The sequence below is a fragment of the Alnus glutinosa genome, chromosome 10 (assembly GCF_958979055.1).
Source record: "Alnus glutinosa chromosome 10, dhAlnGlut1.1, whole genome shotgun sequence".
NCBI lineage: Eukaryota > Viridiplantae > Streptophyta > Magnoliopsida > Fagales > Betulaceae > Alnus > Alnus glutinosa.
In genome coordinates this window covers 20,875,944-20,932,426 of record NC_084895.1, presented here as the reverse complement: position 1 = coordinate 20,932,426, position 56,483 = coordinate 20,875,944, and the positions used below count along the sequence as shown (strand labels likewise).

The window sequence follows — 56,483 nt, the reverse complement described above, 5'->3', positions numbered from 1 at the left end:
CCGTTTGTTTCGACGTAAAATGGTTTTAGGGAAGTCATTTTTTAGGAAATATTTTTTGCCGAAAGCATTTTTCGGTGTTTGGCGCGTATAGAAAATCACAAACATTTTTTTTATATATTTTCATTCAATCATATTAACTTAAAAAAATCAATTTTTTATTCACAACATATAAATATTAATGTAAAATAATATAAAAATTATCGGTGACGAGATTTCGCCACTGATCGACAGGATTCCGGCCACTTTCACCGAATTCCATCTACTATTGCCGGAATACGGGATAAAGGTCAGAATCTAGCCATTTGTGCCGGAATCCCGCCAGAACGACTGTAATTCGGCACAAAATGGCTGAATCTCGGCAAGTAGGTGGGAATCTGGACTGACTAGATTCTAGCGAAGGTAGCCGGAATCCAGTGACAGTGACCGGACATTGTCGAATTCCGACACTAGCAAATTCTGGTGGTGGTCGACTACTTGAACATGAAGATCGATTGCATCGTTCGGAGAAAATGATTTACGCTATTAAAAAGCGTAAACCATTTTTTCAAAATTTACTAAGCATTTTTAGTCAAACGAAAATTATTTTCTAGTTGACTATTATTTTTGCCCCCACCAAACATCAAAAATTGTCGAAATCACTTTTTAGAAACCATTTTACGTTGAAACAAACGGCGTATTTTTTGATTGGGTAATAAAAGTGTTACAACTTTATTTAAAAAAAAAAAAAAACTTTAGAATGTAGGTGCTTTAAGCAATAAAAAATATTTGAATAAAATAATAAAAGTGCATAGTGAAAATAATGAGTGTATTGTAGGAAGTAGGTGCTTGAAAAAAATATATATATTTTAAACTAAAATGAAGAAAAAATTTATAAGATGCGTAAATGCTCTTACAAGTCTCCTGCAAAAAAAAAATAATAATAATTACAAAGTTATCATTATCATTATCATGACCGTTAAATCCAGCGCAATTTGCGTCGCATCGAAAGTTGCGACACTATAACGAAAAGTCATAAATCATTGACAAATGTGACAAATCATTGCGACACTGTAAGGTTATATGCATTGTCTGGGCTCCTTATCTTTCGAGACATGTTACGCGTCATAATAACTTTTTATTCTAAATATTTGGAAAGAGACAAGTAACCGCCTTAAATTATTACTCATTATCGTCTCCAAGTAGTAGTTCTTTTAGCAAGGAATCACGCCTCATGAAATAGAGGTCACTAATTCGAATCCCCTTTCTCCCTCTTACGTGAATATGATAAAAAAAAAAAAAAAAATTACTTCATTGTCAATATCTTTCAAAACTACCAATTGTGTCAATATATTTATCTTAAACTACCAAAACATGTTAATGTCTCTCCTAATGACAAAAATACTATTTATAAAATTATTTTTTTTTAAAGAAAACTAAAAAATTATTTAAAAAAAAAATCTAAAATCGTTTTTTTTTTCTTTTTTTTTAGTTTTTTATTTTATTTTTTAGTTTTAGTTTTTTTTTCCCGAGTTTATAAGGATATTTTTGTCTTATTAAAAAATTTTAGGGTAATTTTTGTCTTTTTGTTGGTCTTAGGGGGGGAGACATTGAAATTTTTTAGTAGTTTGAGATAGGGACATTGATACAATTGGTAATTTGGAAAGGACATTGACAATTAAATGGTAGTTTGAATGAGATATTTGTACTTTTTCCTAAATATTTTAAAGTACACGTGAGAATCATATATTTTAAATATAGATGTTTTATGTTTTGTTAATTATATTTAAAAGGTACATAAAAAATTATATAATATACATATAAATGTTAGTTTAATAGATTGAGTTGAGAAAAAAATTAATTCAATTTTTTTAAAAAAATAAAAAATAAATAAAATTGTCCAATTTATAATATTTATATACTTTGTATGAGTACTAATTACACTCATAAAAATTTGTTATTAGGCTAACGAATCTACCTAAACTAACAAGCAAGAAAGAAATAGACAAAAATATAACTCACATGTTTGAAAATCGCAAATTAGGAAGCATATTGGGTTATATCATGCAGGAGGGTTTGGTATAATATTAAAGGAAAAATCATATTCAATCCCTAGCTTTTCATCTTATTTGGATTTAGTTTTTGAGTTCTTAATTATAAGAATACAATCTTTAGGGTAAGCCCAAATTTAAAAATTTAAAATAAGCATCGCTGTCACTTTACCATCAAAATTAATAATTTATCATATGCTACATGTCTCATTCGACACATCAACACTTCAATACATTGCCACGTCAACAAGTGCCAATTCATTTGTCTTCCGATCTGTTGTTGCAACAAAACTTGCTCAAAGATTTTGTGTTTTTCTGAATTTGATTGGGTTTTATGGGTCTTTTGTCTTTTTTTTTTTAATTAATAATTTGACACTTGCTGAAGTGTCATTGCACTAAGGTATTGACATGGATGCTGGCGTGTCAAATGAGACACACATGACATATGACAAATCATTAATTTTGACGGTAAAATGATAAAGGGACCAATTTTAAATTTTGGCAAAACCTAAAAATTGTATTATTGAAATTAAAAACTCAATAACTAAATCCAAATTAAATGAAAACATAATGACTAAATATGATTTTTTTTTCCTAATATTAATGTAATTTTATATATATATACATATGTAACAGAAGTCTTGGATTCAACATGGGAGAGAGAATATAAGAAAAACTACCATTACATCTATCTTATTATAGTCCTGGGAAATGCTTGTTGGGGGTACATCCCCCAACCGGCTGTTTTAATTAAAAAAAATATTTTTTTATCAAAAAGAAGTAAAACGTTTCATGCCAATCAGGCCTCTATAGTCATTGGATATCGTTATAAACCACAAATTTTTTTCCTTTCTAAAAAAAATCACTGTGATGAGAAATCCATTAAACAAGGAAATACAAGGTAAGGGTGGGGAGCTCCAAAAATCACCCTAGTCAAACCAATTCAGTGCCAATAAAAAAGGGAAAAAAAAATAACAAAAAATTTTGAGACAGGCGTAACTCTAATCACATACTGACACGCATTAGCAAGTAATAAAAAAAAATGAGGAGAAACTTTACTAACTCTCAAACTATCACGTCTTTTTTTTTCCTATACCCTTTAAACTTCAAGAATTTGTCATGTGAGCGATCAATATATCACTTCATTTCAATCACCCCTACTGTTAGAGTTATTCGTTAACCCAAATGGTTAACAAGCGAAATGTCAAATATATTCTTAATTAAACAATAAAACTACTTTTTTTTAAAAAAATAAATATATAAATGACCCACTGTGAGGCCGATGGTGTTTTTTCACTTTCTCTTTTTCTTTCTATTTGTTTTTTTTTTTTTTTATTTATTTTATAAATATAATATTTTGGTAATTTAGGAGATCAGTGAAATTTTACGGTTCGATTGTTTTTGTGACTTGGGGCATGGATATATAAGCCCAGACGATTGGTCTTATTCAAGCCCATCCAATAAAACGGCACCGTCTAGTGACCTCGTGAATCAGACCGGTGATGAATCACTTTCTCGCGAAAATATTTTCTCATTGCTTGGCCTGCTGACAAAAATCCCTGAGAGAGAGCGAGAATGGCAGCAACAGGGGGATTTGTGGAAACAGACAATGCGGAGGCCATAATCACCAGAATCGAGCACAAGTCTCGAAAGATCGAGAGCCTACTCAAACAGTAACAATTCTCATCCAACTTTTTTGCTTAATTTGCCGTAAAACCCTCTAATTTCTTCGATTCTACACTGTAATCCCCCCGGGAAAAAAAATGAATTTGAATTTTTTTTCCCTGGTCCGTACAGGCTTAAACCAGTCGAAGCTCTGAAAACTGCCCTCGAAGGCTCGCCTCCAATGACCCGAGACGAACGTTGCAAGGTTTTGCTCTGACTCGCTTTATCTCTAAATTAGGTTTTTCTTTCTTTCTTTTATTATTATTATTATTATTATTTTTTTTTTTTTGTGTTTTTTACCCTGTTCGGTTCCCGAGAAAATCGTAACAATTTGGGTTATTTTGCCTACATTTTCTTGGCAATTAAACGCGAGATATTATCGTTGTTGTGTTTTATGTTTTAGTTGATGTAGTTTGTTGTGAAAATGAGGAGAGTTTGATGTGATCTAGGGGTTATGCAGTCGGCGAATTGGATAGTGGTGCATAGAGCTCTAATGGCTATAAAGGACGTGGATGGAATGCTTTCTTCTTTGGATCCTGAGTACTATGATATTCTCATGAAGTGAGTCCTCAAACAGTAATTTACTTTCTTTGTCACTAACATGTGAATTTTGTCCAAAATTGCTTTTCAAATTTTTTGTGTGCTTTTTGTTGTATGAGTTGTCTCTCAAATTCTTTTGTCAAGTGGAATCATACATTTTAAGCATACTGATTATGTTAGATTAGGACTTTTTAGGAGTTGGAATTTATGTTAGATTCATTTCCTTCATTTTTCCACATAGCCCTTGAGAAGTATGTAAAGTTCTTCATTTTCCTTTTACTTGGCCCGACTTTCCCTAGTGTTTTTTATGCATTTGGAAAATCAACTCAAAAGAATACCATAATATAGTGGAATGTAGGTAATAAATGTGTATATAGTGTAACAGAACTTTGAACTGTCCTAGATTGTCCCTTGTGTTGATGAGTTGACTAAATGAAAAATATCAATTTTAAATGAAGTGATTATAATATACTTGGAGGATAGGTATCTAAATGGTATCTGGTGTGACATATAAAACTTAACAAAACAAGCATTATACAGAAAATAAATAAATAAAAATAAAAATTGCTATCTGATTAGATAAATTTGTCCTGGTATGTTACTACTGCATTATATCTTTTAAAGTCAATTCTGTAGCTATAAAAGGCCTAAATACTCGTATACTTTTGAGTGACAAATTTGAGAGTTCACTTCCAGTTGAACTAGTGAACTTTGAAAACCCAGGTATGACGCAGGACAGATTTGAGAAAGCTGTCTATGTGTGCCTGTGGTGGGCTTCAGGATAGGAAATGTTATGATGAGGAAAAGACATCAGGTTTGTGAATTGAATTAGGGTGTGGAAAGATTGTATCTTGGTGGTTATGAAGTTGCAAGAATTGAGAACTAGGGCGCAGGATATTCTGGAGAGCAGCTAAAGATAGTTCTTTAGAGCTAGATTGCGGGGTTGTTTGATGACTATGACTATTGCTTAGGGAGACTGTTTGATGGCTATCGAATTTGAATCTGATACGGTTTAGATCCATCTTTCTGGCATTTTCCCTGCATGAGATTTTCTTTCTATTATTTACCAATCCTGTTCTCTGAATCTAACTTTCTGCCTGTACGAGAGTTATATTAACCTTCATTAGACTTGTTCTGGACTGCCTCAACAAACTATTTTATGAAAGTTGTCCTCAAAGAAGCATCTCAGATTTATACCTGAAAGTTTTCTTCTTTCTTTATCTCTGATTTAGTTCCCCTTGGGACATTGGAAATCTTCTTATTTGATTGCTTTAGCTTGCTTTTAATTTTGTTGAGAATTATTCAAGTATCCATCCATCTGCTATGGTTTATACCCGAAGTGAGAATGATTTAATCAGCATTTAGTCAAATGTAAATGTTAGGCAACAAAAAAGGAAGACCATCACCAATAAACGTTACCTCACCTTTAGAGGGATTAATTTGTATGCATTAAAGTATGTAAAAACACTTTAAACAACTCATGTTGGATAACTTAGGCTCCGTTTGGTTTTGCAGTTTCAAAACATGCGATTTAAAAAATAGCAATTTCAAAATATGCGATTTGAAAACATGATTTTTAAAATCGTAGTTGAGCATTTGGAAAATCGTAGTTTGGCCTTTAACATCGCAATTTGGCATGTGTTTTTAAAAATGCACCTTCTTGCTGGGATTTGAAAACATAGAATTATTCACATTTTCAAACCGCAATTTTTTTAAAATGCACTTCCAAACAAAACACTTTTTGCATTTTGTTTAAAAACCATTTTTGGCTTGCGAAATTGTATGGCAAAATGGACTATTAGAATTAGATTCATCATGTCATCTCCTGAATGAAAGGTGATGGGATTACCTGGTTTATCTGTAACTGCCATTTCCACCTTTGCAAGACTTTTGGTCTTAATCTCTTCCTGGCATTATATTTAGGCATTCAGTAATCGAGATAGACAAGAATTGGGTCTGGGGATCCTTGATGGAAATAGGGCTACTAAGCATAAGTATTGAGGAATAGACAGAATACGACATGCATTCAGATACTACTCTTAAAGTTCCATCCTGTGGAGAATTTTGCCTAGACATCATTGTTGATGTCGCAAGCTTACAACTTGTCCATGACTATTTATTAATATGCATGACACGAAACTCGTCTCCATGTACTATTATTGTTTTGGCATTTGCATTTCACACCATGCTTTTTTGGGATCAGTTTCTGTTGTGACATAAACAGTTGCATTCATTGGAAATTAAGTTTGGCTCCTTAGAATTAAATCGATGGTATTAGAAGATGAGAAATGCTATTTTGTATTCCATTGTCCTTTTTTGCTGATGTGGCAATTCAGCATTTTTTTTTAAATAAAATAAAATTAGTTTGATCTAAAGGTGGATTGACAATGCCACGTAGTGGAGAAGGAGAAGGAGAAGGAGAAGGAGAAGGAGAAGGAAAAACCAAATAGCATATCTCTTAGAAGATATACTAGAGGCTGCAAAAGTGAAAACGAGTAATGAAGGCCATTATTTGCAACATTTTAATTACTTTTTGATATTTTTATAAGATTTTTAATATGCAATGGTGGTAGGTTGGTTGATCTTACGTAAAATCTCAAATGAGTAGGAAAAGAAAAATCTCACAATCGCGTGAAGAAATTAATCCTTTATTTCTCTAACTCACTTCTGGTACTACTAAATAATTTTAATGTATGGATTCAGCTATGCATATAGGCATTAGACCCTTTTTATGTATGGATTTTCGTACATTTCTTTACTATAAATTGCTAGAGTTTTTACCATAAATCAAAAAGGTTAATTTTGACTGTTATTTCTTTTCTTTTTTCTTTTTTCCATTGTCCTTAAATATGTTTGGCAAATTTTATCAAATTGAGATTGTGGTATTGGTGGCAGGTACTTGTACAGAGGGTTGTCTACTGGAGATCGCCCCACATGCGATCAGTGCCTTCGGATCCATGAAAAGCTGACAGAGATAGCTGGTTTGGGATGCATACTACGTTCCCTTGCTGACACACTGAATACGGTATAATTTCGCCCACACCTTCCATCAGAAAAGACAACATCTTGATTCGAATTTGTTTCCTATCATTTGTTGTTATCCTCTCACACATTTATGTCAAAGTGCAGCTCATAATGCTCTCTGTCCTTCATTGTAAGAACATTGAAAATTTGTGTGTAGAATAATTCTTCTATCTTTGTGACACATCAATTTTTCGTTTGTTTTTATTTTATATGATGTGTCCTCACTGTCCTGGCTTTTTTCTAATTCTCTTGTCTTTTTGTTTTTCTTTTAGGGTTAAAAGACTTTTTTGCCCCCTAAGGTTTAAAGACTATTTTTTGTCCCTATAGTTTATTTCGTATAGTAGATAGTACTTCATTTATGGCTAAAGACGAAGATGGTACCTCTGTTCAACTTCCGTCCAAAAATTGACAGAAGTCCACGTCAACACCTTTAAGAAGGTGACACGTGTGACGTGTCCTATGTCTAATTAATTTTTTTATTATTTTGAAGTTGGACAGAGGTACCATCTACGATACAAAATAAACCACATGAAGCAAAAAATAAAATCTTTAAACCACGTGGGGTCAGACATATTTAACCCTTTCTTTTATGTCTTTGCAACTTTGATTCTCGTGTTTTTTTGGTTGCTTCGGTTTCCATAAATTTACAACATAACGGTGTGAATTGAGATCCGGTGCAAAATACTAAGATTGGATGCAATACTTTTTATTTGGATCGTTAATTTAAAATGAGTAGCTCATATCATGCATCACGTTAAAAAGAAGAATAGTTTCCGTAAATTTACAACATAACGGTGTGAATTGAGATCCGGTGCAAAATACTAAAATTGGATGCAATACTTTTTATTTGGATCGTTAATTTAAAATGAGTAGCTCATATCATGCATCACGTTAAAAAGAAGAATAGTTTTCATAAATTTACAACATAACGGTGTGAATTGAGATTCGGTGTAAAATACTAAGATTGGATGCAATACTTTTTATTTGGATCGTTAATTTAAAATGAGTAGGTCATATCATGCAGCATGATAAAAAGAAGAATAAAAAAATGAATTAAGTAGGACGCTTGTCCTACTTTTAAGGATAGTTTGATTATTTGTTCAACAAAATTATGGAGAATTACAGTTTTAATCCATATCCCAATGCTCATGAAATGAAATGAAGAATTTAACTCTAAGGTAGGTATGCTAATTTTTGCATATTTAATATTTATGAAAATGATTAATGACACTTCAAATTTCAAATTTCCACTGAAAAAAGTAACTATATAAAGTTTATTGTCAAAGAAGATTATTTTTGACTCAAAAAGTATATTTATCAATGTTCAAGGGTATTTTGTCATTTAGAAAACTATGCCTAATGGTCTAGTCAATAACTTTATAGTGCTATTAATGCTCCGTTTGTTTCGGTGTAAAATGATTTCTGGAAAACAATTTCGGCATTTTTCGGTGTTTGGTAGGGGCGAAAATAATGGTCAACGAAAATCATTTTCGGTTTGACCGTAAAAGCTTCTTTAATTTTCGGAAAACGATTTACAATTTTTAAAACCGTAAATCGTTTTCCGAAATGAAACTCTTCGTCCTTACATGCATGTTTGATATCTGATCGTCAGAATTTAACAATTATCGGTCGTCGGAATTCGGTCGATGTCGGAGTCCGACAACATCCGGTCGTCGGAATCTAGTCGGCGTCGGAGTCCGAGAACATCCGGTCGCCGGAATCATGCCGGCGCCGGAATCAGGTCACCGGAATTTGTGCCGGCGCCGGAATCCGGCCACGGGATGACCAAATTCCGGCCGGATCTGGACTGATCCGGCTATTGATCCAGCCGGATCTGGCCAAAACGGCTAGAATCCTGCTGGATATGACCGGATCCGGAAGATTCCGGCCGGCTCTGGCCAAAATGGCTGGGATCCGGCCGGATATGACCGGATCCGGCCATTTATCAGGCCTGATCCGGAAGATTCCGGCCGGAATCCGGCCATTTTGGCCGGATCCGGTCAAACTTTTCACCGGAATCCGGCGATGGCGACCGGACATTGCCGGATTCCAGCGACATTTGCCAAACTCTAATTTTTGCATTTCGTAATTTTTTCGTGCGAACCAAACACCGAAAAATATTTTCAAGAAAATCATTTTTTCTGAAAATAATTTCGTCGAAATCATTTTATGACGGAAATCATTTTACGTCAAAACAAACGGAGCATAAATGAGAACATATAAGATTATTTTAAACTATTAAAGTATATTTTCTAAATTACGGGATAAATCAAAATTCAAATTTATATTTGCACAATAAAAAGAATAAATTACTTATTTAGTCCCTAGGGTTTGAAGTTGTACCAAATTGAAGATCCATGAAGTAAGTTATATGTCTAAAATGGTCCATGTTTTTACCGTTTGATAAAAAAAGGTTAGATGTACATGTGAATTTACATAACAATCAGACATTGGTTGACATGTAGTATAGCTGATAACTCATTATGTTGTAAATGACTTTCTTTTTTTCTTTTTTTAAAGTGATTGATATGAAAAACTGTTGAAAACACGTTATTTCAGACGGTGATATGAGTAATAAATAGATGTCAAGAGTAACATTAGTCATCAATTAATACCATCTCTAGTCATAGAAATTGTGCTCAAAAGTTCGATGAGGCTTATAATGGCAAAACAACTTTTAAGAGTTTGCCTTGCAAAAATTGCCATTGCAATTAAGAACTTCTTTGAAATGACTATAAATTAATTAGAGTTAATGTTATTGACTTGAATAGATGAATGTTGAAGTTGCAATATTATGCGAGAGGGATTATTGGTGAATAATACACGAGTAATATATATTCATAATATCCTTTTATTTCGAAAGGCAATAGATAATGTTCTTTTTGTTACCTATTGACATAAATAATCACATTTTTAAATAAACAACTAGTCAACATATCAAAGAGATTATGTGAAAAGTTATTCCTTCATTTTTGATATAGAATATTTGGAAAATGAATCGTCGCCACTTTGAGGATTACAAGACGATTGTGCTTTCTCTAAAACCTACTTTCTTGAGATCCTTCTTGTCTAATTTTTTAGGCCTTACAAACTTTTTAGATTTTTTACACATTTAACTTGGTTGTCTCTCTTGTATACATTTTATGTACGAGGGTTGTGCCAACTTTGCTTTTCAAGAAAATTATTATAAAAAACACTTAAATATAATTGTGACAAAAAAAAAAAAAAAAAATGATGCATTACATACAAATGATCCGTTTTGATTTACGGTTTCAAAACGTAAGATTTGAAAACATAATTTTTTTAAAACACTATTAAGCGTTTGGCAAAATCGTAATTTGACTTTTAAACTCGTATATTGCTTGTGATTTGAAAATGCAGATTTTTCTACATTTTCAAATTACAATTTTTATAAACACTCTTAAACAATACATTTTCCGTAAGCACTTTTAACCTTGCAAAATCACAGGGTCATAAGGGCTATAAGATGGGCCTATAACTCTCTATCCCCATTAAATAAATTGGACTTTTTTAGATGGGTGATATTGTCCAACTTTTGGTAGCCATTGGTAGTGGTTATCGGAACAGTTAGATTCTGTTTGTCACTAATTCATGCTTAAGGAATTAGCATAAAGTAGTCAATCCCCAAAATTCAATAGCTCAGAAAAAAGAGAAAAATATATATAAAAAAAAAAAATTCACCATATTCTATTGTTGTTGGCGTTGACAAGGAGCCGGAATCAAATTATCTAATCAACCCTAATTGACAACCATTTACACACAATACGCCATCCATCAATTTGTCAACAAAACTTATGTCAAAGATGTCCATTTTCCTTTCCCACATAATTCTACTCGAGTAATATTATTTAATAAATTGTTACATGACTTTCATATAACAGTAAAAACCAACCTTTAATAATATATGAATTTATTAAAATAATTTTTTAAAAATAACATTTATCTCTTCCATTTCGTAAATTACTCTTAAATTTTGTACTTTAAAAAAAAAAAAAAACCAAATTTTTTCTTCAAATTTGAATCCATGTTTGTTGACCCACTTATTTAATTAAAATACTTGTTATTTGTAAATGATCATGATCATGGGGCAAAGAAAGTAATCAAAAGAGACTTTAGATTCTCTTTATTATCGTTCAAGTCATCCTACTTGCCTTCCCTTTTTCTTGTCCAATGCTTACAACCTTTTTTTTTTCTCTATCTAGACTTGACTTCATATCCAACTCTATCTAAGACTCGACTCAACAAACAGATGTCCCCAAACCCTAATTGACTTCTAAATTTATCTCCTAACACTCATTATCATGCCCCCCTCAACAATTTTCCTCGCTTCCACACACATTATATCCCATTTCATTTCATCCTACCGACCACAATGCCCTTGCATGGACTCGTTAGCTTTACCACAATTACGATCGCGGAGCAGGGGCATCGAACGGTCGATGATGGATCGGTAACGTCGCCCACGGGTTGATGGGTACGGGACGTTGGACGTTGGGGCCCATTGGGTGGCGGATTGGGCCGGTCGGAGCAACAGCGGAAGAAGTAGCGGCAGAGGACGAGGAGGACGACGATGAGACGGCCACACGCTCACATGAAGGGCACATGGTGAGCGTGGTGGGAGGGTTCATGTGCATGTAAAGCTGTGGCGAGAGCTTCAGTGCCCTAAGCTCCTGCACCTCCTTCTGCAGCCGCCTGTTCTCCTCTGTTAGATTCTCACAACACCTCTTCAAGTACTCACAATCCACCTCCGTTTGCTTCAACTTGGTCCTGCATCAATTTGACAAAATCCATAAAAAAAAACTCGTTACGTCATGAAAAACCGGATCGAAATATATCGTATATCTCCTATACAACTGTCATACAACTATAACAACGTGAAATCGACATCTCGATTGCATAACAATCGTACAACAGTCTACTAAATAGCATTACTCTTTGACGCGTTACCCTTTAGGTTAAGTTATAGGCCAGCCGGGGTAACGCACCTAGAGAGAGATGAATCCAAATCCACCATTAATTCTGTGGGGGGAGTTATTCATTGCTTCCAACCAACAGAACTTGTGAAAGTAAGCGCAGTTATGTTACAAAATTTGGACGCATCCCATTGAATGCTCACACATGGAACTTGTGAAAGTAAGCGCAGTTATGTTACAAAAAACACTCGCTTCTTTCAGGTAAAAAAGACCATAACATCCCTTTTATGCCCTTGTAGTAAATACCAACAATACCCCTGATTCAGTAGAGAAATTATCTCACCTTGCCCTCCTGTTCTGGAACCACACCTCCACTTGTCTCGGGCTCAGGTTCAGCTGCTTTGCCAATGCCAGCTTTTGCTTCTGAAAAAACACGTCCACCACCACAAACCCATTTTCAGATTTTACCCTTATCTCACCATTAAATAACCAAATTGCCACCCCCATGACTCACAAAAATAAAATTAATATTTAAAAATTAATCTACGCTGCCACGTCATCCGATTCAATCGTGCATAATCCAATTTCAGCAAAAATAAACCCACATGCAGGCATAAAAACACCCTTTGTGTGACACAAAATTAACAATAATGCCACTCACCGGATTGAGAGTATTGTGCTCCTTGAAGGTCTCCTCCAGAACCAGAGACTGCTCCTTTGAAAGCCGGAGCTTCTTCCGGCACGTGTCGCCGCCGGCCCCGTCTTCGTCATCGCTGCCGCGAGAGCATGACGCCCTCTCGGCGTCGTTCTCGTCGCCGTTTGGATCTCTCTCGCTCCTCTTTCCGCTTAAGCTCGAAACCGTGCTGTTGGGTGAAGAGACCCCATTTTCATCCTCGCAATCCGCCATCGACGGCAACCGGTTCACGTCCACTCCTCCCAGCAACGGCCTCGTATCTGGGTTTCGATCTGTAAAAAACGTGTTTGTTTCCACGTGAGTTTCGAATAAATCTTTCCGATCAAGTTTACGTGGAAAGGGGTTGCCCATGAGAATGGCAGTATTGTATTCAAATACATGATAATGATCATATTGGAAAACGTTTGTTTGGAGTTGTAGTGTTGTAGAATCCATACTTTTTGTTTAATTTTTTTGCAAAAAATTTATCCAATAATTTTGAACATTTCATTCCCATACAAAACAAAGGCCTATATTGCAATGGATATGTAGAAGATGATAAGAGAACGGATCTGAAAGCTGAAATCTTGAAACATTTTGGCAGAGACAGTCTCATCTGAAAGACTGTAGCATATTAACAACATAGAAATCAATCTTGAAATCTCTCAGATTCTCAACTTTGAAAAGGAAAAACATCTCATAAGAGCAAAAACAGAAAGCTTACCAGGAAACTGAAACATCTCATTCCAAGGAGTACTCCTCTTGTCAAGATTTTGCACCATCTGTGAAGGCTGCGGCCTGTGAATGGGATTCATATTCAGAGAAGTCTGAAGATTCCCACCACATCCCGAGCCCAAGCTCAATCCCAGACCCAGCCCCAGCCCCAACCCATCATCTTTCTCACCCATGTCTCCCTCCAAGAAAAAAAAACAAAAACAAAAACAAAAACAAAACCCACCAAGCTTCTCTGTTTTCTCTTTCAAATATCTGGGATTTTTGTTCTGATTCCCAGCGTTTGGATTCAGAGAAAGCAAAACGGAAAAGAAGGCTAGAAAATGACTCAAGCTTTGGCAGTTGTGGTGTCACCAGAGCTTTTTCTTTCTGCAGTACAGTGGAAAGGATGGATGGGACTATATATAGATAGAGAGAGAGAGAGAGAGAGAGAGAGAGATTTAATGATGACTTCTGTCAGAGAGGCTATTGGCTCAATCATGATATAATTGGCTTTGCTCTGCTCTTGGCTTGCTGGCTTTGACACAATCCCGGTTCAACTTTCTAGACCATGATTAAACCCCTAAATTAACCGCGGTTAAAAATAGCTTTTTTCGTAACCGAGAGTTCCTTTTATTGTCGAGCCTTTTTTTTTTTTCACCACGGTTAAACGTCGTGTCTGGGGTTTTTATTACCAATCCTGTCTCTAAAGCGGCTTTCTCGGTCGTTGACCGTTGACTAGGAAGACCAAACGGGCTTCCTTCGCAACCACGTAAGATCACGCGCGTTATCCCACGCACGCGCTGTTAAAAAGGAAAATCAAATCATGATCTCATCATCATGATGGCGGAGATTCATGTGTGTTGCATCCCATCATCATTCACGTGGGACCCATGTCGTGGCCTTTTGTCCAGCATGCCAGCATCAAATCAAAACGAAGCGGAACCGGAGTGTCATTCAAAGGGGTGTGGGGTCCGCGGATTTTTTTTTGATCGGCGCGTGGTGATTGGAACGCGAGTGGGGTTGGGGGTGGGGGTTTGGTGGGGTCCGGTCAGAGAAGAAAACGATTAGGGGGTTACCTGTGAAGGGAACATGCAAATCGTACTCGCTTTTCAACTTTAAATTCCCCATAAATACACATTTGGCATTTAATTTTGCTCTGTTTACCGAGACCGGAAACAAACTTAATTTATGAGTCAAAAATTCAAAATAAACGTTTGTTGGGGGGCAGTAACAGATCATTGTTGCTCCTATTTTCTTCTTTAATTGCAATACCAGAGGAAAATTATGATAGTAATTAGCACCCAAAAAAAAAAAAAAAAAAATGTGAAGTAGTCAGGTGATTTTCTTGATTTATTTTCTTAGACTGTGTTTGGCACTTTAATTTTGTAATGTACAAAATGTATTGTTTGAGAATGATTTTTTTTTAAAAAAAAAAAGAAAAAATTATGATTTAAAAACATATTTTTCAAATAGCAAACAAGAGTATATGTGTTTTTAAAAATGCATAATTTTAAAAGCTATACTGTGATTTTAGAGATCAAACTACGATTTTAACTAACATTTAACTGCATTTAAAAAAAAAAAATCACACATTTTAGAATCGTTATTTTTAAATCATACGTTTTCAAATCGCAAACTCAAACAAACCATTAAAAGTGACAAATAACTCTTTAGTATATGCTTGTGTAACAAATAACCTATTTCGCACAAATTTTAACTATTTTTTAACATTGTCATTAGGAAATTATAAATTTACCTTTAAAAAAAAAAGTTTGGGTTAGTGTTGTCGGCAACTCCAATGGCCATAGGGATGGTCGCTTGCCCGGCCAATCCAAACCCTTTTTTTTTATATATAATTTTTTAAAATAAAATTATAATTTTGTAATGATCTTATCGGAAGAATATACGAATTTGTATAAAAGGGAGTTATTTGTTATTTGTAACATTTGAAAACTCCAAAAACTTCATATAACAATCTAACAATTCTTCCTATTATTTTTTTATATATATATATATATTTAATTAAAAGAAAAATAAGAAGTTTCTAATGAGAAGATTGTAGTCACAAATGAAGTTAGAGTCCACGAATAAAACAATTTAAACAATTGAAAGACAATGGTGTTGGGTGACGAGACCAACCCAAAAAGACTTCCACGCAATCACATACACATAACACAATGACAAAATCCACGGCAATGCTAAATCTCTATAGGCTAGATTTGTCATTTGCTTGGTTTTTAAGCAATTTAAAGCCATTCTTGAATAATAATAATAAATAAATAAATACCAAAATACTATATGAAAGTAACAGAAATATCAGCTCTGAAAATGCTATGTTTTCCAGTACAAGTGGTTGGAGACACACCAACCAATAAGACAGAAGAAAATGTCGTGTGTCTTCGATTAGTACATATGTGGACATGATAGAATTCCTCCTTTCAATTTTTGTCTAGCTCAAGGAATTCAAAATTGTAAATACATGGTTATTTTGCCCTTCGCGTGCCATTTATTGTCGGTCGGTGCGTGGTAATTACGCATCGGTGAGCGACCTGCAAACAGACGAACAGTGTATTGAATCTTTTATTTTTGTCTTGTTTGTTTATTTTGATGTTTTTGAGTTAATCTATGCAGCCTGCCATGTAAGATTTTACAACATAACTTTTTATGGAGGAGAGAAGTGTTAAAAATATTAATTAAATAATTAAATGAATCAAAAATTTAAAAAAAAAAAAAAAAAAGGAGAAGAAAGAAAGTAGACTAACTTTTTAACTACCAAGCAATTTGTAATATTCTCCAAAACTTTTATTTGAAATAATATTTTTTAAACTACTAAAAAATTGTAATGTTCCCTTTTTTTCTTTGGATTTTTTATGTCATTTGTTAAACAGAAATGATACATATAACATTTTTTTTAAATTATTTTGGAAAGATATTAATTTAATTACTAACTCTTAAAAATAATTTATTATAAATTGCATAACAATTCAAGGGTAAGTATGATTTTTGAAAAAGATATAAATAATGGGTACCTTACAATATATATACGTAGAATAACCCTTTAAATTGAGTTGACATATATTGTCGTATTAGAAATGAAATGATTGACTGAATTTATTTGCGCACATATATATATATATATATATATATATATATATATATATATATATTGTATAACAAGATATATTGGGAAGACTTATGTACATAGATCTCATATAAATAATATGTTTTATTTTATAAACCATCGTATTGTGTAAAATTATTATTATTATTATTTTTAACAGAATGTAAAAATCATTTTTAAAGAGGATTGGGGTCGGAAATATTTGTTGATATCAAGTTGATTTGACGTAACGAATCAGAACTTTACACAACACTAAAGGTGTTCTTCCTCTTCCCCACCCACCAAATCTTTCACAAATCTCGTAGCGTGATTGTCACGTGGAGAACCTCGGGACTTTTGGACAAATAAAGTCCCACCAAGTAATCATTATTGACTCACTCGCTCTTTCCCATCTTATGCTGCACTTACGTTACGTGATTATCATTTTTTTTATTTTAAACAAAATAAAAAACAAAAATTATTGGTCGTGTGAGGCCTAAAACCCACCACCACACATGCACACCAAATGATAAATCTCAAGTCCTTAACATGAGGTAACTTAAACCGACACTCCAATTTTATTGGCAATTGAGGACGTAAACGACGTTACAAATTTTCGTAATATTATTTCTCCTTTGTAACCTCTTCAAAATTATGTAGTTTTATTTATTTAACTTTGAAATTATTTAGTTGATAACTGACTGGGGTAATTACTGATATACTTATCTAAGTAAAAAGCATGCAGAAAACAGAAATTATGGTATGTTTGGTAACCACCCTCCTCATCTCTTCCCTTATTTTGATTTTTTCTTAAAAAAAAAAAAAAAAATTAGCTTCAAAACTTCTTTTTTTTTCAACTTTTTATATCACATTAATCATTGTTTTATTACTATTTAAATAAATAAATAAAAATCTACTACAAAACAATTTTTTTTTTTTCATTTTTCCATATAATTTTTTTTTTACTATATATATCACATTAATCACTTTTTAATATTACTTAAAAAAAAAAAAAAAAAAAAAACCTCAAACAATCTTTACTAAACACACCCATAATATAAGACTTTTAACATTAAACATTTAATACATAAACTCAGCCTCCAAACATACATTATTATAGCAATTAAGTATAGGGTTGTTTTTTGCTGTTTTTTATTTTCTCTTCAAAGTTTGCATCTGTGATGCTTAAATGTTACTGGACTATTTGTAGGCTTAGGTGCTAGATCTGCCCTCTTTTATTTGTTGATTGTGCTTAAATGTAAAGAGTGGCTCATTGTCATCCCTGTAATGATTATGTATTGTTTAGGTTGATGTTCAATTCAGATTTATCTGGCTTATGATGTAGGAGGTCTTGAACCTCTTGTATTTGTCATTGCACTGGGGCTTTTTTCAGTAATATAATATAGCACATGCTATTTGTTCAAAAAAAAAAAAAAAAAAAACTATTAACTACTCAAACTGACAATACGAGTCATTTGCTTGATACAAATCTTTACCCCAACGAATTTCTCACTTTACCACCTCGCAACCTGCTAAGCCATAAACAACGAGGTGTTTGACAGAGAAGAAAAGAAATTGCATAAGTCCATGACTTATTAAATAAATATTTTCAATAATTTTGGAATTATAAATGTGGGTTTTCACAAAAATGATGTGTATTGCATTCATTGTTACACCTAATGAAAGGTAGTTTATTTTAAATAATTAACAAGGCATAACTCTGACGCTGTCTCGAGTGATCTGTAATACAACACCAGTCTTCCGGATATTGTACGTATACCGTTATTTACTAGCAGCCTGACCGAGTTCGACATCAGGTGGCCTACGCTATTAGCAAAGTCATAACTGTTACTCCCATTCAAACATAGTGCGCTGGTTACAAAACAACCATTAGATCCAATGCTCATCATAACATAATTGTAATTCCTTGTGATCATAGGGTCAAGCCCGTATAGTAAGCTCATGGTCATCTTACCGCACGGTTTAACGCCTCAGTGAATTAACTAACTAGTAGTTAACTTCATAGTTCGCTTCTCAATATCATTTCATAAGAAATAGACCACATGCATCTCATCCTCTCTAAAGAGAGTCTGCAGCGGAAGACTTTCACTTATAACTTAAAGATATCAATTAAAATCCTCACTCACAATATATATGAACAGCCAGAGCAAGATTAAAGGATCATAACATAAATAACCACATCTCCATAAGTACAATCAAAAGACTAGTCATCAAAGTATAATATAATATTTCAAAACTAAATTTACGAGTCATAACATAACATCAATTTTAAAGCCTACACTTAAGAAGATAAAGAATAAAAAAAATCTCGATCATGTCACGGCAGGTATCACCACTGTCGCTCCACATTTGAGGCTAACCACATCAGATCCTGCTCTTCAAAGATGATATTGAGCACACTCTCCAAAAGTACCAAATGCCTATTGGGAACCGTCATATAAAACTATATATAAAACAACACATGTTTCATATATGAAAAAAATACAAGTGTAAGTTCACGACTTAATGAGTAATAATACACAATGTGCGTAAGTTATCGGGTGAACTCAGATGTTTAAAATATAAATCACATATAACAATGCAAAGTTACAATTTATCATTTGATAATGTCATTATGGATGCAATATAGATATAATATATGCTGAAATAAGAGGATCATGTTATAGTTCAACTCCATTTAGTCTACCCAAGATATTAACCCATTCCCGGCAGACAACACCAGTACCTAAGATATCGTATGTATACCGCCATATACTAGCAACCCAATCGAGTCTGACCTCTAGTAGCACACGTTACTAGCAAAGCTTTAACTGTGACCCTCATTCGTAAATGGTGTGTCAATCACAAAACAATAATTGAATCAAAAGCTCATCAGAACATAATCATAAATCTCTCTGATCATAGGGTTAATCTGTATAAATAGTAAGCCCCATGACCATTATCCTGTACATACCAATGTACCATATCATACGATGCAATTTAATATTTATTATCTTTTACATGCATGTTTTATAAACTTATCATTTTGAATGTTTTGTTCATGGCTCATTTTCACAAAATAAATAAATTTCGCACCAATGGAAAGAACTAGCAATGAATAAAAAAAAAAACAAAAAAAGAAGCTAGCATATTAATAAAGCAAATTGTTTTGCTGTTAATATTGTCCTCGTAGATTCTATGATTGTCCTCGTATAGTAGTTAATTAATTAATTTGCAAATTGTCCTAGTGGTAGGACATATGTGTGTGTGCATCTACCACAAGTGGGGCATGGAGCTTAGCACGATGATTCGAGAATAAGGGAATTGGTCGGCATATGATTAGATCCCCCCACGTGTGTGCCTAGCTGTCCCACGTGTTCTCCTCCAATCATGGGATCCCACCTCGTGTCCGTACGAGGCTCTCCCCCCACGTGTGAGAGATTCTTTTTTTTTCTCTCTAATTGCACGTGTGAGAGATTCAAACATGCACTTCTCTTCCTATTACGGATATATATATATATATATATACAGCTCAACATATCCTTGTAGTCTCCCACTTTCAAAGCTTTAAATCGACAATATCATGGGACTCTACGAACCAGATCCTAACAATAACAGACACAAATTAACATTCAAAAATATATATATATATATATATATATATTATAACATTGCTTTTCCCCTGAACAAAAGAAAAGATGAGCATCCAAATTTTATGAACTTAATTTCATAATAATTAATGGAGTTTCTAATTATAATAATAGTATAATTAGAAAAAGAAAACGGTTACACATTCATCTCTTTTGTGGGTATTACAGATTTACGGGTGAATTTGTCAACTTCTTTTTTTCTTTTTTTTTTTTTACAGAAATTGACAAGAGATAGAGATCAAACATTTCTCTTATAAAAAGATAGCTGTTACACATCTTTTGACCATCTCTTTTACAAATTCACAATTGAATATATGGGACCCACACATCCTACAAATTCAACAGCGAATTTGTCCATTTTCTGTATGAAGATGGATAAGAGGTGGAAACCAAACATTTATTTTTAGAAAAAAAAAAAAAGAAGAAGAAGTTACACATCCATCTTTTACTTATTTCTTGTCAATCTCTTTTGCAATCCACTAGTTTATATGAGGAGAAATGTTTTGTTTTAGGGAAAACTTCAATTTATCCCCATGAAGTTGTCACCAATTTGCAATTCTATCACCAATGTTTCAATTTTATTAATTGCACACCATTAAATTTCAGAAATTTTTAATTTAAGGAATCCGTCCAAATCAATCGTCTGACTTAACGAAATTCGGCTTATGTGCCGTTCACGTGCTTGTTAGGGATGAAAATGGACGAGAATGCCGTCTACAAAACTGCACCGTGTTGTGAAACACCAAAACCAAAATTTTTGGGAAACAAAACGGCAGCGTTTTGATACAAAACGTCATGCCCTAAAACAAAGACAGCCTCGTCGGGGAAGACGACGTCAATTGGTTGGCGGCGAGCGGGTCGTCCTTGACGGAGATGGATTGCGCAGCGGATGCTAGCGCGGAGGCCTCCTAGCGTCGGCCGAAATTGACGGTACTTTGTTTCGTCGATTTCGGCCGAGTCGTTTAATGACACAGAATTGTCGCTGGAGGCCAAGGTGGTTGAGCTAGGGTGAAGTTGTGTCCCCGACGACAGGAGGCTGCTACGTTGGCATCTGTCAAGGCCGTCTTCCTCGACGAGATCTAGGTTTTGTTTTAGGGCCCGTCTTCAAAACGGTGCAATTTTGAAGCTTGGAGGAGGTCACTTTGGAGTTTGGCCGACTCCAGAAGGCCTCCGCGCTGGCATCCACTGCGCAGTCCATCTCCGTCATAGATGACATGCACGTTGCCAGTCCATCTCCGTCGAGGTCGTCTTCCCCGACGAGGCCGTCTTTGTTTTAGGGCCTGTCTTAAAAACCGGTGCCGTTTTGAAGCTTGAAGAAGACTTACAAAACCACACCATTTTTAAGAGGGCAATTTTGGTTTCCATGTCCAAAATAGTGCCATTTTGAAGAGGGCAATTTTATCAAAAAGGGCACGTACGCGGCATATAGGCCGAGTTTCGTTAAGTCAGACGGTTGATTTGGACGGATTTCCTAAATTGAAAATTTCTGAAACTTAATGGGGTACAATTAACAAAATTGAAACATTGGTGGTAGAAATGCAAATCGGTGACAACTTCATGGGAAAAATTAAAATTTTCCCTTTGTTTTATTATTTTAGACATCATCTTTTGTCAATTTTTATACAAAAAGTGTGCAAATTTACCATTTAATCTATTAAACTATATGTGATTCCCACATATTCAACAAAAAATTTGCAAAAAAGAAAAAAAAAAATGTAGAAGAATGACACCAAACACGTATTAAAGCAAATCTCTTCTACGTTGATGTGACATTTATTACGGCAGTTTTTAAAATATAATCTATTATATGACTGTTAAGGGGACACTTATTTTCGTAAAATATTTATTGTGATGATGGTGTGCGAGAGAATCACAAGGAAACAGGTGTTTATCTCGAGCAAAATGGTTTAAATTTTCGTGTTGCCTCAGCAGATGGATGTAGAAAAATTCATGAGACATATTTATTGTGATTTATTCAAAAGTAAAGAGAACAAGAGATAATGACGTTGGTACTTGGTCGATCATATATATATATATATATGCTGTCTTTTTCCTTTTGTTTGGTTGTTTTGTTATCATAATTAATTTCTATATTGTTGTCACTTAATTCCGGGATCAATATTTAGTTAAGTTAAAGGAAAGTTCACTTATTCTCCAAATTATTGGATTTTTTTGTTAACTCAAACAACTAATAAGTACTGAAATGTTTAAGTTTTTTAAAAATACAAATATATCCTTTATAAACAAATTAAAATTTTAAAAAAAATCCAAAAAAGTAAAAAAAAGTAAAAAAAGAACAAAAATAAAATAAAATGAGGGTTGATGACCCACTGGGCAACCATGGGTCACATTTGGATTAGTGTTTTTTATTTTATAAAATGGTGTATTTTGGTTATTTTTGTTCATTTAATTAGAATTTAACAGAAAATATTAACGGAATGAGAAATTAAAAGAGGCTGTACAGCATTCACCTACATTTCAAATTTATTGTTACTTATTTTTTTCTTAAGTTAAAGTAATTTTATATCTTCATAAGTTATATACTTCTTCCTTTTCTTCTTCTTCTTCTTTTTTTCCTTTTTATTTTTTATAAAGGTAAAAAATGAGAGTAATTCTAAACGTCGTTGATCAAAATTTAAAACATTAAAAAATTCCCATCTTTAATTTCTCCTATACCATGCCTACTTTATCCTTTGTAGAGTCAGAACACCATCATATATTATATCTTTTCATAATCATATCACAAATGTTTCATTTAAAGTTTCCCCTAATATATATATATATATATATATCTCAAGCTTTTTGCTTTTCCAAACACACTCCATGAAGATTCTCTATATTTTATGGCTTGAGATGGTAGAGGACAGCCAAAAGTGAAACTGCATATGGATCTTGCTGTCTTTGCATCCATGGGTGTCATTAAAACAGGCGACAAAGCTTTGAAGACTCGTTTCAATAAATAAAATTCTCTGAAATTTTGCTAGAATATAATGGATTTTATCTCACAATTAATTAATTTTTTTTTTAGTTTTTTTGTGTAGCTTTTTGTTATTTTAGATTTTTTTAAATAATTTTTTTAGTTTTTTTTTTTTAAAAAAAAATTAATAATTTTATGAAATGTATTTTTGTCATTAGGAGGAATATTGACATTTTTTGGTAGTTTATGGAGAAAATTGACACAATTAGTAGTTTGAGGGGGTATTGATAATAAAGTGGTAGTTTGAAAGAATTATTTGTATTTTTTTCCAAAGAAATATTTAAACGTTCTTCTCCTGTTCTTCTCTTATAGATTTTTTTTCTTAAAAAAAAAAAAATTGTATGAGAGAAGATCGAAGAAGAAGAAAAGGATAAATAGCAATTCTCATGACTAAAACATCTTATTTTCAACAAATATTTAGGAAAAGGTAAAGTTTCTTGTAAATTATGAAGAAAGTTCTTCCAACTCACTTTAATAAATTGAAATTTATCGTTGAAGCATGTGATTCTCACAAGTAAGTGAGAATAACATACTTTAAGAATAGAGAAATGTTTGGTTTCATTCTATGTGACCACGTGTAGGTTTTACAAATTCAATAATAAATTTACAAAAAAAAAATAAAAAATACAATAAAATAACATCAAACACATCTTTTAAAAATATATGTCATATACTCTATTAATTTTATTAAAAATGTATATAAAAATCACGTGCTTTAAAAACAAATATTAATTTATTAAATTTAATATGCTGAGCTGAAAAAAAAAAAATTCAACCCAATTTAGAGTTTATCCATAGAGAAATAATGATTAAACCTGCATAAGTAATCTAAGTCCGAGCTATTGAAATCATTTTTCATAAATTTTTCTCTTGTCTATTTGTATTTATTTATTTTTCTTGGGTATAATATTTTTCACTTATTTATGCTTATTATTATATAATTATCCTCTTTAGTATACAAATGTAAAGTACAGCAAAACACACGCTGTGCCTCACGTGCGGTCAAAGATGTACACGATTTTTGGTCAAACCAATCTCTAATCATTTGGCTCAAAGTCTCATCCCAATTGTCACTTCCCCGTTCCCACAATAGTCTTGGGAAGCAGAACAGCGAGACGCACTCCGCACCGTCCGATCAAGTCCCACGATCTCATCCCTTGATTTTTTTTTTCCTTTTGGCGACATGCACGCACGTGCATGTGGACTATATATAATTATATATACCACAAATGATATGCTGGTGATTGCACGTGTGGAGGCATAACTCAAAGAATCTTTACAGCTTTTGCTTGGTAAACGTGTGCATGCGACATGCGGGTCCCACAGCCCTTGCTTTGGACATGATTGCACGTGCGGGATGTTTTTCTTTTTGGGGTCATGTCACATGTTAGCGATTTCCCTTTTTCGAGTGGGGGGATCTGGCTTCTGTTTGGTTCTCGAGAAAATTAAGCTAGTCTTGGTCAAATGAGGATACGTGTTTGTAATTATGTCCGCGTTTGTGACACGTCTCATGTAGTGGATTATTTGTTTCATTTTTTATTTAATATTTAGCATATCAACGGTCTGATAGATTATTTTAAACAGATTCGAAACCGACTCACTCAGAAAAAAAAAAAAAAAAAAAAGTTCAATTCGAATAGAGGGGTAAAGAAACAATATTAGAAGTACGAGGATAACATTGTTGTTGATGAAAATCAATTTGCATTCGTTGCAATTAGCTGTCAGAATTGTATGTTATGCATGCTTATATGCATAGATTCTACTAATATGTCTTGTTGTGTAAATATTGTGCATAAATCATTTTTCAATACAAATAGATATAAAGGGATTGTGAGATTTACTTATTCTAAGCAGCATGAAGTCTGAGGTTCGAGACATGTTATATGTACGTTACTTTTTTAAATCAGCTATTGAATTTATAGGACTCACATGAAATCCTTGTGGGTCATACAAATCAATGGTTGATTTAGAAAAGTAATGTACAAAAGATGTACAAGTGATATGCAAAAATCATTTATCTTGAGGTTTACTTATTCGGAGCCCTCTTTTTATGTGACTGCTTGCATTACATGCAATTTGAACAACTAATTATACTCGATCTTGATATAATGAAAATATATAAATGAAATGGAAACATTAATAAGAGTTGAGGACTAAATGTATACATGAATAGATTTTATTGTTAGGATTTTGTTTTATTGCATTTAAACGTGATAAATATAGTGTTTCGTCATTTAATTTTTTTAAATTAGTACATTGTTAAATAAATAAAATAAAATATTAATCATAAAATAGTTCATTTCCATTTCAAGATCGGTCCTGAAAATGCTACCTGATAAGTACATTTTATTCATGGTTATTGCATGAATTGATTTATTTTTAAGTTTGGAGAATATCATCTTCAAAAGTAATTCTCAAATTGTAATATCTTAATAATACCATAAGCATATTTTTGCACGATGAAATCAGATGATGGGTCACCTGCAAGATAAGAAAACAATTATTAGAGTGTTACTGGTTTGGAGCAGCTTGAGAGTCTCATTTGTTTAAGTTAGTTGAGTATTCATAGAGAGAGTTTAGGGTTGAATGAGTTCTTATATATTTTGGGATGATTGACTCTCTTTTATATTAAACTCCTTGTTTAATTGCCATATGGTAGGCTTGTGGTTGTGCAATAGTGGTAGCTTTTTAGCCTTTCTAATGAATAGACATTTATGTTAATTCGGGCCAATGCCTTGAGCTCTAGGCTTATTTATGGTATCATCAGTTGCCAATTTTTTATTTGAAGTAAACTAAAAGCTTTCATTACGACCAATAGTAAGGGTCTGTTTGAGTTTGTGATTTAAAAATAGCGATTTTAAAATATGCGATTTAAAAAAAGTGATTTTTAAAAACGCAGTTAAGCGTTTGACAAAATTGCAATTTGACCTTTAAAATCGCAGGTTAACCTTTTAAAATACTGCGTTTTCAAAAAAGCACCACATTGCATGTGATTTGAATAAGCACTTTTTTGCGTTTTCAAATCGCAATTTTTTAAAAACGCAGTTCCCAAACGGTTCATTTTCTGAGATTTGATTTAAAATCGCACTTTTTCTTTACGAAATCGCAATCCCAAACGCCCATAAGATACAATTTGTTCAAAAGATACAATATCCATACTAAAAATGGATAAAAAAAAAAAATTCTATAAATACTAATGAGAAAAAAAAAAGCTGTCTAATTAAAAATGTTGGTTAAGATTATAAGAACTTTTTTAAAAAACGCTACTAATAGATGAATGGGCTGGGCGAGAGCGAGATTGGGCCTCAACATTTTCTTCCGTTGAGGTCATTATGGTCCGCAAATATCAAGCCCGGCCCAAATTACATTCTCAGGTTCATGCTTAGAGAGAGAGAGAGAGAGAGAGAGAGAGAGCTAGGGTTTTTCTCTAAAGCCCTAGACTGAGCAAATCAAGGTTCAATTTCTTCTTCTTCTTTTAAGGTTACTTTTTTGAAAAAAGAAATTATTTTGGTAATTAGAATTAACGATTTTCTTTGTCAATTCAATTGTGTATGTTAGTTAGGGAACGCTTTGGGCGAAAAGGCTTTTAACGTACATAAATTTGGTTCTTTGAATTTCTTAAGAGTTTTGAAAATGGGGTTACCTTCGAAGCGGTCGAAAGCGCAAGACAGCGACAGTGATTTCGAAGATTACGATGATGATGACATGGATAACGACAATCTAAGTGTGAGCAAAGATTTTTTAACAATCGTAGCTGGAATTTGATTAATTGCGTTTTTGTTTTGGGTTAACGTTCTATATATGATTCTTGTTAATTGATGATTTTTAAACAATAATCACTGGGATTTGATTGACATTGTTGTTGGGTTTGTGTGTTTGTCTTTGTTTTTGGGTTGATGTTCTATTTATGATTCTTGTTAATTGAGGATATTTTGACAATCATCTGGAATTTTATTAATATTGTAATTGGGTTTCGTTTTGTTTTTGGGTTAATGTTCTATTTATGATTCTTGTCAATTTTTTTTAGCATGAAGATGATGAAGATGAAGATGAAGATGAAGGAGAAGAAGGTGAAGAGGAAGAGGGAGATGAAGAGGGAGGTAGTGGAAGAGATGCGGAGATCGAAGAGCTTGAGAAAGAGTATGAGGGTCTTCAGCGACAGGAGATGTGAGACTCTTTTTGTTTGTCACATTGGTTATGCACTTGATTTTGTGTACTAATATAGAAAAATTGATTTGAGTTGCTGGATGCGAGTTTTAGATATGATTTTGATATCTTGGAGAACATGTCCAGAGTATTGGTGACAAACAGACGCTCAAATACACAACATGATATATAGACCGTCACTTGATGTCATACATATAAATGCATATCTGCTTATAAATGTCATTTTATTTATTTTGAGTTTTGATTTCATTCAGAGATATTTTAAAGGATTTGAAGCGTCACAAAGATGAAGATCTTCTTAAGGGTCAGGCTGTGAAAAACCAAAAGGTGTGGTTATTGTTTGTGTACTCCGAACCCTATTCTTAACCAGTAAATAGGTTTTACAGATTCAATAAATTATTTTCATTCCTTTGCTGTGTCATTTTTTCTTTGAAGTATGTGTTCTTCACTGTTAAAATACTAATTGCAGTTCTTTTAGGGTGAATTTGAGATTGTGATTTCGTAGACAATAAATGCGATTTTAAACCAAATCGCATAATATAAACCGTTTGGGAACTACGTTTTTAAAAATTGCGATTTGAAATCGCAGAAAATCAGCCTTTTCAATTTACAGGTAAGATGGTGTTTTTTTTTGAAAACGCAAAATTTTAAAGATTAATTCGCGATTTTAAAGGCTAAACTGTGATTTTTGCTAAACGTTTAACTGCGTTTTTAAAAATCATATTTTCAAATTGCACATTTTAAAATCATTATTTTAAATCGCAAACCCAAACGAACGCTTAATGATATTGTCAATTACTTATAAAAAAAAATTGCAGTCTTTGAAGTAATCATTTTAATCTGATTGACATGTATCGTTCCCGCATTTTTTATGAGTGTTATTAAACAATGGTACAATCCTTTCCCCTTTTTCCTTAAGGTTATCTGGGACAAAGCTCTGGAGTTCAGATTCTTACTTCAGAAAGCATTCTCAAGTTCAAATAGACTACCCCAGGTCTTTTGTGAAAGTCAACTCTGATTTAACTTGATTCTGGCCCTCTATTATATTCATAGTGGCTAAACATGATGGATTGTCTGTAGGATCCAGTTAGGTCTTCATTCTGTGATTCAGATGAGGGCGTCAATGCAGCATATTCAGATTTGATCACCTCATCTAAGAAGACCTTAGATTCTCTATTGGGACTACAAGAGGTAGGACTGTTCTAAAAATTTGTTTTGCCTACCTTGTGTTCATTCAGCTTCAAAAAATATGACCAACAGTTGATTTTGGTTTTGCTTGTATAAATTTGTTTATCACTCTATTTTATCTGTTCATCTTGTTGTACTTTTGTTGTGCCAGGCTTTGCTTGAGAAGAATCCTTCTATTGCTCAATCCACAGATGGTATGCACATGTTTTGTCTACATTTTATTATTCTATAAGCTTTCTACCAGCCACTGTTTATGAATTTTTTTTCCTATATTTTGGTAGATTCTTTTTCCTTTATCTCAAATTCCTTATTATATTTTCAACCACTCTCAGAGAGTTATAATCCTTTTACAAAGTCAGTAATTTTGAATTGAAAATTTACCAATCTACTATATAGTTCTCTTTTCAATATTTTCTGCCATATTGAACTTTAATCCTTTTCCTTTGTTTTTTTTTTTTCTTCTTTTTTAATGGGTACTGCTTTTGCAACTGTGAAACATAAAGCTAAGATAAATGGTGACCTGATTGTAAAACCAGCAATAGCTTGTCAGTTCAGCTAATGACTTTTTTATTGAATTAATGTCATGTATTACATTGATATAGTTTCAGGCACAAGAAGATAAACTTGTGGTTCATAAGTTTTAGAGAAATGCTACACAAACTCCCCACGTCAGGAAGTAAGCATTTGGGAGTGTAAACTTGGGAGTTTGTGTAGCATTTCTCTAAGTTTTATGATTTATGTGCATGATTACTGTTCAAGAAAGAACTACATATTTGCATTAAAAGTTATTGGTATGGTTTGATTATCCTAACACATTTTCTCTTCTCAAGGTAATTCTGGAAACTCATCCAATCATTCAGAAGCTTCTAAGAACTCGAATGCTGAAGGAGATGAAGATTGGTCACAGGTTTCTCAAATGCATATGAGGTACTATGGTCATCTTCTAGACTAGCCAATTTCCCTTAAATTAATTTCTGTTCTTCAATAGTATGTATTGAATATCCCATCTTATGTTGTTAAATGCTATGGAGGTTTGTGGTGAATATATCTTATTTGTGATGTGGATATATTATAGAGATTGAAATCTACAGGAGGATAGTCCTGGTACTGCAGCAAAATTTTCTATCAGTTAAAGCAATAGTTCTCTCTCTCTCTCTCTCTGAAAAAAACCCGAAATCCACTTCCCTATTTTAATCTTAGTATTGAAGTATTCTTACTTCATTGAAAGTAGTGTTTATATATATCCTTATATATACACATCTCATGGTTTGCAACTTCCCATGCATGCTTTATTGCATTTTAGTTTTGTTGCATATTACCTTTAATCTTTGCAAGCATTAAAAACCTTCTAGTGCAATTAATTTCTTAATGGGCAATTTGACTTAACTGAGACTACTCATGTTTGTATCTTATAGAATAGCTTCCTTCAGAGACAAAGCAATAGATAAATGGCAGAGGAAGACACAGGTGACAACTGGTGCTGCTGCTATTAAAGGCAAGTTGCAAGCTTTTAATCAGGTTAGGCTCTGTGACTGGACTGACAACATGCCATATAAGACGCATAACATATTAACATGCTCACTAAATTCTCCTTTTCCAATCACAGAATATTAGTCAGCAAGTTGCTGCTTATATGAGAGATCCAAGTAGAATGGTCAAGCAGATGCAACTGAGGAGATCAACAGTCAGCATATTTGGGAGTGTAAGATTTTCTTCTTTATTCATGTGACTGTTAAGAGAGAATACATATTTACATTCACATGAAGGCCTCACACACATGTAGAATAAACTGGACAAGGTATTCATAATATGCTAGCCTTTTTGACATTTGTGCATATTCTAATACCTGACATATTGATGGCAGGGTTCTGAGGGGGAGGGAAATGCTGGGGGAGAGGTAATCTACTTTTATGTATTTACTTGAATTCATTATATGGCGTTCGTTTTAATTTCTAGGACCCCACTTGAGAGTGGAAGTTGCCAAATACTCTAAAAGTAAATCTTTCTCCTTGGTGTGCTTGTATGTCTAACAGATTGCAAGTTGTCCCATTCCATTGCATTGCTTATGAGAGTACAATTTGTTGTTTGGAATGGTCCATCATGTAAAATATTAAGCTTCAATCTTTGCAATAGTCCACTCTGGTGGGTGGATCTGTGTTATCTAATCTAGGTACATTGAAAAGTTCCATCTCCTTTGTATGCGCTTTTTGGGCATTTTGTTATGGTGGAAAAAACAAGATATTTTGTTCTAAGCAATTCAAACAGAAGTTGGTGCTGGTGGTACTCTCTGTACAAAAAGTAGCATTTGCCTGGGAGCCAAATATAAATTCTACATTTAGAGGAAAAAAAGAAGACATGGAGCAGGTTTTGTCAAACTGTTAGATTTTGTAAAGTTTTATTTTGAAAGATCATGGAAATTAAATTGATCATAAAATTCAGAAATATGATAATCTAAAATCTATTTGATAAGATCAGCTTTGGTGACAGCTTCAACTTTATTCCATGGTCTTATGTTGGATAATGGGTTTTGTTGCCTGAACTACTATGCAACAATGATCTTGTTCTATCTTTGTGTGAAGAACACCTTAAAGGCTCTGTTTGACATGATGGCAATCATATTGATATTAGATATAAAAAAAAAAATTGATATTAGATATGTTGCTACTAAATTTTATTTTATAGATAGCTTATTTATATATAAGAAATCAAATAAATGAGAATCGTGTTTGTAAACTTGGAGATATAGGAGAAGAAAATGCATGGTATCCTGTGTAAAGTATGACCAACTTCCTCTTTGAACCAATTCTTTTACTTATGGTGATCCTGACGCCTGGATGACTAAAAATTCCACCGCATTACTGAATGATGAGCGCCATATTAGATATGATGCAGTCTTACTTAGGCATGACAAATAAAATGAGATATTTCTTTTAAGATCGAGAGAGAGGATGTTATTCTGAGTAAAATTATTGAAGTTATGTTTGTTCCATCACAATTTGATGTTTATTAAATCCTAATGCTTTGATTAGGAAGTACAAGCTGATGGTGACCCTGAACTTCTCGATGACTCTGAATTTTACCAGCAATTACTGAAGGAATTCTTTGAGACGATTGACCCGACATCATCTGGTAAAAATATTGTGGCAGCTTCTAATTTGTATATCCATGTTTTCTGCAATTGGGACCCAGTCTATGAGATTCTATAGTGTAAAAATACCAAATAAGTTTGATTGTGTATTTGAATTGTGAAATCAAGTTCTTCTGTTTTTTTTTTTTTTCTTTTAAAAATCCAAAAGAGAATTAAAAAAATAAAAAATAAAAAATAAAGGAAGAAGATTTTGCTTCTATATCATGAATCATGCTAGGTATTCCAGTTATAGCACTGCTTCGGATATGAAGATGGATGGATGGGGCATAACTGCCTGAAACCTTACCCTCTTGTCCTTCCATTGAATTCAAGGGATTTCAATGACAAGGACAATATCATTTAATATCTATATCTATGAATCTTACAATTGGTTTTCTGGAACTGACACTTTATAGTCTAGACGAAAGTAGACTTGCAGCTCACAATTTCTTTGTATTTTACTGTTTGAGCTTGGTTTTTGGGGAAGGGCAGTTGCATACTTGTCCCATAGTTCAAAGAAAAAGTAAAAATGTAAAGAGACGATTGCTGGCTAGACAATCAGTGACTGACTCCTTGATTTTGACATTTCCAATTCAATGCTACACAGAGACAGCATTTTATGCTTTGAAAAGGTTGCAAACTAAGAAGAGAAAGATAGTCGATCGGCGTGCATCAAAGAGTCGCAAGATAAGGTAAGTTAATCGTTCATAACCCCCCGCGAAAATTTTCCTACTTTGAGTTGCTGTCAAGTAATTTGGTAAACTTAACACATATCTGAATATATTTTCCATATTTCTCTCCTGCATTATGATTTTGCAGGTATCAAGTTCATGAAAAGATTGTCAATTTCATGGCTCCTCTGCCTTGTGATCTTCCTCCTCTGGCTCCTAAATTATTTGAGAACTTGTTTGGGTTAAAGACCCAAAATTCTAGTTAGTACTGATGCAAAGTTGAGCAATTTTGTAATATTAGTTGACATAATTTTTTGTTTTTCATATTGTTGACTTGACGCTTGATATATGTGATATGGTTACCCCCCACTCCATCACAAATTCTAACCCATCCTTGTGGGATGTATAATATCCCTAAACCCATTTCTAAAACCTTCCTCAAAGCAACCCTCCAACATGTTTGTTTCTTACTTTAACCTCCGGAAATTGGATTTTTCAGCATTATACGAGGAAGAAATGATTTTTGTACAACCATAAACAACTTCTGTCTAACTTTGCTTATGTGGTAGTTTTTTTATTTTTTATTTTCAAAAAAATGACCTAACATTTTTCTTCTACCGTGGTTAATCATTCTTTTGAAAAAAAAAACAAAAAAAAAAAACTGTCACATAGGAAAAGTTGTACTGGAATTATGTCTATAGTTATAGAACAATCATTTCTTAATAAGAAGTTCTCATAGATTATTGTAGATGCCATTCTTTTATTAAATGACAAATAATTATATCTGTAATAAATGTGTGAGCATCTTTTTTGATTTAACAGCTTTGTCATCAATGGGATAAAAGCTTATAATGCAAAGAAGTGGACAAAAAAGGCATTCAATATTAGAAATGCATGCTCTCTTAATTTGATTAGAAAATTACATGTTTTAAAAAAAAATATTTATTTTATAGACGGAATTGAAATAATTTTTTTCAATCTAATTTGGACAAAATCTTTATCCAAGAAAAAAATAAGGGCTAGAGTTGACAGGGAGACTAAAATCTGCATAGCTAGGGGGTGGACCTAAGTGTAAGCTTCAAGTGTACCAAAACTTACAAATTTTTTATAAGGGAAACCCCCAAAAATTAATTCTCTCCACAAAAGTCTCTCTCTCTTTTTTTATTTTTTATTTTTATTTTTTTATTTTTAGTTTTGCTCCCACATCAAAATGTCTGGTTGGCCTAAATTATATTTTACGGATCTAATAATAGCATATATGTTACTGCATCATTTAAATTTTTTAAATGACGTGACAACACGTACACTGTTAATTGCAACAAAATAAAATTTAGACCATAAAATAATTCATTTCCATTCCATGAAATGTAGATCGATGTGATATGTATTCAGGACTCAGGAGGTTAAGATGACTTTGCTTGCAACAAAGGTAGAGCATACTGTGTGTTTTAAAAATAAGTGAACCGCATCTTCTTTGTTTAGTGGATGCATTTCCATTTCTTTTCTTCATTTTGTGATTGTTGTTCCTATGAGCGATCTTGACCTCCATAATCCTCCCCCTTTCTTTTGTTCCTCTTTCTTTTCCTTCTTCTTCCTCTCCTTTTTTAAAAAAAAAAAAAAAAAAAAATCTTCTCTAATATTTCTTGGTAATCAATTGAAAGGAGATATATCCTAATTAAGAGTAATTCTAAAAGGAAAACTCATATCGTCCTAAATTTGATGTGACTTTTAAAATCATCATTAAATGTGTGATAGATCATTATTGAATTTTGATAAAATGGTAATTTTAAAAGCCACATCAATTTTGAAAAAACTCAAAGAGGACATGAGTCCTCCTCGTAGTATTACTCCCTAATTGAAGCAAGTATCTTCAAGTAGACTCCAATCCACAACTTTTGGGCAAGGAAAGTTCGTACTAAAATTAAACCCTTTAAGCTGCATAAAATCTTTCAAAGGAAATGATTTTTTTTAGTTCAAATTATAGCCGGAAGTTCTTTTGCCCATCCAAACCCTGGTCCTAGCCCCGAGCACCTCATATAAAAGAGATTTATATTATAAACCAACAAAGAGAAATACTACACACTTTCACTTTCATATTCTCAATGTGACATTGAAAATTACCATTAAATCCAAAATTTAATAATAATCTATTCAAAATCTAATGGTTTTCAATGCCATGCCAATAAACATGCACTTGAAAGCGTGGAAATAAAAATAGGAGTAACATTTCTCAAGCTTGAAATAGGATCATTTTCGTTTGAAGGGAAATGGATAGAGCCATTTCATGATTAATATTAAATTTTACAAAAATAGTGGTAGATATATTGTCACATTATTTTAAAATTTTGGTGGCACTATATACACCATTATATGCAACAAAACAAAATTAACTATGAAATAACTCTATTTCAAGAATCCTGGCAAAACTTGCCCTCCAAAACCATTTATGGATGAGATTATATTTCATTCAATCACATCAAATTCTTAAAATTAAGTCATTTTATTAGTCTTCTCAAAGGTTGAGACACAAAACACAGTCATTTTCGCATTCTAACACATGTAGAGAATACAAAACACAATCAGCCCCATCTTTAATCAATTTTATGGTTAGTATTTAAAGTTAACAATATGCTATTAAATATTTTAAAAGACGTGCCAACATTCACATTATGTATATAGTTAGATACACAAAACTACCATGAAATGGAGAGGGTCCTATTTCCCTAATCCCATCGGTCAAGCAAAGAGAGAAAATTGGACTCACCAAGAAAAGCCATCAAGTAGCACAAAGCATTGCATGTGAACTGTAATTAGTATTAATCAAACAGAACTAAATTATAGTGGATAACGTGTCATTGGAGTCGAGTAATCACACACCAACCTCATTCCTATGCACACCCTAGATTTGTCGGATGAAAACACCTTGATATTCAACTCTCTTTTTGTAGCCAACCATCACTGTTGCATCGAAAGAGAACAAGCCACCAAAACTGACGAAGACTAATGAAACACTAAAGAGACGGTTGGGATTCAACCAGGAACATAAATTAATGTAGCTATTGAACAACTGGTACGATATCTTTGATGTTTCATCTTCATCAGCTCTGCAAACTGAGAAAACAGGTCTATTAGCTTTTTCAATGGGCCAAAACAATGCAGATCAAGTGCAATCATTTTTAATAGCAAGGCAGTTTGCAAATAAGTTTCACAGTTCTGTTCTTCAGTGCATCTTTTATTATTCTGTAGTGTGAAACTAGTAGGAGCATGAATCACATCCATGAATTGGGATTCACAACAATTAGCTGACCAAAATTGTTTGTGAGAGAGCTCATGTGGAACCCATCTGCCCGAAATTATTTGGGCAGATAGGTCCAACTTGGACTCTCTTACAATAGCTGCCTAAATTGTTAGTAATTTAACCAAATCGTGACTCACGGAGCCATATAAGACCTGAACAGCAATATAACAAGAAATGTCCAAAATTACACCTAGTACACAGCATACGTTTAAATTACATGACAGATATCATAACCAGGTAACGTCAGCAATCATCATCTTGTGATTGCATCAACTGTCCCATCAAGAGCTACAAGAGTCTAGATGTCAACAAATGAAAGAAGACCAGCTCTTTAAATTATGTAATATGCTAAATCACACCTAACAACCAAATGGAAGAAAAAGTAACTATGGAAAAGCAGGATATTTACGCTGACTGTTGAGCACTGGCTGCTTGTATCAACTGAGAATATATGTACTCGTCTACCCTCTGCTTTGCCAATGCTACCTGTTAAGCATCCAAAAGTTTCGAAAAAAAAAATGAGAAACTAGATTATACATTTCCATATTCGATATGAAAAAGAAAAAAGAAAAAAAAAATCAATCAGCATCTTAATTTCTCCCCCCCCCCCCCCCCCCCAACAATATATCAAATATTAGCTACATTTTTGTATTACATGCAGCATTTTTTTTTATTTATTTTTAGTATATTACAAGAATCGATTAATCAACAATAGAACACTTAACCAACAACGCAAGTTCTCAGTGGTCTATTTGCCCCCTTGAAAACAACTGCAAAAAATCCTCTTGCAACTCAAACTATTATCAAAGAACACTTTTTTTTATCAGAAAAGGGAATAATTTTCTGAACCTTTCTTAGTCCTTGAGAAAATGGATTATCCTTCTGCATAGGATATGAAAAAGAAATCATAATTCATATGTAAAAGGGAAACCCTTTCAACATAAGAAACCGTGTGGATGAGAGAAGATTCAATCCTTTCGTCAGATATCTTTGATTGACTTACTTTCTTAAAATATCTCTCTTTTTCCACAGCAAAAAATCTAGTTCTTTTTTATGACAATGAACCTCTCCAAGGCAGGACCACTTCGTGTACCCATCTCAGTCAGGTAAACTTCGGACCCGTGTAAAGCGCCCCCTTTATACGGATCGGGTAATACTCCGGCTTCGCCGGTAAGCTGGCCCCAAGAAATTGTTTGCACCCAAAGGGTTTCAAACCTTAAACTAGCAAAAAATCTAGTTCTTAAGGGGGGTTTGAGACAAAGAAAGAGATAAACTTGGGATCAATGTGCAATTAAAATAATATAATAAGGAACCAATCAATTAAAAGATAAGAAAAACTGTTTGAAGAATTTTTCAAATTGGAGGGCAGATGGCTATCCTTTGGCACTAAGGTCCACCCATGGCTACCAGTAGGCATAGGAAGCGGCTGCACCATTAGGAAGCCCAGGCCCTAACCCATGCTGTACATAACATTGGGATGCCTTTGACAATGTCGTTTCTTTTTTGGATCACCTTTTGTGATGGTATTAGGTAGAGTACCTAAGAATTTTTTGGATCACCATTAACTAGTAATTATCATATCCAAAAAGAAAAAAAAATGGATTACCTGTTGAGCGCTACCACCGAATTGAATTTGTCTATGTTTTTGTTCACCTTTCCCACCATAAACCTACAAAATTAGAAAACCGTAGATGTTGAAACAAATGCAAAAGTCCTCTATAAGTTGTTTTTTGTTTTATTCTAAAGAAGAAGAATAATAAAGAAAAAAGAAGGTACATTATATATAAGCACATCTCATATATATCACTAGCAATATGTAAGCATGAACTATTCCATATACTAAAAAATTATTTGTAATGGTTGGAATTGGGTAAACCTCAAAACTTGAAACCAATAAATAACAAAAGGTCCTCAAATCAAGTAGAGATATTTCTATTAGCCAAGATTTGGTTTGAAGCAATGGTTAGTACGTCTTCAACAGAAACCGCAAGCAGTAACTTGTTGCTCTCGCACATTCCTAACAGATCTATGGACAATGTGCAGCTTAAGGATTAAAAGCTCACAACCTTAAGAATTTAAGATCTGCCTACCTTGATCATTGCTCCAGACTCATTTCTGATCCTTGATATGTTGGAGCCGCACCTGCCGATCAACCCACCAACCAGTGTTTCCGATATCATCATCTCAAAGGTTACATAATCAGCTGCAAGATTGGTTGTCCTAAAGATGATGTCGTTATGTCAAGATATTAAAAACTTCGATAGAACTGTAAGCATGGCAGTTGAACCACAAAGTCATTTGATATGGAAAAATATTAATAACCTGAAGTTGGGTCTATGGATGGTTGGGTTGGTCTGATTGCTGCATAATTGTATGCTGGGCTAATAGAAATCACTTGTCGTGGTGGGTTTTCCCTAAATTACATGGAATTGATAATGATTATACAAATTAATTTCCAAAAAAAGCAGTCTGAATAAAAATCTAAAAGATGAAGTACTGCTGATCAGAATTCAGAGTAAGACCTTAGTTGAGAACCAATCTCCTCCAAAGCCTTCAATACCGCAGGAACATCACCTGATATCTGAGTTTAATATGAATCTTAATCATTATTCGTTATTAGTGGTAGAAAGAAACAAACGAGGCATAACTAGGCATGAATAAGATATAGCAAATTATAATTTCATTATCGAAAAAAATAAAATTCATATACATTCAAAATGAAATTCATATACTTTAATAACTAAACCTCTTAAACTCTAGTGACATGCTACACCACATTAGAAATCTTCCCGTGGACAACTTTGAAAAGTCCTTTAAGTACTGTTTCTTGACCTGTATTACGTCAAAACAATGGAGAATAACCATACACCAAAATGGGTACACTATCTGGAAATGTTTAACTGCAATCTGGTGTCATTCTCCAGCAGAGGTCTAAGTATATTTAAAAGTCACACCCAGAAAGAGTTATATAATTTACTAACCCTCAATCTCTCACTGCCTTTCATGCTTATTGGGCCCAATTCATAATACAACCCCCCCCCCTCCCCCCCCCCACCCCCTCAAAAAAAAAAAAAAAGGGTCCCAAACTTGATTTCCTGAATCAGTGCAGAATAATTATACCATGTAAAGGAGAAGATGATATTACAGGCAGGAATAAGAAACTGCTCCAAAACAATTGCACGAGTTGCTTGATAAGTATCAAAATTAAACAACAGACTACTTTGATTTAACACTAAGGGCATCATTTTAGTTCCGTTTAGCATTATCAGCAGACAAGCTCACCTGAACCACCCGATCAGATTCATGAGCAGACGCACACAAAGGCAACTGATTCTGAGCAAGAACTGTAATAGTAGCACCACAGGAATTCCTCAATTTCTCAATGTTTTGACCAGACATCCCAATCAAACAACCTGCTTGGGACCCAGCAATCAAAAGCCTTATTGTATTGGCAGCCACATGTCCTGCAGCAACTTTTGTCTCTGTACTACTATCATCTTCCTGTTACAAGGAAAATCATTTATTTAATCAGTGCCAGCACAGTATAAAAAACGCTTTGACAGACAGTTTTTTGATAACTTTGAAAACTCAAGCCCGCAGGTCTTCCAGTTCTTAACTTAGCAACAGTGGTTGTGGACACAGCAAGTACAAACAATGAAAGCCACTTCCTAAAAATTAAGATGCTTCTCTATCTAAGACAATACAATGTTCCTAACACTTTCATCCATTATCCCATGTGAACATAAATCCAAGGTCTGCTGGAATGCGATGGATACTATTCCAGAATATATTTTTTTTTTCTTTTGAAAAGTAATTCAATCTTTTTAGAAAGCGCATATGTGACACCCCAAAAAATTAGTCTCACATGGAAAAAATGATTTTTTCACATGGAATAGGTGGATTACAAAGGAGCTTATGTGTGCTAAGTCCCATATTGGTTCCTTATTAGGTGGGACTGGACTTTATAAGTGATTTTAGGAAGCTCCAATTGCAACTTGACTAGCCCTTTTAAAGTGATCTCACAAATGTGGTTAGCGTTTTCACTGGGTTGTTACAACAGAAGGGTGCAATCCAAGTACACAAGGAGTATACATGAGAGACTATTCAAGAATATACTCATCCATCAATTTATAAATAATCTGTTGAGAGACTATTCAAGAATATACTCATCCATCAATTTCTTACTGTTATTATGATTAAGTACCTAGTAGTTTCTCTTGTACATTTCTTGTGAACTGGGGGCGCCTTACGCTTTTAATGATATTTCGACTACACACACACACACACACACACACATTTACTTCTACTAGCTAGGTAGTTTCTCTTGTATACTTTCTGTGTACCTGGGGGCGTCTTATTCTCTTGTATACTTGTGTACCTAGAGGTACCTTACGCTTTTAATGATATTTTGATTACTTATCAAATATATATATATATATATATATATATATATATATATATATATATATATATATTAAGTAACTTTACGCAAACAACAGGGAAACTGGAATTTGAAGGCATGACACAACATGTTGCACATAGGAAGGATCACAACAGCAAATATAGAGTTCTGACATAGCAAGAATCTAGGAACAAGAAAATAGTTGGTTGTTGCCTACTACAAGAAAATAGCTTTAGCAAGGGCAAGTCTTCGATCTAAGTGCTTCAAACTTTCACTATTAGTTTGCAGAAAGACAGTTCCATAATCCTACTAAGAAAAACATCATTGATGATATATGCATTCACATCAATGCAGTCAGATCCAAACCTACATGATTTCTCAGTGATGACATGCACCAAAGTGAATACACCACCTTGGAGACTGACTGGCTGGCCACCTAAGTGAGATCACAGTATTCATTGGTCCACCAGATTTAAGGTCCGTTTGGGTTTGTGATTTTAGAATATGCGATTTGAAAAAATAATTTTTAAAAACGCAATTAAGCGTTTGAAAAAATCACAGTTTGGCCTTTAAAATCACAGGTTAACCTTTAAATTTCTACGTTTTCAAAAAAACACCAACTTTACCTACGATTTGAAAAATCAGATTTTTTGCGTTTTCAAATTGCAATTTTTTAAAAACGCAATTTTCAAACGATTTGGTTTAAAATCGCACATTTTGTTTATGAAATCGCAATCCCAAACGCACACTTAGTGTTTGTGATACATCATACATGCTTAAGCTCCTTGTACCATTGAATTCTATTCCAACAAATTTTTGGTAGTAGAGATTATGTCTAGAATAAGAATCTAACTAAAACCACTTTCCCAGTGATAATGCAGTATTTTTCATTGGTAAAACACATGTCAATAACCAAATAAATTAAGGAGCCACTTAAGAAAAGGCCAGAAAAATAGATTAACCACATCAAGCTCTATGCACATTGTCGAGAAAGGAAAAGTACATAATACTACTTATAGAAAAGCACTCCCATGCATCAACCTCAAATAAAATTGAGGGCAGATACAATAATTATTGACAGCAAATGTTGAGAACCCACCACAGAATTGCAATTAATCAAGTTAAAACAATATTTTGGATAAAGATTATTCAAGTTGAGTCACCACAAAACACATCACCTTTAGTATTAGACTGGCGATTTGCTGGAGTGCATTCTCCGCATCAGAAAATGCGTTGTCGCTGTCTTTAGAACTTATAATAATTACACGCTCCTCATGTCGCTGCAAAACATAATACAGATTTATTATTAAATGCCACAGCCGGACAACTCTAATCATCTAATTTGGTTGTTTAAAACTCCGCCTTCAATTCCAAAAGGAAGAAAAAGACATTTTGGCAATTCCTCAGCTCAGCGAGTGGCTAATGTTGCATTTTACAAGTTCTCCATCAACCTTATGAAGCATAATGCTACTAATGTTGAGAATAACAATTATAAGCAATAGAACATTAAAAAAATGCTACAAAACATAAATGATCACAAATAGCCATGCTTTGCCAAAATGCAATACCACAAACTAGAGTCTCCAATAGTCAGGTAAAGGTGCTTAACCTCTATCAAAATCTCAACATTTCCACAGAATTCACCACAAAACAACAATTCTAGGTTACAAGTTACGAGCTTTCACTTCAATTTATAAACCATATACAAACCATTATTTTTTGATAAGTAAAAAACATTATTGTTTTCAACTTTTTCCTTTTCTCTAATTCCCTCAGAAGCCTAAGCTGAACACACTAAAATTCAAAAAACATAAGTAGCAAAAATCAAGAAGAATCAAAACTTACAGCGATAGCATCGGCGATTTTGATAGTGGCTTTGGAGTCTTCGCGAATCTTCTGGATTCGGCAGCCTTCCTTGCCGATTACCTTCCCGATCTGTCTCCAAGGCACCACCACTCTGAACAGCACGTCCTGCGCCAACTTCGCGCGCCGCTTCGCCGCCGACTCCTCCCCCGCCGCCGCCGCCGCCCATGGAAGCTCGTCCTCTCGGCGGCGCTTCAGGGTAGAGGACTGTCCGGGTTCGGATCCAAGTATGGGCACGGGCACGGGTACCGGTACCGGTACGGTAGGGTACACCATGTGGTGGTTCATAGGGATTTGGCCTGGTTGAGCCATTGTTAGGTGTGTTCGATGAGAGACAGAAAGAGGCTTTGAAGAATAGTAGGCGAAGGAAATTTGTAAAGCTTTTGATTCGACTGAATTTACGGCTGTGCCCTCGTCAGTTGCCTAATGAGAAATTCTAGTCACTTCCTAGTGTACTCCCAATAAAGACTCGCTCTTTCACGTGTGTTAGTGAAAATTATTATTAAATTTTAATATGGCGATAAAAATTTTATTTATTAAAAATTTAATTATAATTTTTATTGTTACGTTAAAAAATATACATTTAAAAATACACTTTAAAAGTGCACTAGTCATGTAGCATGCATGGCTCTTAACCAATACATGCACACACGAAAGAAATACGTGTAATGTTACATTTCACACTTATTTATTACATTCATTTTATACCAACTGATAAAATGTATTTTAAGTGATTTTACATGTCAATCATTTTTTTAAAAACAATTACTTAAAATAATTTACATGTAAAATAAGTGTGATAAATATATGTAAAATAATAAATATAATTAAAATGGTCTTCAATGATTATGGACAAAAATTTTCCACCCTACAACCTTTTTTTTTTTTTTTTTTTTTTTTTTTTTAAGAAGCTCTCCAACAAGTGTGTTCGCCGGAGGGGAGGCTTTTTTTCCCCTCCTGGCGCTGGTCTTCCACCTAGTCCTTATGACCTACTGTGACTTTTGTTCACCCCACTGGTTCTCAGTGGTGGGTGCTGTTGTTCTCCCAACTTCTGGGTTGTGGAGCTTTTGTTTCTCCCAGCCAAATCCGATGGAGGTAGCTGTTCTCCTAGCTGTTGGGGCTCTGGAGTTTATTTTATTTGTTATGTTTCTTGTGGTTTTCTTTTGGCAGAAGCATTTCGTTTGAGACGTCCATGGGGAGTGACCGTTCATGTTTTTTCCGGCCACTTTTCAATCTAGATCTACGTTGATACGCCAGAAATCTTGCGACACGCCCCTTTCAAAGTTGTGCGCCGTTAGTTTCCGTTTCCGCCGCTGCAACTTTTGGTCATGTTGGACCTCCACGCTCGGAGCGTGGCTTGCACGTGCCGAGGATGGGGCTTGCGTGAGGGTCACGCCTCATTTTTTCCGGCCTGGTTGCTGGTGCTTTTGGGATGGCCGGTGCTCGACAGCAAAAGGGGAGTCCCGGGGGCAGCGCGTGTTAATCACGCGGCGACATCGAGAGTTTTGTCTTCTCTATGCCGGCTCTGAAGTTGTGTTTTCTGCTAGTTTTTTTACAGTTTATCTTTGTAATTTTCAGACATTATAGGGATCTATCTGATGGCCTAGATGCTAGATCTGCTTCTCTTTAGTTGTTTTGGTTGTGCTTCATTGTCAAGAGAGGCTTAGTGTTTTCTTCTTGTAATGTTTGTTTATTATTTGGATAGCTGTAGTTTTTTGTATATTTTTGTTTTTGGTCACAGTCTACCGTTAGTAGTTACTTTAAGTTGAGATTTTCCTGACTTAGTGGGTGGAGATTCTTCATCTCTAGTCACTGAAACGGCCTATGGGCAGTGATTTAGCATTCGGGCTTTGATGTAGCCTTCGGTGCTGATGTATGACCTTTGGTCATTTGTACTCTCTCTAGGACTTGTTTCGATAGTAATGAAGGTGATATTTTCTTGTGTTAAAAAAAAGAAAAAGAAAAAGAAAAAGACTACGTGATAGATTTGAAAGTTTTAATAAACTGTTTCCTCTTACTCAATTTGAAAAAAAATTATTACAATATTTATATGATTTTTTTGGTACTGTTCATTATATATATATATATCTCTGTGGTTTTCATTTTCCACTTTGAAGTTTGAAGCATATTTTACTTTATCCATGAAATATAAAAGGACTCTTCGAAGTTTTAGGAGAGTCAAAGTCTTTTTTAAGAACTGTTGAAAAATACATTATGTGATTAGAGAATAATAATAATAATAATAATGTGTATATGAAAAAATAATGATAATAGTGAGAATTATAACTATAATGAGAGTCGTAAAAATAAGGGTTAAATACGTTTTTTTCCCCGAGGTTTAAAGACTTTATTTTTTGCCCATTGTGATTCATTTCGTATTGTAAATAGTACTCCGTTTATGGTTAAAGACAGAGATAATAATTAGGCATAAGACACGTGTCAGCTTCTTAGAGGTATTGATATGAACTTCCATCAATTTTAAGACGGAAGTTAGACAGAGGTACCATATCCATTTTTAGCCATAAACGAGGTACCATCTACGATACGAAATGAACCACGTAGGCAAAAAATAAAAATCTTTAAACCGCAAGAGAATCAAACGTATTTAACCCTAAAAATAATTATAATACTTGTCTGACTTTTTTCATCGGTATTGTTTATGTCATTTTTATGCCCGTTTGCATACATGAAAGACTTAAAAAGCTCGTCAAAGTTGAAACTCCTCCCCCAATTTCCTTTTTCGTAGACCAATTTTTTTCAATTTTAACCATTTGTTAGAATTTTTCGTTAAATCCTGTCAAAATTCTCAAAATACTCTTATATTTTTTTTTTAAAATAAAAATTCTAAAAGATTTATGCATGGGTATTTTTGCAAAAAGATGACGGATATGCATTGAATTACAATTCAAGAAGAAGTGGAATACGAAATATACATGAAAGAGGACTTGTTTATTTTCTCACTCCATAAAAGGACGCACGACACAAGACCAGGAGGGAGATTATGTTTCTGCCCCTACAAAAATAAAGGCATCTATGGACGATTTTTTTCTAGACAATTTCTAAAACTGTCTAAAAAAAATTGCAGACGATTTTTCCAAAACCGTTTGTAAAAAATTTATTATGGACAGTTTTATTAAACCGTCTATAAAATTCCAGACGATTTTGGATGAAACCGTCTAGAAATTTGTAGACGGTTTCATCCAAAACCGCCTATAAATGTTATTCTTAGAGAATTTTATGGACAGTTTTTACCAAACCGTCCATAAAATTTCAATTCGAAACTGTCTGGAAATTTTTTTCCCATGCCATGTCATCAATCCACGTGATGGCCCTAAATTTCACCACATCCATCCGATTTTTTTTCCCAGCCAAAATCACAACCGTCCATTTCTTTTTACAGCCAAAAAAACATTTGTATAAAGAAAAAACCCTGGCCTGAAACATCACAACCGGCCATCGCGGATCTGTGGTCGCATTTCAGGGCGAGAGTAGTGACGGCATCGAATCGGGAGAAAAGGGAAGGAGTCATAGGGAGAGATCGATCTGATTGAGCGTTGAGGGAGAGATCGATGGTGACGACTCTGTCCCTCGATCTGGATCCACCGGCCCTAGGGTCCATGCCGCACTTCCCTGGCCCACTCTTCCCGACCGTCCGCCACATCTCCACGCTCCCCAACTCCCACGCCCCTCCAAGACCATTCGACCTCTGCGTCTTCGTCATGGACGGCGACAGTCCCTCCTGGCCTTACCCCAACAACGCCAATGACGGCGACGGTCCCTCCTAGCCCTATCTCGCCAGAGGCAGAGCAGTCCCGCTCAAACCCAAGCAGTGCAAGCCCGAGGCATCGAATTCGAGCCGCCGTGGCTGTTCGATCGATGTGAAATTGCCAGATAAAACACGCCGTATTAGATCTCCTGTTGATCTGTTGTTGATGCCAAGTTTTTCATTATATAATTAATTATATTAATATAAAAAAAAAAAAAGAAAGAAAAGAAAAGAAAAAATTAAGTCTGGATGGTTTGGTACCAAACCGTTTGGAATTCCGGACGGTTTTGCCCAAACCGTCTGGAATCGATTCCAGACTGTTTTTTTTTTTTTTTTTTGCATTTTTGGACAATTTTAAACCGTCCATAATTTGCTCTTTTTTTTTTTTTTTTTGGTAGTGCAGTTTTAAATTTTCTCTTCAACTCAGTGACATAGTGGATTATTTAGCAGAATTCTGAGAATTTTTGACTGGTTCTAATTATTTGTTATTTTTAATTTATTTTCTTTTAGTTGTTTAAGTTTGATGTTTAACACTTTGATTATGGAATTTATTTTCAGAGTTATGAGTGGCTAAATTTGTAGTTAAGACTAAGGATGAAATCTAGTATTTTTATTACGTGTTCTTGAGACTATTTTATTTGTTTTTCATAGATTAATAATTAAATTTTTGGGATGATTTTTATTTGAGAGTAATTTAATAAGACAAATTTATTTTGATTCATTATGATTTTTGTTTATATCAAATACTTACTTAGTTTGATTAGTTATGATTCAAAAATATATTAACTGCTTAATTTATTGTAACATGTTTTTTAAATCAAATTCTCAACCAATTCATGTTTGATTTATTTTATATTTGATTCATGCTTAATTGTTCTATCTCCTAATTAGGAGAGTTGATTCTCTACCTAGTTGGGTTAAAAATTATGCTTTAGGAATACGTAATATAATGCTAGGTGGATCTCTGAAACCTTAGTGTTTTCAATTTATTTTCTCTAATTCTATTTTTATTCATTTAGTTTAGTTAATTTAATTTTAGTTTACCATCTCTCAATAGCTTCACTTTATAGTGGAAAAACAATTCAATTTAATTTTCTATACACTAATAGAAATTTTACTTAGTAGCTACCATTTCTTGTGGATCGACCTCGTACTTATCAATAATTTATTACTTGTGAAAGCCTGCACTTGAGTTTACATTCTTTTTTATGCAACAAAAGGCAAATCACAAGGATTGACAAGTTCATTTTGAAACGACAAGGATAATTTATTGGTTACCTGGTAAAACCATAGCAGTTTTTCTTAGATATAATATCACATATAAATATTGATTCATATATAGCATAGTGTTTAGTAATAATAAGATGTATTTATATACTATTTAATATTTAAAAGTATATTACTTTTTGGTGTCAATAAACCAGCCGGTAACTCTAAAATATCCAAACACAAAACAAGATAACAAATTCCAAATAAAATCCATCTCCCACAATACATAATTTTAGGTCCAAAATGGCCTAACTTAAAAACTTGAAAACACAACAATATCAGATCAGGTGGGAAAACTTTCCTAATTCACATTATTTCACAACTCAAAACAATATTATTTGAAACGATGATCAATTGAGGATTGCTATAGCAAGTCTTGCTCTCTCACATTTCCTGAGAAGCCTCCGTATCAATCTATAACCAAAGCATACTTTATGTGTGAAGTGCGCACACCTTAATAAATAAAGTGTATTGAAGTTAATTCTTGCTCTCGCACATTCTCTGAGAAGCCTTCATGTCAATCTGTAATCAAAGCATACTAAATGTGTGAAGTGCGCGCACCTTAATAAATAAAGTGTATTGAAGTTAATTCTTAAATGCTCCATAATTAAGTTAAAAAAAAATGTACGGATATCAACTTTTAGTAGACGTTAAGATTTATAAAGAAGAAAATGATCAAATTTTTGTAGTGAATAAAAAGAAATAACCCATAATAAACATTCTTTTGATGTCTTAGAAATACATCAAATTAAAAGAAGATTGATCGATAAGCATTATAAGAAACAAGTCGCAACGTGGTTTCCATCTTTGTGTTGTAAGCAATTAATTTGATGAGCAACAAATGGCGGGAGAAAGAGAAGAGAATAGTTAAGAAATCTTTACCAAACCTTACGCTAGGGAATATAGGAATAGACGATAGATGAGTGCTTCTTGGATAAATCTCTAGTTCGATATGAGTAGCAGGATTTAAGGTTCCTCCTCGCATGTCTTAGGCAATATTCTAACCACCTTAAAGATTCCTCAACCATGCTTGTGCCATGTTGATGCATGCATTGTTGAAAGCCATCAAGAAGACAAAAACCATAGTGATATATATGCATGTTGCCAACTTATATCACAAAATTGAATTACATATACAACACAAGTATGCATAGTTCCTTGAACTTCATCAATTTCGAAGGAATGAGGATACATGATGGGTACTGAAGAGGGTCGAAAAGAGGTCGGGGCAAGATTATTAATTTGAACTTTGTCAAGTTCAGAGAAACGATGAAGCTGAATGGGAGGTGAAAAGGGAGGGAAAGGGATACGAGCAAGGTCGTTAGCTTAGACTTTTAGGAAAATGAGGATAAGCAACTCCATCATACTACCATAAGATTTTTAAAACGTTTGGAAGCCATAGATTTTCTTCCACTTTAGATACTTTTTATTTTGATATACAATTAAAACAATGATTAAGGCTTAGCCCTTATATACTCTACCAGATTTATTTATTCTTAAACTAATTTGATTCGAATAAGTGTTGTCTAATAGTTTTGACTTTTGGAATTTTGGTTGGTTTTTAGTTAAGTGAGTTTTGGGTTAAGTAATAGCTTTTTGCTAGGATTGCAAGGTTTTGAAATAGTTTTTATGTTAGCCTATAGTTTTTGGAAAAACATTTGTACAAGTAAGAATATAGTTAGTATCAAATGAACACTTGAAGGGGATGATACCCTAATAATGATATATTAAATTAAAGAAAAAAAACCCATACCAAAATTTGAAAAAAAATATAAAAAAGTCCCATCAACTAATAATCGATTTTAAAATAATCCTATGAATTTTTAAATGTGCTAAAGTGATCCATCAAATACCATCGTGTTCCAAAAAGGCCACCTTTTTTATTGATTATATTCCTATAATACCCTTATTATCTTAAAAACTAAAATAAAAAATTAATAAAATAAAAAACTAAAAAAAATATTACTTTTTTAAACAAAAAAAAAAAAAGAACAAAAAAAAACCAAGGTGGTGGATTAATAAACAATTTTTTTTTTTTTTTTTTTTTTGGATAAATGCAAAATCAGTCCCTATAGGCCTAAATTATAAATCGTTCATTGCGGTATAAAAAATAATTCAAAGGTCCTCAAGGTAGGCCAAAATAATAATTTAGTCCTTGCAGTCATGTGTCACTCTTTTTTTTTTTTTAAAAAAATACAAATATATTAAAATTATGGATGAATACAAATCATTCCATGTGGTTGGTATAATTTCAAATCACTCTCTCTCATATCAAAGTGAATTTAGAGGTCCTTGGGGTATGACAAAAAAATAATTTAGTCCCTATATTCTGTTAAAACATTTGTTGGATTTCATTAAATGACACGTCAGCACCAATAAAATGAGGACACTTGTCACTCTTGATAAAAAAATATAAATCTATTAAAAATATGCATTTATAAAACTATATATATATATATATATATATATATATATATATATATATATATATATATATATATATATATATATATATATATATATATATATATATATATATATATATATATATATATATATTTCTTCCACTTTAGATACTTTTTATTTTGATATACAATTAAAACAATGATTAAGGCTTAGCCCTTATATACTCTATGCCGGCTCTGAAGTTGTGTTTTCTGCTAGTGTTGTTTACAGTTTATCTTTGTAATTTTTGGACAATATAGGGATCTGTCTGATGGCCTAGATGCTAGATCTGCTTCTCTTTAGTTATTTTGATTGTGCTTCATTGTCAAAAGAGGCTTAATGTCTATTTCTTGTAATGTTTGTTTATTATTTGGATAGCTGTAGTTTTTTGTATATTCTTGTTTTTTGTCACAGTCTACCGTTAGTAACTGCTTTAAGTCGGAGTTTTCCTAACTAGTGGGTACGGTGGAGATTCTTTATTTCTAGTCACTGAAACGGCCTATGGGCAGTGATTTAGCCTTCGGGCTTTGATGTAGCCTTTTGTGCTGATGTATGACCTTTGGTCATTTGTACTCCCTCTGAGACTTTTTTTCATAGTAATGAAGGTGATATCTTTTTGTGTTAAAAAAAAAAAAAAAAGAAAAAAGAAAAAAGAAAAAAGAAAAAAGAAAAAAGAAGGACTACGTGATAGATTTGAAAGTTTTAACAAACTGTTTCCTCTTACTCAATTTGAAATAAATTATTACAATATTTATATGATTTTTTTTACTGTTCATTATATATATTTTTTTGCCCGTTTGCATGCACGACAGATTTTCCTCTTTTTAAAAATGTCCTCTCTCTTTGTGTGGTTTTCATTTTCCACTTTCAAGTTTGAAGCATAGTTTACTTTATCCATGAAATATAAAAGGACTCTTCGAAGTTTTAGGAGAGTTCAAGTCTTTTAAGAACTGTTGAAAAATACATTATGTGATTAGAGAAAAAAATAATAATAATGTGTATATGAAAAAATAATGATAATAGTGAGAATTATAGCTATAATGGGAGTTATAAAAAAAAAAGGGTTAAATACGTTTTTTTTCTCAAGGTTTAAAGACTTTATTTTTTGCCTATTGTGATTCATTTCGTATTGTAAATAATACACCGTTTATGGTTAAAGACAGAAATGATAATTAGGCATAAGATACGTGTCAGCTTCTTAGAGGCGTTGACGTGAACCTCCGTTAATTTTTAGACAGAAGTATCATTTCCGTCTTTAGCCATAAACGAGATACCATCTATGATACGAAATGAACCACATGGGCAAAAAATAAAAATCTTTAAACTGCAAGAGAATCAAACATATTTAACCCTAAAAATAATTATAATACTTGCCTGACTTTTTTCATTGACATCGTTTGTGTCATTTTTATGCCTGTTTGCATACATGAAAGACTTAAAAGCTCTTCAAAGTTGAAACTCCTCCCCCAATTTCCTTTTTATTAGACCAACAACTTAATTTGCTTGGTTCTAAGATCAGAGAGAAAACTTTACTTATAACTGTTGATCTTTTTTTACTTTTGCAATTAAGTATTCAAATTTTAAAAAGTGTCAATTTCAGGTATTCATCTTTCAATTTTTTTCAATTTCAAACATCTGTTATAATTTTTCGTTAAATTTTATCAAAATTCTCAAAATACCCCTATATATATATATATATATATATATATATATAATACAACAAGAAGTGGAATATGAAATATGCATGAAAGATGACTTAGCTTGTTTCTTTTCTCGCTCCATAAAAGGACGCACGACACAAGACCGGGAGGGAGATTATTTTTCTGCAGTTTTAAGTTTTCTCTTCAACTCAGTGATCGACATAGTGGATTATTTAGCAGAATTCTGAGAATTTTGGACTGGTTCTAATTATTTGTTATTTTTAATTTATTTTCTTTTAGTTGTTTAAGTTTGATGTTTAGCACTTTGATTAAGAAATTTATTTTTAAAGTTATGAGTGGCTAAATCTTTAGCTAAGACTAGGGGTGAAGTCTAGTATTTTTATTACGTGTTCTTGAGACTATTTTATTTGTTTTTCATAGATTAATGATTAAATTTTTGGGATGATTTTTATTTGAGAGTAATTTAATAAGACAAATTTATTTTGATTCATTATGATTTTTGTTTATATCAAATACTTAGTTTGATTAGTTATGATTCAAAAATATATTGAATGCTTAATTTATTGTAACATGTTTTTTAAATCAAATTCTTAATCAATCCATGTTCGATTTATTTTATATTTGATTCATGCTTAATTGTTCTATCTCCTAATTAGGAGAGTTGATTCTCTACCTAGTTGGGTTAAAGATTATGTTTTAGGAATACGTAATATAATGCTAGGTGGATCTCTAAAACCTTAGTGTTTCCAATTTATTTTCTCTAATTCTATTTTTATTCATTTAGTTTAATTAATTTAATTTTAGTTTACCATCTCTCAATTGCTTCACTTTATAGTGAAAAAAACAATTCAATTTAATTTTCTACACACTAATAAAAATTTTACCTAGTATCCACTAATTTTTATGGATCGACCTCGTACTTGTCAAGAATTTATTATTTGTGAAAACTTGTACTTGGGTTTGCATTCTTTTTTACGCAACAAAAGGCAAATCACAAGGATTAACAAGTTCATTTTGAAACGACAAGGATAATTTATTGGTTACCTGGTAAAACCACATAGACTAATTTAGCAATTTTTCTTAAATTTAATATCACATATAAATATTGATTCATATGTAGCATAGTGTTTAGTAATAATAAGTTGTATTTATATACTATTTAATATTTAAAAGTATATTACTTTTTGGTGTCAATAAAGCAGCCGGTAACTCTAAAATATCCAAACACACACTACAAAAAACTTGATATTTAGCCACATACAGTTAGCCACGTGTATGAGGGTCATACGCGTTGCTAACTGCTGGCCACGTGCAGTTGGCCGCGTGGGTCCCGCGTGGTTGATCCGAATGTCACTAAATGTGTGGTTAGCAACGTGTATTCTATACACATGGCTATTTAGCCACGTGTATTTTATATACATGGCTAAATGTATTTTTCTTTTTATTTTTTATTTTTTTTAAAAAAAAATGGAAAATTATATATATTTTTTGCTACGTGTTCTTAACACACATCGCCATAATCAGTATTATTGCTTAAAAAAGAAGAAGAAGAAAAGAACAGATTTCTTCATTTTTTTTTCCTTCCTAATATTGTATACGATATACGTATACGGCGACGATGCCGTCGAGATCTGCTCGGTGTATCCGGTGAGGGCCGGCGAGAAAACCCACGCCACCGATCGACGAAAAACACCCACTCCAAAAATACCCAGTTCGCCAAGAATGAGCAAAAAACACCAACTACTCCGGCGACTAACAAAAAGGACCCAAAAAAAAGGTAACAAAAATACCAAAAATCACCATCAAAAGGACCCATAAGCGACCGGCCTCTTCTCCATCATCGACGACTTTTCTTCTTCTCCGGGTGTTGGTGATCGAGTCTGGCGTCTGGGTGGGGGTGAGTCGTTGTCTGCTGAGAGAGAAGGAAAATCGGGAGAGTTGAAAAAAATAAGAAGGAAAAGAGGAGAGAGAGAGAGAGAGAGAGAGAGAGAGAGAGAGAGAGAGAGAGAGAGAGAGAGAGAGAGAGAGAGAGAGATTTCTAAAAAAAAAGAAAAAAAAATTGAGAAGCCAGGCAATCGCCTTGGCTTTTAAAAAGAAACGAAAAAAATAATTAAAAAATTAAAATCGAAGATAAACTTAAAACAGAGGCGCGACCCTTCCCCCCAAAATATGCAAATGGCAACATGGTCATAAAGCATGTTGCTAAAATTTGAAATTTTAAAATTTTAAAATATTTTAATTCCTGGAAAAAATTAAAAAATATGAATATTTTAGCCACGTGTATTACTATACACGTGGCTAATTGGCGATGTGGAAATTATACCCGTTGCTAAATGGCCACGTAGATTTATACATGTGGCTGTATGCAGGGGCGTAGCCAGCTTGGGGGGGCCAAAATTAGAAAAAATAATAAAATTTGGGGTAAAATTTTAATTTTTTTTTTTTGGGGAGAACCTTGGCCCCCCCAAGCCCCTTAGTGGCTCCGCCCCTGGCTGTATGGGTACGTGTATAAATCTACGTGGTCATTTGGCCACGTGTAATTAATACACGTGCCCATTTTGACACGTGTAATTAATACACGTGGCTAAATGTGTTCGGGAAATGATAAATATACAACTCCATCACAACTTTGGCACAACCCCAACTCACAATGAGGTGGGGTCCACGTGTATGAGCCCCACCTCATTGTGAGTGGGTTGTGCCAAAGTTGTATAAAGGGGTTGTACCCCAATCATCTCCCAATGTGTTCTCCCTGCATTTAGCCACGTGTTCGTTATTACACATGGCTATCTAGCCACATGGCTACAGTAACGGCTACTGTAGACACGTGGCGAATACCACATTTTTTTGTAGTGACAAAACAAGATAACAAATTCCAAACAAAATCCATCTCCCACGATACATAATTTTAGGTCCAAAATGGCCTAACTTAAAAACTAGAATACACAACAATATCAAATCAGGTGGGAAAACTTCCCCAATTCACAATATTCCACAACTCAAATCAGTATTATTTGAAACGATGATCAATTGAGGATTGCTATAGCAAGTCTTGCTCTCACACATTCCCTGAGAAGCCTCCGTATCAATCTGTAACCAAAGCATACTTTATGTGTGAAGTGCGCGCACCTTAATAAATAAAGTGTATTGAAGTTAATTCTTAAATGCTCCCTAAATTTAAAAAAAAAAAAAATGTACAGATATCAACTTTTAGAGCATTAGCAGCAGATTTTCAACAATTTTTTCTATATTTAGAGAACAAAATTACATTTTACTTCCCTATAAAAAAACACTCTACAATAGATTCCCTTACTTTTCCTATATCAATTAAATATTATTTTTTTGCTCTTATTTTATTCATTTTCTTTCTTTCCTACTTTTGCTCTATTTCCTATATCAATTAAATATACTTTTTTTTATATTAAAATAATACATAGGGAATGAATAGTAGACATGTATATATAGAGAATTACTATTCATTTCCAACCCCCTCATCTAAATATAGAGCATCTGCTGTGAAAGGTTTTTTTTAATATTTTTCATGAAATTTTTCTTAAATATAGGGAAAATAATCAATATAGGGTAACTACTGCTAGTGCTTTTAAGTAGACGTTAAGATTTATGACAAAGAAAATTAAATGTTCAAATTTTTGTAGTGAATGAAAATGAATAACCATAATAAACATTCTTTTGATGTCTTAGAAATACATAAAAGTTGAAAAGTCTTCTTTGTTGGTATAAATTAAAAGAAGATTGATCGATAAGCATTATAAGAAACAAGTCGCAACGTGGTTTCCATCTTTGTGTTGTAAGTAATTAATTTCATGAGCAACAAATGGCGGGAGAAAGAGAAGAAAATAATTAAGAAATCTTTACCAAACCTTACGCTAGGGAATATGGGAATAGACGATAGATGAGTGCTTCTTGGATGAATCTCTAGTTCGATATGAGTAGCAGGATTTAAGGTTCCTCCTCGCATGTCTTAGGCAATATTCTAACCACCTTAAAGATTCCTCAACCATGCTTGTGCCATGTTGATGCATGCATTGTTGAAAGCCATCAAGAAGACAAAAACCATAGTGATATGCATGTTGCCATTTTATTTCACAATCTTGAATTACATTTGCAACACATGTATGCATAGTTCCTTGAACTTCATCAAGTTGGAATGAATGAGGATCCATGATGGGTAGTGGAGAGGGACGAACAGAGGTCGGGGCAAGATTATTAATTTGAACCTTGCCAAGTTCAGAGAAATGATGAAGCTGAATGGGTGGTGAAGACGGAGGGAAAGAGATATGAGCAAGGTCGTTAGCTTGCACTTTTAGGAGAACGAGGATAAGCAACTCCATCATCACTACTATAAGTTTTTTAATGCGTTTGAAAGCCATAGATTTTCTCCCACTTTAAAACCTTTTTATTTTGATATACAATTAAAATGATGATTAAGGCTTAGCCCTTGTATACTCTACCAGATTTATTTATTCTTAATGTAATTTGATTCAAATAAGTATTGTCTAATAGTTTTGACTTTTGGAATTATGGTTGGTTTTTAGTTAAGTGACTTTTGGGTTAAGTAATAGCTTTTTGCTAGAATTGCAAGGTTTTGAAATAGTTTTTTATGTTAATCTAAGGTTTTTGGAAAAACATGTGTACAAGTAAGAACGTAGTTAGTATCAAATGGATAAGTGAATTGGATGATACCCTAATAATGATATATTACATAAAAGAAACCCATACAAAAAGTTTTAAAAAAATATTGATTTTGAATATGTATGTTAGAATATTTAGAATTAATTAGTATTATATATATACATTGAAACACAAAATAAATGGTTAAATACTTTTTTGCCTCTTGAGTTTTAATAATTTTATTTTTTTTCCTCATCGATTTCACTTTCAATAATAGGTGTCAGGTGGTACCTTGCTTATGAGTATATATCCAAACAAAATCTTCGTTCATCTACCGTCAAGAAAAATAACGGAATTCCATATCGAACTAATCAAAACTTGAATTTTTTGCCCCTTAAGTTTTAACAACTTTATTTTTTTTCTTCTCGATTTCACTTTCGATAACAAGTGCCAAGTCGTACCTCACTTTTGATCATATACCCAAAAAATATCTCCCTCCATATATCTACTGTCAAGAAAACTAAGGAATTCTACGTCAAAGTAATCAAAACTTGACACGTGTCATATATTTTATTAAAAGAAATTAAATGTAAAAATCAAGAAAAAAAACTTTAAAAAAAAAAAAAAAACAAACCAAGGGGTGGTTGGCCACCCCTATTTTAGCTTGGCCACCCCCAAGGGGTCAATCCC

General features: G+C 33.3%; 4 protein-coding genes and 1 long non-coding RNA gene across 8 annotated transcripts; 2 read left to right on the top strand and 3 right to left on the bottom strand.

The window, feature by feature from the left end:
* The first annotated feature begins 3,506 nt into the window (after window positions 1-3,506).
* LOC133880185 (actin-related protein 2/3 complex subunit 5A) lies at window positions 3,507-7,492 on the top strand. Its single transcript, XM_062319081.1, has 4 exons — window positions 3,507-3,700; window positions 3,825-3,897; window positions 4,153-4,253; window positions 7,128-7,492. The coding sequence occupies exons 1-4, from the start codon at window positions 3,603-3,605 to the stop codon at window positions 7,261-7,263; spliced, it is 408 nt and encodes a 135-aa protein (XP_062175065.1). The 5' UTR covers window positions 3,507-3,602; the 3' UTR covers window positions 7,264-7,492.
* A 3,882-nt stretch (window positions 7,493-11,374) lies between these two features.
* LOC133880648 (homeobox-leucine zipper protein HAT3) lies at window positions 11,375-14,043 on the bottom strand. Its single transcript, XM_062319628.1, has 4 exons — window positions 13,588-14,043; window positions 12,852-13,156; window positions 12,534-12,613; window positions 11,375-12,044 (listed from the first exon to the last, which is right to left on the bottom strand). Exons 1-4 carry the CDS (start codon window positions 13,769-13,771, stop codon window positions 11,684-11,686), a joined length of 930 nt encoding a protein of 309 aa, XP_062175612.1. The 5' UTR covers window positions 13,772-14,043; the 3' UTR covers window positions 11,375-11,683.
* Window positions 14,044-26,609: 12,566 nt separating this feature from the next.
* Window positions 26,610-32,826, top strand: LOC133879933 (uncharacterized). 3 transcript variants are annotated; one of them, XM_062318754.1, is made up of 14 exons: window positions 26,610-26,758; window positions 26,928-27,030; window positions 27,332-27,471; window positions 27,726-27,798; window positions 28,391-28,465; window positions 28,552-28,662; window positions 28,811-28,853; window positions 29,490-29,586; window positions 30,075-30,177; window positions 30,266-30,361; window positions 30,524-30,556; window positions 31,689-31,788; window positions 32,394-32,478; window positions 32,606-32,826. In XM_062318754.1, the coding sequence occupies exons 2-14, from the start codon at window positions 26,938-26,940 to the stop codon at window positions 32,721-32,723; spliced, it is 1,167 nt and encodes a 388-aa protein (XP_062174738.1). In that variant the 5' UTR covers window positions 26,610-26,758; window positions 26,928-26,937; the 3' UTR covers window positions 32,724-32,826. The 3 variants fall into 3 exon arrangements, with proteins under 3 accessions (XP_062174738.1, XP_062174739.1, XP_062174740.1); XM_062318755.1 differs by having other exon boundaries at window positions 26,684-26,758; window positions 26,863-27,030; XM_062318756.1 differs by lacking the exon at window positions 26,610-26,758 and adding an exon at window positions 26,792-26,814.
* Window positions 32,827-35,096: 2,270 nt separating this feature from the next.
* LOC133880703 (uncharacterized) lies at window positions 35,097-42,382 on the bottom strand. The gene is made up of 9 exons (XM_062319695.1): window positions 42,003-42,382; window positions 41,336-41,437; window positions 39,038-39,256; window positions 38,278-38,336; window positions 38,078-38,169; window positions 37,846-37,958; window positions 37,362-37,424; window positions 36,165-36,241; window positions 35,097-35,568 (listed from the first exon to the last, which is right to left on the bottom strand). The coding sequence occupies exons 1-9, from the start codon at window positions 42,330-42,332 to the stop codon at window positions 35,556-35,558; spliced, it is 1,068 nt and encodes a 355-aa protein (XP_062175679.1). The 5' UTR covers window positions 42,333-42,382; the 3' UTR covers window positions 35,097-35,555.
* Window positions 42,383-54,027: 11,645 nt separating this feature from the next.
* On the bottom strand, window positions 54,028-55,618 carry LOC133880606 (uncharacterized). Of its 2 annotated transcripts, none has more exons than XR_009902337.1 (2): window positions 55,038-55,618; window positions 54,028-54,251 (listed from the first exon to the last, which is right to left on the bottom strand). It is a non-coding gene; the product is annotated as an uncharacterized LOC133880606 (long non-coding RNA). The 2 variants fall into 2 exon arrangements; XR_009902336.1 differs by having other exon boundaries at window positions 55,043-55,618.
* Window positions 55,619-56,483: the final 865 nt, after the last annotated feature.

Excerpts from the sequence above, each read along its gene's own strand:
- LOC133880648 (XM_062319628.1), bottom strand. The coding sequence starts at position 13,771 with ATGGGTGAGAAAGATGATGGGTTGGGGCTGGGGCTGGGTCTGGGATTG. Across the intron at positions 12,614-12,851 it reads AGCACAATACTCTCAATCCG|AAGCAAAAGCTGGCATTGGC; the intron begins GTGAGTGGCATT and ends GTGTTTTTTCAG. Across the intron at positions 12,045-12,533 it reads TTCCAGAACAGGAGGGCAAG|GACCAAGTTGAAGCAAACGG; the intron begins GTGAGATAATTT and ends AAATTGATGCAG.
- LOC133880703 (XM_062319695.1), bottom strand. The coding sequence starts at position 42,332 with ATGGCTCAACCAGGCCAAATCCCTATGAACCACCACATGGTGTACCCT. Across the intron at positions 41,438-42,002 it reads AAATCGCCGATGCTATCGCT|CGACATGAGGAGCGTGTAAT; the intron begins GTAAGTTTTGAT and ends TATGTTTTGCAG. Across the intron at positions 39,257-41,335 it reads TCGCCAGTCTAATACTAAAG|GAAGATGATAGTAGTACAGA; the intron begins GTGATGTGTTTT and ends TCCTTGTAACAG.
- LOC133879933 (XM_062318754.1), top strand. The coding sequence starts at position 26,938 with ATGGGGTTACCTTCGAAGCGGTCGAAAGCGCAAGACAGCGACAGTGAT. Across the intron at positions 27,799-28,390 it reads AGGCTGTGAAAAACCAAAAG|GTTATCTGGGACAAAGCTCT; the intron begins GTGTGGTTATTG and ends TTTTTCCTTAAG. Across the intron at positions 31,789-32,393 it reads GATTGACCCGACATCATCTG|AGACAGCATTTTATGCTTTG; the intron begins GTAAAAATATTG and ends AATGCTACACAG.
- LOC133880185 (XM_062319081.1), top strand. The coding sequence starts at position 3,603 with ATGGCAGCAACAGGGGGATTTGTGGAAACAGACAATGCGGAGGCCATA. Across the intron at positions 3,898-4,152 it reads CCCGAGACGAACGTTGCAAG|TCGGCGAATTGGATAGTGGT; the intron begins GTTTTGCTCTGA and ends GGGGTTATGCAG. Across the intron at positions 4,254-7,127 it reads TACTATGATATTCTCATGAA|GTACTTGTACAGAGGGTTGT; the intron begins GTGAGTCCTCAA and ends TATTGGTGGCAG.